We start from the raw sequence: 68,192 nt of genomic DNA on the forward strand, positions 1-68,192 counted from the left end.
GCTCTCGGCTCTCCCTCCGGTCGCCGTCGCCGCTCGCCTCGCACGCCCGGGTTTTCCCACCTCGTAGAGTCGTAGTCAGATTTCCGCGCGGTCCCGGCGCCCGCTTCCATGCGGAGACCGCAGGGGAGGGACAGCCTGAAGAAAGAAGGCCCCTCGCGGCCTCGCCTCGGCGTCAACGGGGTCGGTGCCGGCGTGCCGCCGTGATGTGGAGCGTTGCTTGCTGTTCTACCCTTCTTCTCCCGCGTGTCGTCTGTCGAGAGCCAGTCGTCGCCGGCCGGGCGTACGTGTGTTGCCGTGGCACACTGGCACCCGAGAGAGGTCGGCGTCCGGTTGCGGCCTTGCGGCGGGCGGTTGAGTTGGCCACGGACCTGCGACGGCGACGCGTGTAACGGATCGGTTAAACAATGCGGCGATCTGGTAAGACGATGACGATGACGACGACTACTAATCGAGGCTTTGTTTAGCTTTAGCAGGTGCCGATGATACAGTACTGTATTACGCAAACAAACACCAGTTTTTGTTTTCTTTTCGGCAAGGGAAACAAACACCATCCATCAGACATCAGGTTCAGAGTAAACAACTCATCATACGCTTGCATTGGATCTGAAAACCAGAGACGGGCCGTGTCAGAAATACGGACCACAGGCAGTATATGGCGGTCAAACAGTGGTTGCTGCGTACTAGCTAATGACCTTTAAAGCGTCTCGAGATGCGCATGAGTGATTGGTAGCGGACTGTAGCGAGGTTGTAGCAGTCCAGATACCTGAAGTGATCTGCAATCAAGTCCTCGTGCCAAGAACTGTTTAGAAAAGGTTGAGGTAAAGAATACAGGGCTACAGATTGAACTCTGAACATCGTCTGATCCGGCTAGTCATAAAACTGGCATCCGTATGGATTCCTCTCTCTCGATTTGAACAGACAAAGGCGTTGGAGGCGTCAGAGGATGGGTTCCAACAGGATCAAACGCTGCTTGTCCTGACTCCCTGAAATCCTGAGTAGGATAACTAATCCAAACTGTAGAAACTGAAACCTAGTGTTCAGTCAACCCAACAAACTCAAGCCAAACAAACTTTTATTTTTTGCTTAAAGACGGAATAACATGGGAAGACGCAATTCAATAATTCATCACATGACATAATACTACATCGATCACGTTTCACGTCTCCATCTCCTTGTTTGAAAACAGCCGATTTTGACAAACCGGGCTACACGCCATAGTTCGGTAACCGTGACACCGACTGACCAGTGGCCACACAAAGGTCAGAAATGTTTTGTCTTCAACAGATGCCTAGACCATTTTACAAATACCTGCGGCTCTACCCGCAGATCATTTCATTCGCTAGATTTTTTTAAAACGATTTCATACGCTACAAGCGTTGAACAAGTCAAACAAACAGCATCCAACCTGCAGCCTGCAGGCTCCTGCACTGCAGTCGCCTCATCATATGTGGGTCGTTGTTGTTCCAAATCCAAACCTTTGACCAGGAAGAATCCAAAACACACACGCCACGGCCCTGGGCCTATAGCAGTCTAGCAGATGCCAATTCCGGCGCGGATCGGTGTCGCGTTCCGATTTTTTTTCCAATAACTATTTAAACCATGACACACAAAGTCCAATAACTATTTTTCGTTTGGGTATAATTTTTTTGTTTCGGAACATTTTTTATTGCTGGAACAATTAAAAAATTGTTTAAAAAATTGTTTTGAAATAATTTTGACTACGAGCCAATTTGTTGGGTCAGTTTAGTCCCAAAATACAAAATCTGGAGTGGGAGCCGCTTGGTGCGACCGATCAGATGGCAGTAGCGCGGGCTGCCCCTAGCAACGCCCCACCTAAGGACCGTTACGTATGAATTTATTCCGGACCAAAAATGATGGGGACAATAGTAGTTTCATGATAAGTATATCAAGAAATTAGAATTTATTCTGTGCCGAAAACTAAGTGCAATAAATAAACTCATCATAAGTATCAATTATGTGTATATTTTGTAGCAATTAATTTTCAGCTCTGTATAAATCCCGGTCTCTTATTATGCCTATCATAACTATAAGTCGCTTATTGTCCCTATTATTCTCGGTCTGAAATAAATCCATGTGTAAGGCTTATCAAATCTTGCATCATTTTTTTTGAAAAGATTGTTGCGTTTTTTTTGTTTCACTGCTAGAAAAATGGGCTTCCGTCCTTTCAGTTAGTACCGGTTAACTTTTGGTCCTGTACTAAAGTTGTTTCGGAACCATTTTAGTACCGGTTCAAAATTTGAAAGCCTCCAAATCCATTTTAGTACCGGGTCAGGACACTGGCACTAAATATCGCATTTTAGTACCGGCCGTTGTTTTGGCCCGATACTAGTGGCGCGGCCATGTAGTAACGGGTCAAGACATCGGGTGGTACTAAAATGCGATATTTAGTACCGACAGGTGGTTTGGTTTTGTACTAAATGGTTCTCCACAAGTTGGTTCGAAAGGAATGCATCCCCACTGACCCACATAGTCATATGTGATGTATAGATGGGATGGTAAGAAAACTATGCATGAGGCCGGAGATCGTAGGTTTAAATCCTTAAGACCGCATGAAAAAAGTTTTCTTGTTTTTTGAGTGGCGCGCGGTACTAAACGGTTCTCTATTTAGTACCAGTTGGGGAAGCACTAACCAAACCTCACAACTGGTACTTGCATTGTTTATCCAATCTCTTATGATTTATAGGAGCACTCACGATCCGTTCCGTTCCGTTGCGTTCGTCCAGATCGACGTCCTACCTGGCTGGCTGGCTCGCTACAGTTACCCGTCGCCTACTTCAATGCGGACAACAACCGTAATACAGTTACCGTAGTCACCGGTGCTGTACGGCCGGCGGGTCGTACAATACGCCGGTGCTGTATACTTCTCCGGCGGATCGTACAATACGCCGGCGGAGTACCGAGGTAGTGCCGCCAAATACCGGTGCGAACGTACCGAGTTATACTTTAGCAGCAGTTCTACCACTACATGGACACGGTAGTGCAGATCGCTCGCCTGCACCACCGTCGCCTTGGATGGTTCGCAGCTGGCGCCGTACGCCGCGAATCTGCACCGCATGGTGCCCGGCACGTGCCCGGCATGTGCGACAACCTCAGCGTCGCACCAGCCCAGCGCTTGCTTGTACAGTGCCCTGCCCCTGCACCCCAAGTGGTGGCGACGGCGACCTGGCAGCGCCTAGCTGTTACAGTGGGGAGTACTACATGGCACGGCAATTGGTGTACTTGTCACTTGGGTTTGGGGTGTTCGGACGCCGATTTCTGGATGGTTTTCTTTGGCACTTGCGGTGGATCAGGTTCCAGGTCATCCAAGAGTTCAACAGTTTCGGTGGTGGAAACTGGAAAGGAGAGGCGTCTGGACTCTGTGTGACTGTAGAGCTTTGCTTTAATAATTATTGGGCTGCATTGGCAGGCAGGCATAAAGCAGGAGGTCCCAGAAATAGATGCGTCACCCACTAATCAGGATGCAAGCGGCGCGGGCTTTGCCGCGAACCCGCTGGGCCAGCCCGCACCATGAACCCACCTAACCCGCGTCGCAAACCCGCATAGCTGAAGAGGTCCTCGCGGATATACCCAGCGGCGCATCGCAAACCCGCGTCCGCGCTCTCCAGGCGCTGACGCCACTTCTGGAAGTCCATCCCGGCGCTCCGCTTAGGGAGGACGTCGCGCCGCGGGACAGCAAGCAGTTCAACGCCATCGTCAACACGATACTCGCCCGATGCGTTGGTGGCGGCGGCACCTGCATCGACGCACTGGAGATCAGCACCGCCCGTTGGCCGGTGCGGGCCCATGCCGACGCGTGGCTCCGGTTCGCCACGGCACCGCCCGTGGCGCCGCCTTCGGTTCGGGGCCGCAGCTCCTCGGTGAGCTGCCAAGACACGCGAATGCCGCGGCGATCAGACTCAAGACTCAGCCTGAACCAGGCAACGCTCCAGCTCTATGGCGGTGTTCCGTGAGCTAGGTGAGCTGTCGCTCGTCAATCATCATCGTCGCGTTTGCACGTGGCTAGGGCGTCGTCGTGCTGCCCGCGGCGCCATGAGCTTGCTTGCACCTTCGACCATCGTACTTCTGCAAAGACACTCGTTGATAGCATGCGGCCATATGCGGGTTGCCACAGAGCCCGCAAAAACTAGCGGACGCGTGAGGGCCGCCACTTGAGACCGCATATGCGTTTGCGGTAGGTGCGGACCCGCGGCGGGCAGGCCGCAACCCGCGCCCGCCTGCATCCTGACCCACTAACGATCTAGCTTTAGGTTCAGCTTTATTATCTGCTCAAAACTTTTTTTCGAGAAATATTTTGGTGTGTGTTTGTTGGATTTGTTAATGTACTAAATCGCTAGTCTGTGTGGTTTTAACTTGAAATAAGGTAGTTCCTCCCGTTTAGAAAAAAAACATTAAACATAACACTTTTTTTAAGAAATCATTAAACATAACACTTGCGTGTGCTTCAGAATTAGCGATCTTTGGCCAACAATTAAGTTTGTTTTATATTTCGAAGTTAGTTGTTGCTTTATACGATCAAGATGTTTTCTAGCAATGTATACACCATTTGTGGCAACAAAGCCAATATGATGTGAACACATTTCGCAAATATACATCTAATCATGCAATTCATATGCTACTCTCTCCGTTCCAAAATATAGGTCGTTTTGGCTTTTTTAGATTTATAGTGTTTGTTGTGCATCTAGATATAGCATATGTCTAAATGCATAGTAAAATATATGAATCTAGCAAAGTCAAAACGACCTATATTTTGAAACAGAGGGAGTACTAGTTTTGTCCTAAGTCAAACCATCTAAAATTTATCCCAAAACATACTAATATTTATTAGGAAATATATTCATTTGACTGAGAACAAAACTACAATAACATTCTTCTTGGGACGGTAAGGGTATGATTTAAACAAATAAACAGGTTGTGAAAGGAAAAATATGCAATGGAGTTTCGAACTCAAATAATCATGAAACTAGTCAGTACTGTTCCTTGCACACAAGGAACCTACCAAATCCGAAAATGGTCCTCAGCGTTTACCAACACATAAATACCGCGTTATGCTGCCTGGTCCAGGAAATGCGTTGAAGTTGAGGTTGCAGTCTTGCAGCCTCGCAGGGAGGGGCGCGGAGCTTGACCAAGTCCCATCGATCCAGGTGGGGAGGCCGCTCGTTATAGCAGATCGTTTACGGTTGGTCCGTACCGTGCCGTAGGAGTAGTATGATCGAATTAAATCCTGATCCCACTCTCGAGTCTCGACACGACACATGGAGCTGCTAAATACTGTGTTGACCCGTGCCCGTGGAGGCGCAGCTGCGTGCTCCGTTTGGCCCGTACCCTGCCAGTAGTTCCATGCCGTGTTTAGAGCGGATCAAGTTGGTGGGAGAGTGCCATTGGCTCCTCAAGGCCATCATTAGCAGCTTTTTTTCTCTCTCTCTCTTTCAGGATCATCGAACGGCCTTGGCTTGCACGTTACTTAATTACCCAAATCACAGCTCGTAACCGAAACCCCTAACCTGGTTCCTAATAATAAAGCTGGAATTTTCTCATTATTTTAGGCCTTCTTTCCGTTTGATTTTTCGTTCCACGAGCGAACAGCAGTTTGATTCGACTACTCCGGATGCCAGAAGTAGCTTTCGCCGGCGATCGGCCCCTGTCAGTTGCCACGGGACACGGCACTATGTGTCGCACTCGTCATTGGCGCCGGCGAGGCGATCCCATATTCCCATGGCTGGCGCCCGGCGGCCGGCGGCCGGTCGCGCGCACGAACGCTTTGGCGTGAAGCCTCGGGCATCGGGGCCGTCGTCCCCTTGACATTGTCGAATTGCCGGCGCCGGCGACGGAGACCTGGCCTACGGCAGCGCGCAAGCCAACATGCCCTCGCTCCAGTCCCCGGCGAGAAATCCTCGTAGGAAACGACCGGGCGCATATGCCGACCAGAACCCCCGGTGCTGGCTTTGTCTTCTAGTGGCCTGCGAGCACTCCAGTCCACTTACACTGTCTGTCTGTCCAGGTCTTCGAGGCGACTTGTACACGCGCGTTGTATTGCCATGGCCCATGGATTCATTGGATTGCTTGTCATACAGTACAGGTTTTGGCTCTCGTCTTGACAGGGACGTGTTGGATCACGTGGAAATTGCTGTAGTATGTACGTTAGTCACTATGGTGCATTCGTACTCAGTCGGAATGGTGATTTTTTTTCCAATTGATCCATGGAGCAGGGCAGAGGTTACGTGCTCATTAGATCGTGGAATGGAAGAGAAAAGAGGGGAGGCTTGGATCTCGATAGCGGTCGCAGCCATGGGCCCATAGGCCATAGCTCATAGTCAAGTGCACGACAGTTGCGTAAAAACATTTCACGAGCGGCACCCATCTGATGATCTGAATGCAGAATCTCGCTCGCGTCTCACGAGGTACGTATCCCGGGATCACAATGGCAGCACTCTGGTCCAAGTGTCACGGAAACTAGTACATCGCGAAGCGCATTCTTCCCCAGTTGCTCTAGAGTTCTCCCCAAGACGACACAAACAACACGCGGCCCGCGCCCGCCATGCGAGCGCCGCCTGCGGCCTGCGCTGCCCGCCCGCCATCACGCCGCCCGATCAGCACCAAGCCACCAACCGCGCGCGGACGGCGACGGCGGCGCCGCGACGAGAGATGGGCGAGCCGCTCGGCAGGGCAGCCATTTAAGGAAAGATCCGCCTGGACTGAATGGAGCGCGATGGATGATCGATCGATCGATCGGGGCGTGCCGCGTGCGCTCCCTACGCAAAAGCCCACGGCCAACCGCTCCCCTCCAGGCCACAAGGGTCTCTCGCTAGCTGTTTTGTTTGCTCGCCCTTGGCGCGCCCGGGCATTGAAGAGGCGCGCGCGCGTATATATCCTCGGCGCGGGGCGATCAGGATGGGCGAGGACGACAGCGCCGTTAACGCCGCCTTGAAGCGCCGGCCAGCTAGCCCGCCAGCCGCGACCCCGGTCCGGCACCCCCCGGGGGTCAAACGAGCCCGGCCGGGCCCGTCGCCGTCAATTCTCCGCCGTGCCTGCATCTCCGGCTCGAAGGAACCGATCGATCGATCGGAACATGGCAGGAGTACTTGACACTTTGACAGTGGCATGGCATCGGCCTCGGCGAGAGCGAAAAGCGGCCGGCGAGGTGGAGTGTCCCGGCGCGTAACGTGAGCAGCGGCCAAACGCGAAACATGTGCTTGGGGTCAACGGCTGCGAGATTAGTACGCTAGGGCAGTCCCAATCCAGACTCTACCATGGAGTGTAAGCTTCTTATTTATTGTGTTTTGCTGATGTGGCAGTATATTTATGGAAGAAAGAGGGAGAAAAATCAAGACTCCAAATCTTATTTAGACTCCAAGTCTTCACGCAAATCAAGAATAAATGTGAGAGAGACAAGTGGGCCATATAAACCAAAATAACACACTTTGCATTGGGAAGTATAGTTTTTTGTGATGGAGTCTTTAAGACTTAGACTCTATGAGTGGAGTCTGCATTGGGACTGCCCTAATGCTTTGACCTTGTTTGAATCGTTCCAGTTGAACTCACGTTTTTCGAAAAAAAATATCACATGCATGGAGTACTAAATAAAGTCTATTTATGAAACTTTTTTAAGAATGATTGTAACTTTTCGCGATGAATCCAGTGACGGTAATTAATTGATGATTGACTATGGTGCTACTACAGTAACTATTCTCTAATCACGCGGTCAAATACCTCAGGGCAGTCCCAATCCAGACTCTACCATGGAGTCTAAGTATATTTATAGTCTTCTATTTATAACTTTTTTGCTAATATGACACCCTAATTATTGAAGAGAGAAGGAAAAAAACAAGACTTGATTTCTAGATAAAACCTAAAGTCTACGCGCCCTTCAATGCCCAAGAAATCAGGGAGACTTACATTGTGGCGGGGGCGTGGAGTCCATAGATTAGTTTTGCAAACTGCCTTAATTTAATACCAATAATTAATTGTCAAAGTTTCCTAGCACAAATAGACTCGTGGCCCACGCTACGCTTACAGCCTTGCAGGGAGGGAGCACCGAACACGCACGGAAGATGAGGAAGCGCAGTTCTGGCTACATTTTTTTTTTCTCGGCCGGCAACTTTTATGTACGCTGGATGCCTGGAGGGACCATGATGCCAGAGGGCCGGGGCACCGCACTGCCGCTGCCACATTTTTGCCATGGACCACGGGTATTCATGCCCCGCCCCACGTCTTTTTACTCCTTTTTCACTCTTGACGATAGATGTGTCCGTGGCAAGTGGCACGTTGTATACAGTAGAGTTATCGTGTAGGGAGGGAGTGGTAAAGGATGATAGGATCCAAACGCTAATGCTCAAAAGTGCTAAAGTTTAGTACTATCCTATATCTAAACGGAAATGCTAATATGGCAATATTAAAAAATTTAGTAAAATATGAGTGCTAATAGATGTCAAAATTTGAGTAGCATTCAAGTTTAGCACGCCTAAATTCTAAGGAGTGCGTGCGCATCCACGTCCATCCCACGGCGAGGAGCAGAGCAGCAGCAGAATAGTAGTAGCATTGATGGCCGACGAGACGCATTAACCCTCCGAAAATTCCATTTGAAACCTCTCCTGGATCGGCTGGCGCGCAGCCACGTTTGGATCGACCAAATCGCCCATCTTTCATACGGGATGAGAGTGCTTCTGCCTTTGAGTCCGGTGGGTGCATGTGGAGGTGTAGCGAGAACGAGGTTGCTTTGCATGGTAGAAATCGTTTTGAAATTTTCTCTAGTCCACCCTCGCGGCCAGAGATATTTATATACAGTCTTGAAACGGTTAAATATCAACGCATGGAAAAGTATCATGTCAACCCTTGCTAGCGGCAGGCTGAAGAAGAGGTTAGGTCAAAATCGAAATGCATGTTTTCAATCCTATCCTATCTTTTGGAGTGAGGCTTAAACAATAATATCAACGGTATTTTCAATATTATTTTCTCAGGAAAGTAAAAGAATTGTTTGTACTAAGTATGGTTCACATTGAATGGATTTTAAACCAAATTGTTTATGATGGAGGTTGAATAACATAGTAATATCGATGGGCCGGCCGGTCATCAGCTAAGTTTTGTCCTATTCCGGTTTATATTATTTTTTAACCATAATAGTTCCTAAAAAATTTTCTACAGTATCCATCACATCAAATCTTTGAACACATGCATGGAGCATTAAATGCAGTTAAAAAATAACTAATTACACAATATAACTGTTTTATACGAGATGACTCTTTTTAAGTCTAATTAGTCCATAATTCAATACTAATTGTCAAATAACAACGAAAGTGCTACAATACTAAAATTAAAAAAAATCCTCAAACTAAACAATTCCTGGTAGCATTTCTTTGAACACAGAAGTCTCCGAACAATTGGTGCCTTGGTGGGAAAAAGGTACTCTGTCTACTTATACTCTTCTTCTTCAGAATGTCAATGAGAGTTTTTTTTTCTCCACCAACATCCAGGGAGTACGTAGAAGAGTAATGGCCGCATGTGTGAGAGTTAAAAATATGTATGCAGTGGACTTTACAGCCCATTTGACTATCCACGAACGCATTATTGTTGCCTTCTGAAAAGTACTACTACAGTACTTTATGCCATTTGCTCTATATTCTCCTATCTCATTTGTTGGAATTGGAAGTTTGGAACGGATCAAAGACTTGCTCTGCAGGACAGGGAGGGTGGTGGCAGCCTGGCAGGGTGAACAATTGTTGGCCTCCGTTGACATTAGTTCATCACATCAAACCTCACCCTCCGTTTTGCTGCTACTCCATTTCTTTGGTTGCATCTAAATATGTTCTTTTACCATTCAGTTTGAAACTAAATTTAATACCATTAATCTATATGGATCAGTAAAAAACTTAGGTATGATGAAAAATCACATCACAGTTTGAGACTGGATTTTATGAGTGTCAGGCAAGATGGAAAACACCTTATTATTTGACGCATGAGAAGGTTTTATTTCTGATGGAGTACAAGGGGGAAAAATCTCACATTTGGGACAAACTCCCTTCCTCTGTTCTTAAATATACACAAAGTTAATTCAAGAAGTACTCCGAGTCCTTTTAAAAAAAATAACTAATTTCGAGTAGTTTTTCTTTCTGAAAAGGAGGAATTTTTCCATCTACTAAATAGATTTATAACATGTTTAAATCTAGTTGTGGAATTGAAAGATAATGATGGGGGTGGTAAGGAAACATGATTGAATGACCTTAGTATCCATCAAAGGATAGGAACAGGTATAAGGGGTACCTTTAGTTGGTTCTTGATGATAACGGAACAGTAGACATTGATCATACATGCATTTAACTTCCAGCGTAGTAGTACCACTCTCGTACTGCCATTAGGACTGGTGCTAGTAATACTATACTGTTTGGAGAGCAGTGCTAGTACGCACAACGTCTGGCTAGCTACAACTCACGGCCTGCTAGACTGTTTATTTTGCTGCGGCTGTCTATATATTCGCACGGTAACACTACAGTTGTTGCTGATAAACTACTGTGGTACAGCCACAAGTCAAGGGCCAAATGTTCACAAGTAAATCACGAGAGGGGCTTTTATTTACTTTTGTTTCTGTAATTTATTATATGGTGTGTACATGTATGTACATGTGTTGGGTGTTAGTTCATCCCTCTCCACCCCCCTCTCGACCGGCAAGAAGCTTGCAAGTTTGTGTTAGTTTAAGCCAAGTAGATAGGCTAACTGAATCACCAATAATGGAGCGACCGATCATACGGGCGCATCAGTGCATGCATCATTCATCCCGGATACAGAAGCTGCCGCGTACTCCAGTGCCGCCGCAGTTGGTAGGAGAGGAGACTCGACTGGTATGATGCGGGCGGGCAGCTCTATCGGCAGGGGAGCAGCGCGTGCACCTAAACCCTCCCTGGCCTAAACAAACGGGAGCGCGCTTCTGCAACCGGGACCTCATCGTTTTTTCAATCATGCAAATGCGGTTGTTTAAGGTTAGGAAAACCCAGAGTAGTGCTGCATCCACCCTAAGCACATGCATGTACACGGGACACTTCAACTAACACGAGAGCTTCTAGCTAGTGGCAGCAGCTGCTGCTGCGCGCATGGCGCATGGGTCCATGCAGATCTCGGCTGCACAGTGGAATCGAATCTGGTTGGCACGTTGGCGTGGTGCCTTCCGAAAGGAAATGAGAAAGTAGTGTGCTCCTTTGCTGCTCTTTGGGAATAAAGGCACGTATACCATCTCAGAGGACAGGAGCGAATAAATTTTGCTTTTAAAAAAAGCACAGTTCAGATTTATTATTTTTTTGAAATACTAGTCACGGTTCAAATCTGCAATGGAGACGTAAGGCGCATTTTAAAAATCCTGACTGTGGCTTTGATGAGCACATGCTTTTGCAAACCACAATGCAGCCAAAGGGGTAGAGAAGAAACGCCCCCGCGATCCGCCTAGGCACGACCACCCGTCCACCCCGGGCGCAGGAGAAGCGGTCAAGTCAAACGCGCAGGGCGCAGGCCCGGAGCGGCGGAACATTCCCCCGTGCGGCCGGCGCCCGTGGAGCCGCGTGCGAAGCGAACAGGAACAGGGACGCGCAGGCGCAGATGGTTCCATTCCTGCGCGCTCCCGGTCCTGTCTCGGTGTCTCCAGCGCCAGCAGCCGAGCGCGCGCGGGGACGGCAGCCGGCAGGGGTGGTGGTCGCAGGTCGCGCTGCTGCCCGCTGCGGTGGCTGATGGGCGCGGTGGGTCAGAGACTCAGAGGTGGCTTTCTCGGAGCCCTGGCGCGGCGGGTGGCGCCGCCGGGCAGGCGGCCCCCACGCCCGCGCTGGGTGCCTCGGCCGCCGTGGCCTTGGCGCGCGTCCGGTCTGACCGTCTGAGCTCCACCCATCGGCGAGAGGGCGCGGGGTGGCTCCACGTAGGCCAACCGCCAAGTGGATTCTCCGTGGTGCCCGATCGGCCAGTTAAACAAGCATGAGTCTGTCTTTTCTGAACGAACGCCCGGTTCAAAATTCAGGCCGAGGCAAAGTCCGAACGAACGCCGCGAAGTTTTAGCTAGTTATAAATCGATGGGCAATTTTCTGCAGGATTTGCTCCGAATACAGCTATGTGTTCTTTAGGCTGTGTTTAGATCCATTTAATTTGAATTTTGAAAGGACACCTTTTCATATTTGAAGTATTAAACATAGACTAATCACAAACCTAATTATAAAGCTCGTCTGTAAACTACGAGACCTAATTGATCCATTATCAGAGTATGTTTACTGTAATTTTACTGTAGCAATTTAGTGTCTGATCACGACTTAATTATATTCATTAGATTCGTCTCACGATTTACAGTCTATTTGTGTAATGCGATTTTTTTAACTACATTTAATACAACATGCAGATAATTTACAAAAATTTTGAAATTTTGAAAAATGGATCTAAACACGGCCTTAACCATTTTTCCAGCTCACCTGGATGCTGAACGCTCGAATTTTCATCGTAGCTAATGACATGCCGTAAAAGGAACCGTTAACGCGCTACGTTCGCCTGCCAATTTTGCTCCAGCACCCGCGAACAGAGCAGACGTCGTCGAATCAGTACTATTCACGAGTGGACTAGTAAATGCTTAGATCTTGGCAGTCAATGCTCCAGAAAAAATGGACAGCCATGGCTGCGCTATTCACGGGCTACTTTTTCGGAAGGAACTGAAAGTGGAAACACAATTGGCAACACACGTACTATTCAGAAAAGATTCACGCACATTCTACAGCCCGTAACATTTTACGCCGTTCCATGTTTACCGTCATGAGATGCCAATCTACCGGTCTACCCTGCGGGGCAGATCGTTCGGACGCACAAAGAAACCGAACCAGAACCCAGCGGCCGCGCCGGCCGCAGCCGCAGCCGCAGGCCCGCTTGACCCCAGCACAACTGCACAAGCCCTCACCCCCCTGGCCTCGTTGACCCTCCTCCCGAGTCCGTCCCGTCCCCCATCAAAAACCCCACCAAAGCCCCCGAACCGGCCACTAAACGCCCGCACCCACCCGACCAACCCAACCGAGCACCAGTTCATGTTCATCTCATCACACCTGCGCCAGGGCCACGCCCAGGGCCACTGCCACGGCGCCGCGCTCGCTCGACTACCCATTCGGATGGCCCCAGAGCCCAAGGGCCAGCGCCGCCAGATCGATCGATCCCCAGGAACCTGAACTGCTTGAACGTCCACAGCCAGCAGCCTCTGCCGCCCGCGGTTCGCCCTGGCGGCGAGCGAAACCCAAACCAAACGTGGCAACAAATCGCGGACAGCGCAGAGGGAGGGGAGGCCAAACCAAACCCTTCCCATTCAAAAGCCCCCGAGGATTTCAAAAACATTTAACAGCCTGCTTACGCAAAACAAAACCCCGGAATACGAGCACCGGCTTCCTTCCTCCTCTCCCGTCTCCTCCCCCTCCTCCTCCGCTTCGTTCGTCTCCTACCTCCCTCTCGGCCTCTCTCTTCCCCAGCTCCGGCCGCCTCCGCCTCCGCCGCCGGCGCAGGCGCCGCTCCAGCTGCTCGCCGGCGCGCGTCGCGGCCGCGGCGAGCTCGGGAGGTGCGGAATTCGGGTGCTGCTCGTGCTGGTTTCGAATCGGAGGGAGAGGGGGGAGTGGAGGAGTAATAATTGGGAGGCAGTTGGGAAGGAGTGTAACTTTGGGCATTAATGGCGGGGTGGTGAGAGACGCCAAGGCAAGGAAGGGCTCGCTCGCTCCTCTGGTGCTGGTGGTGGCGCCCTGTAGTTACCTGCGTAGCTCTGCCTCTGCGCGCCCCCCTCGCCTTTATTGCGTTTAATTTCCCTCCGAATTCCAGCGCTTCCGCCTCCTCCCCAATCCCATCGACACCTGTAACGCGGAGTGGCCATGGGGGGCGGCGGCGCCGGCATCGGGAGGACGAGGAGGCGCTCGAGGTGATGATGCGCGCGCGCGGGCTCTGGGCGCTGCTGCTCGTTGCGCTGGCGGCGGCGCCCGGGGCGGTGCTGGCGCAGGGGAACCTGACGTCGCGGTCGGATCTCCGGGGGCTGTACGCGCTGCGGGGCTCCCTCGGCCTCCGGGCGCGGGACTGGCCGCGGCACGCGGACCCCTGCGCGGCGTGGGCGGGCGTGGGCTGCCGCGGCGGCCGCGTCGTGTCGCTCACGCTCGTCGGGCTCCGGCGCACGCGGCTGGGCCGCCTGAATCCGCGCTTCCAAGTCGACGGGCTGCGGAACCTCACCCAGCTCGAGGTCTTCAACGCGGCGGGGTTCGGGCTCCCCGGCTCCATCCCGGCGTGGCTCGGCGACGGGCTCACGCCCACGTTCCAGTCCCTCGACATCTCCGCCTGCGCCGTCTCGGGGGAGATCCCCGCCTCGGCGCTCTCCGGCCTCGGCAACCTCACTACACTCAACCTCGCAGGGAACAAACTCTCGGGGCCGCTCCCGGCCGCCGCGCTCGCGGGGCTCACGCGCCTCAGGACGCTCAACCTCTCCGGCAATGCCTTCTCGGGCGCGCTGCCTGACGCGGTCTGGTCGCTCTCGGGGCTCAGCGTTCTCGACATCTCTCGGGCCAACCTCACCGGCGCATTGCCCACGACAGGGCTTGCGCTGCCAGCCAATGCGCAGGTGGTGGATCTATCGGGGAACCTCTTCTATGGCATGGTACCGGAGGCCTTCCGCCGGCTGTTCGCTGGGGTGCTGCTGGCCAATATCTCTGGGAACTACTTTGACGGCAAGCTAAGTGTGTCCGATGGTGGTGGTGGGAATGTGTCGTTTGAGTTGAATTGCTTCCTTGACGTTCCTGGACAGCGTACCCAGGCAGATTGCCAGCAGTTCTATGCCAGGCGTGGGTTGCTGTATGATGGGCCAATCAACCCACCCGCTCCGCAGCCTGCACCTGCACCGGCAAGGAAGAAGAAGCACAAGAAACTGAAGTACATACTGATTGGGGCCCTTGGCGGAGGCCTTCTGCTGGTAGGTGCACTTGCAGCCCTTGTGTTTTGTTTTGCGTATTCTGGGAGGAGGAAGCATGATCAGAGGGAAAATGGGGCAACGCCAAGTGCGCCGTCGGGAGTGGCAGCTACCGCCGCAGCTGCAGCTACTGGTGGCACACAGCCTTCTGCATTGTCTGCAAACACGGCGAAAGTTGGTGATTCATTTGCTTACGACCAACTTGCCAATGCGACCTCAGGATTTGGGGAAGAGAGGCTTATCAAGCACGGTCACTCAGGTGATCTATACCATGGGGTGCTCCAAGATGGAACTGCCGTGGTGGTGAAGAGGATCACTGCGCGCGTGGCTCGTAAGGATGCATATCTGGCGGAGCTAGATTTGTTTGCGAAAGGATTGCATGAAAGGCTGGTTCCGTTCCTGGGGCATTGTCTCGATAAAGAAGAAGAAAAGGTTCTTGTGTATAGGTTTGTTCGAAACGGTGATTTGTCAAGTGTGCTGCACAGAAAATCAAGGGATGAAGATGAGGGCATGCAATCTTTGGACTGGATAAAGAGGTTGAAGATTGCAACAGGGGTGGCTGAGGCTCTTTGCTATCTGCACCATGAGTGTACTCCACCGATGGTTCACAGGTATGTCCTTCCATGTAGTTTTGTGGATGTTATATTTGTTTCAGTTGGGTATTTGTTAGCAAAATATGTTTTTGTTTAACATGATAAATTCATAGACTTATTGCTGAGATTTGATTTCGGCTCATTGAGTCTTCTGGTCATTACATGGGGTTTAGTTGTTGAACATCAGTCTTCGTCATTCGTATTTCACAATTGATTTTTCCTATTCGTATCGGCGTTTCAGGAGTTGCCGCCACCAAATGTACCCATAGAATTGATGACAACTAGGAGTACAACAAATATACGTAGTCTATCCCAGCGACCCTGAATCAGCAATTAAGTATTTTGTGCTAGATGCGACACATTCCAGACCTCATCCAAGTCCTGAAAAATCGATGCGGCAATGATGTTATTTTTTTTTAATTTCTTGTGAAGAGATTTTTTCTGCTGGTCTTTATCATTTAAACACCCGCCAATTTTGGCATACTAAAGGCGGGAAGTTCTGTTGCCCTGATTTCACCAAGCATTTTTGTTTTGTTTTGTTATCAATGTGAAGCATGTAGTAGATGACAGCAGATACTGATTTGTGGCTTTCTCAGTTTTATATGGCAACACAAAGGATTCTGACGGCAGAGGCATTTTTTTCCAAGATCAATAAATTAGATGCAATGCAAATGCGCTATTGGCTAATTTTATCAGTTATCTATTACAGGGATGTGCAAGCCAGCAGTGTCCTTCTCGATGATAAATTTGATGTACGCCTTGGCAGTTTGAGCGAGGTGTGTCCTCAAGAAGGGGAAGGTCGCCAAAATGTCATCACAAAGCTGTTGAGATTTTCTTCGTAAGTTTTAGAGTCCGTCTCTCCACGGCTCATTTCTCTTTTCCATGCTAAACTAGAGTTTGCAGATCCATACTGCGTTCATTATTGCATCTTGTCTCATTGGTAGCTTTATTAAACTAGAAGCTGACTATTTAGAGTAGGCTAACCCGGAATTTTAGTATTTTACCAGTCTTGTTACGTGACTTTAGATGGATTAATTTTAAGATGAGCAAATGAATCTTTAGTGAGCTTAAACAGCAGTGTCAGCATTATTTCAGCCAATCATTAGACAACCCTACTGTTGATGTGATGCAAAAAATCCAAATGAAGTGTGATAACTAGAGCTAGTAGGAAAATGCAAGCCTAGGTGCCGTAAGCTATTTTATTTGCTTTCCTTCCATTGCACTTCCCATATATTAGAATCCATGAATGCATTTTTTGTGTTATATATTAGCATCCATGAACTAGTAGTACCCTTATTTTATTTTATAGTCATATGACTGATCGTGTTATTTCAGTACTTTCATTTTCTTATATTAAGTAAATCCCTTTCCATCTCCTGATGCCGTATTTTTGTGGAATTGCAGGACAGCGGATCAAGGTTCTTCTGGTGAGTTTGTGCATACAACCTTCCATTCATTTCAAACATTTTTCAATCTATAGAATTGGTCATCAGCCCTCAGTTTTGTGGTGAAAATAAACTGATAAAGACTCCAATCTCCAGTGCCCCATTTGTCTGTGATAAATGCTTCAATATCGTCTCTTAATTCTAGTGGTTAGTGGATGCAAGTTAATTGACCAAATCTCTCTTATGTAAACAGGTTCTCCATCTGCAACTTGCTCATATGATGTCTATTGCTTTGGAAAAGTTTTACTGGAGCTGGTAACAGGAAGACTTGGCATCAGTTCATCAAACGATGCTGCCACAGCTGAATTGCTTGATGCCACCCTGCGGTATGTCAATATTTATGAGAAGGAGCTTATGAGCAAAATCATCGATCCAACGCTTATCATTGATGAGGATCATCTAGAGGAAGTCTGGGCAATGGCTATCGTTGCCAAGTCCTGCTTGAATCCACGGTCTTCCAAACGCCCGCCGATGAAGTACATTCTAAAAGCACTAGAGAACCCCTTGAAGGTGGTCCGGGAAGATAACGGTGCCAGCTCGGCCAGGTTGAGAGCAACATCATCACGGGGTTCATGGAACGCTGCACTCTTTGGGAGTTGGCGGCATAGCTCGTCTGAAATAGGTCCTTCTAGGGATGACAACATTCTGAAACGATCAGAGACAATCAAGTCATCTGGTGGGAGCAACGGTGATCATTCTTCCTCCCGCAGGAGGCAATCCAAGGAGATCTTCCCTGAGCCTTCTGGCTCTCGTGACACTGAGGACTAATGATAAAGGAGGATCTTTCTTTCTGATCCTTCCGGTAAAAGGGGGGCCCCCATGGAGGGCTATGTTGGAGCTCCGTTGGCAGCAGCTTATAGAATTCATTCGTCCAAATAGTCAGGAATGTGAATTCTCCTTGTCAATGGCTACACATCAGCACTGGCGCCATGGTAATCATTTTTGGGGGAAATTGCGGATGGGTATGTACGGTGTACCTTGGTTGACGACAATGGCGTGCTGTTGGTGGTAGTCAAAAATTCTTTCACTGTTGGAAGTCTGGTGTCTCTCTTCTGTCCATTTTCCTTTTCTTTTCCCTCTCGATTAAAGAAAGAATGCGAGCTGATTCTTTTTCTTCTCCCTACTGTAATTGATTGCTTCGTTGTTGATCATAGTAGAAGTGTTCATTCAATTCATGCCTGCCTGCCTCTTGTGTTTTGTCTCGCTTCTTTTGGATTTCTTCTTTTTCTGTGCGAGTTTAGACGGGGTCCCGGAATGTGTTGTGGTGTCACCGTAAGGGAACTGATAGTGCCATTCTTTGTGGGCCAGAAGCAGAAGAAAAGGTCGAAAACCTGGTGGAGGCTTTAAGAAAAGGCCAAATCTTCAAGTATTGTCTGTTTGTGACGCGCTCTTGTAGTGACGGCCCGGCCCAAGAGAAACTTGTGGGAGTATTAAAATACACAGCGCCTGTAGCTCAGTGGATAGAGCGTTTGTTTCCTAAACAAAAAGTCGAAGGTTCGAACCCTTCCTGGCGCAATTAACTTTTTTTATTCCTGCTCAGATTTTATATTTGTTGCCTTTTTAAAATTTTAGATTTAGAAAATCGGTTGCCATTATCTCCAGTATGGGGCATGCTGTACTCATGTGGCCGTTTGATGTCCATGCCTTCACAATAGTGACGCCATCAATTATGGCCGACTCCTTGGCTCATTTTTTCCCTTAAATTCCTCACATCCTCATCTCATTAATGAAAAGGAAAACCTTTTTTTTAAAAAAAATATTAATGAAACTACTAGATGTCACAACTCACAAAGAATCTGAAACCATTAGATGTCTGAGGATGAACAGACAAAAACATCAGCGAAAAAACAGAGAAGCAAGACATAGGCTACAGAGTTTCTTCTATAGTTCCATGCCATTTCATTAGAAAGGATGTAATGTCCAGAGTTATTATCATTAGGATGGTTTTCCACAAAAAAAAACCATTAGCATGGAGCTGAAAGTTTTCAAATCATAGACAATAGCACGTGTGAAAATATATTCCTCGTAAAAAAGAAACACATTGAACAAGAAATAATCAGAGAGTGGTACTTATGATATTTATTTATCTGATAACCATTGACAAATGGTATAGTTATTCAGTAGTGATTGAAGTACAATAACTGGGCACTACCTTGTACACCATTTCTCTGGGCATAAAATCACCCATGGAGATATCCAATTGTACCATGTACTGAATGAAATTCGAGTACTGCTACAACTTTGATTATGAACGAGTAATACCATGTCTCTTATTTTCATTTATTCATGTGAACACTCCCTTGGTCCTCAACTCGTCAATTTCCTGTCAGCATAGCAAGCAGATATTCCCCAACTAGCTTTAGCAGCAAGCACCGATGGCTGCGGTTTAACTTCAGGAACCATGGTCCCATTGGTGGCAGGGTTAGCATGGTCAGTTTTTGCATCATCTGCCCAAAAGTTAGCTGTTTTGATGTCATCCTTGATCATCAGTTCTGAGTACTCCTCATGGTTGTAGATCACATTGTTGTTCCCCCCAAACTCTATCGGAAGGACTTCTGGATCAATGTACTTGTACAGGACCTTCATGCTCTCCTCATCCTTCTGGTAAACAAAGTTCACCTTCTCGATTGTTTTTGGGTCAAGGAAAACTTTAATAACCTAAAATAATTTGCAACATTTAAGTTTGAAAAAAGGGAAAAAATTCTGTATGAACACGCATGCTGGCTTTGATTTTGTATGAATAAAACGGATACATACAGTAAATTTGTGAAATGGGAATGTGGAGAGTCCATACCTTAAAAAAAGCCTCAAATACTTTTGGGGGATTAAATAGAAATCCAATAGCCAGCCTCTCAGGGTAATGATTTTGCAGGATGTTCGCAGTTTCTCTGGCAGTTTTTATGGGCGAGGCATGGGCCATTGTCCATCCTGTGAAATCTATCAACCATACCATTTTCTCTTGAGCTTCAGGCAGGTGGAGGATAGCATTCTCCAAAGTATATACAAGGAACCGTATCTGCCTTTCATGGGACGAGGTATTCTGGAATTTTAAAAATAGCAATACAGGTGAATAGTGAGTTATGGAAGCTAGAGAGACTGAGGATTTTCAAAAGGTAGCAAACAATAGAAAGTGTGAAGTTTTAAAAGAGTGAAATTCTTGCCTGTTTTGTAGGTCTCATAACGACAATAGTTCTGCCCTCTCTGTCTCGGAAACTTGCCCTGTACATTTTACCTGTTTCCCCTTCAGTAGAAACATCAGGCTAAAAGGAGGTCAATATGATGTTTAGTCGCTTGGCCAGGATTCAGAAAAAAAAAACTTGAGCAACACATGCATGGACAAATAAGTAGGAGCAAATTTACCCAGCGAATGTCCTCAGGCCTGTAAGCTGTCCGCCACTTCAGACTTTCTTCCAACATTTTTCTTGACTTGGCAACATTCCAGTTCCGGGCTTCTAGGTATCTTTTCAAGCACGCTTCACTGCAATACTTCTCACCACGGGCAGACAAAGGCCCAAGTGCAACTTTCAGTTCATTTATCTGCTCATAGGAGATTGTTGCATGAGATTTATCTGCTCATAGTTCATCAAAGCTAACAAAATGCACCAATATTTGCAATTAGAAGCCATGTATTGTGCATTCACAGATTTATGATGAAATGAAAATTTTTAAACTTACCTTTGCCTTTCTCTGCTCAGCATCATTTGAGTTAAATTCAGGGGCATGCTTTCTCCTAAACATTATTTGCTCCGCTCTGAATGATGCACAGACATAAAATAAATTATGCATATAGTCAAAATAACAATACTACATAACAACACACCAAATACAAAATTTCTCTCAAAAATCGAAATTAAAGAAAAAAGTATCGACGGCTAGATGAAAAAATAGAGATTTACTCTGTTCATATGGAACAAGAGGGTATTAAATATTACTGATTCATAGACAGGTTGCAACACTTTGCTTTCAGGATATTTTACAAGTTGTGCAACCATTAAACTATACACTTTCATTTCAGGGAGGTGAAATAAAGGAGTAGATCACATCCAGGATGGCCCCATTTCTGCGTGCCCAAATAAAGACACTGACGTGTTTATTGTTTCTATCCAAGAAGAATGGCATGGGCACCTTAACCTTTAGTGCCTGACATGAACATCCTAATCAAAAACAGGACACCAACATTAAAGAGGCCAGCATAGAGCAGGCGGCACCCGGTTACATCTGGTATGCCCTCCGCTTGAATCCCGGTTTGCAATTCCTCTGTTTGTCTGATAGCTGCAGTGTCAATTTTCCTGTGATTACATATGACGGCAGCATGGAAGGCCGTAAAGGGCAGAGAGCAGCTCGTGTTTGATGTCGACCGGTTTGTTACCTCTAGTCGAGGGAAAACTCTATTGCTCTAAACAGTTGCCTGCAGGTGCCAATGAGCTCACACAGGTGAATTCTTATGGATCTGACTATAAGAGCATGCACATTCCCAAGGCAGGGGGCCGAGATCTCTGGACTCCCAAAGGCTCCGCGGCGCATCTGCACAACTTTCCCCCTCTAAAGGCCATTGTTTACTTATTTCATGCCAATGCTAACGGTATAAAGTACTCTAAACAAAGAACATAAAAGGCTGCTTTAGTGGGATTGGTACAAGAGAGCATCTCTGTAATCTAGTCTGTACCATCAGAAGTTCAGAACTCAAGCGGCAGCGACTTCGCCACGCCCTTGCAGGGCTCGACTCCAGCCAAACAACAGGAAGGAGAGGGGGAAGGAAGGGCTTCCGTACCAGGATACGCAGGAACCCGCGAAGTGGCGCAATGGAGCAAGGCTGTCAAGAAAGAAGCACTGCCAGCGGCGATGGAATTTAATGGGAATGGGAATTAGTGTGATAGGAGAGAGAGAGAGAGAGAGAGAGAGAGAGGGGTGGGTTGGTCTAGTTTAATGCCCTGGCTTCCACATTTCTTTGGATCCTCCCTGACGCCGCTGACGTGTGCCCAACGGACGGGCACGATGCCGGATCAGGCCAGCTGCGGCGGAACCGACGGCTGGGATTCGGGTTCGGCGTAAGCCGCCAGCGCTTGGGGGCACGTGGGTGCAGAACAACGAGGATCGGGGTGCCCATTTCCATTTGTTCCGGTTCCGCTCCCGCGCCGACGTCTCGACGAGAGCGAGAGCCTGCGCCGACGTCTGGAGCAGCTCCGCCTTCGCAGCCGTAGAACCGGACCCGCCTCGGCCAGTCGGCGGGTGTCTGTTCCTGCTGGTCCCCACGCGCGCCACTAGCGCCCCGTCCAGGGTGGCACGCCGACACCGCACGGTGGCGCTACGCCGGCGGCGCGGAGCGGAGACCTCGGTGTGCACGGTGGGGTTCGGCTTCGGTACCAGATTCCTGGTTGCGACTTGCCACGCCGCACACTCTGCTCTTCGCCATTTTCACGCAGGAAGGCTTTGAAACTGTCGAGATTCGAGAATCACAACAGTGGCAGACATGAGAGAGAGAGAGAGGAGAAACATGCAAGACAAGTAATTTTATCAAAGGTTGTGCCGGACAACCTTACTAAACTCGGTCGAGTTTTCTCACATAGTAAATTGACTTTAGCTAAAAGAACATATGTAGAGTGGAAATACTTTTAAGTATGAATCGACGAGCATGCTTATAATCTGGTTTAAAACATGCACGCCGTGTACAATTGGACCCATGGAGTAGCACATGGCGTATTCAGAATGATGCAAGTATAATAACTGGGCTGCACTTCCAGTCTCCTACCATGAAGACAGCCTCTGATATAACTGTCTGAGCACTATGAACAAGTAATATCTATTTTGTTACTTCGTTTATTTCTCTTCACTATGAGAACATTGTATTAGCTCCTCAACTTATCTATTCCTTCCATTAAAGCTATGTGAACATCTCCCGTAACATTGTATGAACAGGCTGATACTCCTCAACTGGCTTTAGCAGCAATTAGCGGCGACTGAGGCCTGACATCGGCAACCAAGGTCCCATTGGCGACACGGTTAACAGGTTTTGCGTCATCTGCCCAGAAGCTTGAGGTTTTGATGTCATCTTCCAGCATCAACTTGGTGTACTCCTCATGGTTATACAACACATTGTTCCTTCCTCCAAAGTCTACTGGAAGGACCTCCGGATCAATGCACCTGTACAGGACCTTCATGCTCTCCTCATCCTTCAGGTACACGAAGTTCACCTTCTCGATTGATCTCGGGTCAAGGAAATATTTGACAGCCTGAAAGGATCGAAGAATTTCAGACGCTAAAGTTAGAATATGGAAATAAAAAAATATGAACATTTTTTCTGTATCAATTCTACAGATAGATTTTGAATCTTTGTGGATAAAATAAGACACAGATATTAAATTTACGAAAGGGGCAGGGTTGAGAACCATTACCTTGTAAAAAGCTTCAAATACTTTTGGGGGATTAAACAGAAATGCAGTTGACAGTCTCTCAGGGTAATAATTTTGCAGGATGCTTGTAGATTCTCTGGCAGTCTTTATAGGCGTGGCATGGGCCATTGTCCATCCTGTGAAGTCTATCAGCCATACCATTTTCTCTTGACCTTCAGGAAGGCTCAGGATTGCGTTCTCCAAAACATATACAAGAACCCGGATTTGCCCGTCATGGGACGTTGTATTCTGAAATTTGAGAAAAACATACAGGTGAACGTTGAGCTGATGATTTTTAGGAAGGAGGCAAAAAGGAGGAATGGCTATTCAAAAGAGGACGCCTTGCCTCCTTTGTAGGTCTCATAATTACAACGGTTCTTCCCTCTTTATCTCGAAAACTTGCCCTGGACATTTTGCCAGTTTCCGCTTCAACATCAACATCAGGCTAAAAGGCAGTTAGCATTTGTTTGATCACTTGACTAAGGTTCAGAGAACAAAGTAACTTGAGCACATTTACCCAGCGAATATCCTCCGGCCTATAAGCTGCCCTCCACTCGAGGCTTTCTTCCAGCATTTTTTTCGACTTGGTAACATTCCAGTTCCGGGCTTCTAGATATCTTGTCAAACATGCTTCACTGCAGTACTTCTCCCCGCGGGCAGACAAAGGACCAAGTGCAGATTTTAATTTATTTATCTGCTCATAGGAGAGGATTACCAAGTATGTGAGAAATTGACAAGACAAGAGAGGGAGGGAGATCTTTGTACAAACTAAACCATTTGCTAAGCTTACTATACAGATGAAGGTCCAAAAAGCAGTTCTCTATGTGACAATATCATCCAACTATACTATTAAAATGGAACAGTTCGCCTGAACTGGTACTAATACACGAACATCAAAAGTCATGCGGGCTCTGATGGGCAAGGGCACTGTGGTGTTTCATTTGCAGCAAAAAAAAAGTGTGAGTAGATGAACAAAGTGCTCATGTGCTGATGAAACACATACTCCTAGAGAGATTCAGTGTGGGCTTCTATGTATAAATAAATAGAATGCTTAGGGAAAACCTCAATATCAACAAAAACTTGTGATGAGAAGACAATTATAAGAATCACCTTTGCTTGTCTTTGCTCAGCATCACTGGAGTTGAAATGAGAGGCATGCTTTCTCCTGAACATGATTTCTTCCACTCTCAATTATGCTCAACCCTGATGATGCTATTGGTAAAAAAAAAGATAAATTTTAAGTAATAGAGAATTAAAACACATAAACCAAAGCGAGACACTGTGGAGTAATGCTTGTTTTCAGAATATCTAGTTATATAATGTTGGAGTTTGGATGAATTTTATGCTTTCCTTATAAAAAGGGCAAAATAACCAAAATCATCCCTGAACTATGGGTCTCGGCTCAATTTGGTCCCTGAACTATGAAAACATCCAATTTAATCCCTAAACTATCCTAATTGGCCCAACTTCATCCTTGAATGTGACGTGGCACGCCACATAGGCTACTCTAGTCACCGCTCATTCAGTTTGAAGTATGAAATATCCTTTTTACCATTCATCTATAGAGCAGACTTAACACAGGCAGCTTTCAGTCTGCATCGAGCCACTCACTCCTCCTGCCATTGATGACCTGCGCTATCAGGCTTAACACTGAAAGTTGTATGTGTTAAGCTTGCTTTATAGATGGAGGTAAAAAGGACATTTCATACCCCAAACTGACTGAGCGGTGACTGGAGTAGCCCGCGTGGCGTGCCACATCACATTCAAGGATGAAGTTGGGCCAATTAGAATAGTTCAGGGACTAAATTGGACATTTTTATAGTTCAGGGACCAAATTGAGCCGACCTCCATAGTTCAGGGATAGAATTTGGCTATTTTGCCTATGAAAAGAAAAGAAGTAAAAATGAAGAATAGACCATAACCAGGATTTGGACCCATTCTGAATTTGTAAATAGCCTATACGTGTTCGAGTGTTTCTATCCTGGAAGAAACTATATGTGCTACTAAGTATCCTTTATTCTGTAGGCCAGAGCCTTGCAATGGCAAGAAAGGCAACAAGTGATTTAGTATTGGCATTCAACTGGAATATGGAAATAAGCAGGTGAAAGCAGCATCTACTTGCAACATACTTTATGTCCCTTTGACTCCCATCTGAAATTTTCTATTGATACTGATGTGCATGCACAGCGAAAATAACAAACTTAATTATGATGATTAACTGGGATGACGCCATTGATATTTTTTCCCCGGTTCGTATAACCTCTAGGCAAAGAGAAAAGGCTGTTTCTCCTGGTCTATATCCATGAACTCGAATTGAACAAGAATATTAGATCTAGCAAATCAACATGATAGATACAAACAAGAACGTCCATCGAACATGCATCAAGATCTCCTAATTCTCAACCAGCACATCTTTCCCCTCAAAGATGATCCTGTTCATACAACTTACGGCATATATTTCCATAAACAAAGAACAGAAAAGCAGGGTTGTAGCAGGACAGGGACTTTAGCTGTGAATCATGGGTCATCAGAACACACAAGCCGGCAACGAATCCACCAAACCTTCCAGCAATCCATGCAGACCGCAAGAACGCTAACGGAAACAATAAAGGAAAAAAAAAGATCAAGAAAGGCTCCGTAGTCCGTACCAGGATACGCCAGGCGCCCGGCAGGAGGAAGCTGCGAATCACGGCAATGGCGGCAAGACAGATCGACCTGACCAGGCCCGTCGCCGCGGTGGAGAAGAAAAGGAGAAAGGGAAGCGCTAGAGGTTGACTGGCACTTTCCTCCCTCCCCGCCAGGCTCGCTGGTCCTCTCCTCCTGTCCTCCGGAATGGAATCACACGCGCTTGGCACTTTGCCGGGAGAAGGGATTGGTCAACCGTCTGTGGCTGCCTTCTAGATTTGATCTACGTATTTATATAATACTCGGCCCACATTGTTCTCATCTGTGCTTGCAGAGCCGCCGCACCGCTAGCGCGCAGGCGCGGTCGCCGATCGCGCTATGGCCGATCGGCGGTCGCCGCACGGCCGCGCCAAGTCGCCACCCGCGACATGCGACACCGATGCCGATCTCGCACACAGGAAACGGGACGTCGTATACTGTGTGTACATGTATGTGCCCCCCTTGGCTTTTGGGGACCAGGGCGGTTCAGCTTCAAGGCCGATTTTGGCATGAATGAGAAAACAGCTTGGTCTAGGCTACAAATAAATTTTGAAAAAAAAATCCAAGTGCGGTTTAAATTTGTTCAGATTTGATGTGGTTGTCTGGGCCTCATATGACATCAGTATAACTGCAGTTACTGGGATGGCAAAAAAAGAGTAAAGTTCGATCAAATTTGCCGAAATATTGTACCCTTCATTCCTTTGGGGTTGGGGTCTGACACCCAATCACCTATGATGAAATTCTCTTGAAGTACAATCGCCTGGACTCTGGATACACCGTTTGATTACATGAACAGGTTTGAGTATGGCCAAGTAATACATTATTTGTTATGTTATTCATTAATTTCTGTTTGAATGTCCACAACTCAACATTCCACTACCTGTCTATTTCCTTCCTTGATTGAAAGTTATACGAAATAGCAACTCGTCATAGGAGGGGTTGACACTCCATAACTGGCTTAAGTTGTAATTAAAGACGGCACAGGGGTGACCTCAGGAACCAAGGCCCCACCGATGGCATGGTTAACATGGTCAGTTTTTGCATCTTCTGCCCATATGTTAGCAGTTTTGATGTCATCTTTTGTCATCAACTCAGAGTACTGCTCATGGTTGTAAACCACATCGCTCTCGCCCCCAAACTCAACAGGAATGACTTTCGGGTCAATGTACTTGTGCATGACCTTCATGCTCTCCTCATCCTTCAGGTACACGAACTTCACCTTCTCGATCGATGTTGGGTCGAGGAAATACTTGACAACCTGAAAGAATTTGCGACATTTAGGTTGCAAAAGAAAACAGCACCATTTTTCTCTATTTCTACTCCGTATTTTTTGTTTTGAATAGTTGTAAATATTTTTTTGAGTGAACTTGAATATATTTTGTCAAACGGACAATATTAGTGAATATAGACATACATAACATTGGGGAAAGACTAAGAGCCTTTACCTTCCAAAACGCTTCAAATACTTTCGGGGGATTAAATAGAAACGCAACGGCCAGCCTCTCAGGGTAATGATTTTGCAGGATATTTGTAGTTTCTCGGGCAGTCTTTATGGGCACAGCATTTGCCATTGTCCATCCTGTGAAGTCTATCAGCCAGACCATTTTCTCTTGACCTTCAGGCAGGTTCAGGACAGCATTCTCCAAAGTATATACAAGGAACCGTATCTGCCCTTCGTGTGACGATGTGTTCTGAAATTCAAAAACAATACACAGATAAAATATTTTTCTTCGACGAATTACACAGATAAAGTATGACCTTGGCCTAGAGACAGCAAGTGTTTTCCAAAGATAAAAAGAGAATATCAAGGGTATAATAGTTTTAAAAAAAGGCTTCTATCTTGCCTGCTTTGCCGGTGCCATAACAAGAACAGTTCGCCCCTCTCTATCTTGAAAACTTGCCCTGTACATTTTACCTGTTTCTGCTTCAACAGAAACTTCAGGCTAAAAGGCAGTTAAAATGATGTCAAATCACCTGGTCAAGAATCAGAAAACAAAATAACTTGGGTAAACATGCATATAGCCAAGGAAAGAACAATACCCAGCGAATATCTTCCGGCCTGTAAGCCGCCCTCCACTTGAGACTTTCTTCCAACATTTTTCTTGCCTTGGCAACATTCCAGTTGCGGGCTTCTAGATATCTTGCCAAGCATGCTACACTGCAGTACTTCTCACCGCGGGCAGACAAAGGCCCTAGTGCAGATTTCAGTTCATTGATCTGCTCATTCGTGGTGGTTGTGTGAGAAATTGACAAGGAAACACTATGCTGCAGTTTGAAGCCATGTATTTTGTATTTCTAACAGTTCCACAATCTTATGTTTAGAAATTACCTTTGCTTTTTGCTGATCTGCATCAGTAGAATCGAAACGAGAGGTGTGCTTTCTCCTAAACATGGTTTCTTTCACTACCAGCGTGGCTCAACCATAAAATGGATGGCACATGTAGTGAATTTTCTGTATACAAATGACTAGCAGCAGACCAAATTCAATGCCGAAGACATAATGCAAAAGTCCAAAACAGTAATTATGCCAGTTGCAAATCAATACACTTGAATGAAATTTACTTGTTCCAATGCAAACATCAGAAATAACAGAATATAGTTGCATATTACTGGATCTATGCAGAGTACTACTGTTGTCTCAGAATATTTACACAGAGCGGTGTTTCTAAATACCAAAATAAATACACTGACGTGTTCGATTGTTTCCAGTAACTATAACTACCAAAACAGCAAGGACATCACCCCCTTTAGCTGATCCACAATTATGTACTTGTTCTGTTATTATGTAGCTAGGTCACAACCTTTACATGCCTTGACGAGGTAACCAGCAACACCAGACAAAACCATGTAAAAGACAAGTAATTCACTGGATTTGGCAATTGCCATCTATTAGGAGTATGTAAATGAGCAGGCACAGGTATGTCCCCTTAACTCTCAGTAATCAGTTTGCAAGTAGCTGTTTGCTGATAGGATCGTACATTGACAGCGAAAACGTGAAAACATGAGGAATGTTGAGTACTCTATCCTGCTTGTGATGAGTGAATTGTCAACCGTGCGTGTGATCGTGCGCTTGGTCTTTGGATTGCAGGTACACGGGCGTCGAGTGTCGACGGAGAGTTGCTGTGGAGGAGCTCGGGCCGGGCGGCAGCTGTGGCGTCCACTCCTGGATCGAGGACGCAAGCGGCGACTGAAGGCGGGTTTCTTGGTTTGCGCCACAAAACCAAGGAGGCGGACGGCGGTTGAAGACGCCAAGTCGTGGAGGCACGGGCATCGGTCTCGGGAATGACGGAGGCGACGGGCGTCGACGGCGTCTAGGGCCTCGCTGCGGGCGAGGAGGTGACGGGCATCGGGCGGCGTCTAGGGCCGTCAGAAGGCCGAGACGGGAACGGCGTCTAGGGCCACGGCGTGGAGGCGGGAATCTTCCCGCGTGTGGAGTTTTGGCGGTTTCTCAAAACCGGCCACCTACCCGGGTTTCGCGGACCCCCCAAAACCGCGAACCGGATCTTCATCCACACGGCAGCATCGCCGAGAAGACTTAGACTCGAAGAGAGAACCTCGACTGTCGGATGAGTCCTTGTATCTTTTTCTGGTTTTGCCCCTACAGGCTTTCTAGTGTCTAATTGAGTCTAGGGGTAGTTTGGTCTTTAAGTCTAGAGTTAGTGGGTTAAATACTCCCTCACCCTCTCTCTCTCTTCGTGCTCTTTCCCGGCGCCAGAACAGAGCCACCCCCTCTCATCCCGTGCGTCCTCCTCCCTGTCCCTCTCCTCTCCTCTCTAGAGTTAGGGATTTTAGTCATGTATTTGTGAAGATTTTGTTCGTGAATTGATCGGGAAAGGAGGCCCATCCCTTCTTGTGCCCTCCGGGGTTTTGAATTCACTCCGATTTCGTTCATTTTGTGCCTTGTTTGGATGATTTTCGATTTTTTTTTGTCGATTCTTGAGTACGAGATGAGAGGTTGTTTCGTGGTGATTGTGTGACTCTTTGAGGTGATTCTAATCCATCTAGCCTAGTGCAAAACCCCCCGGAATCACGAGTCTCTTCGAATCGACGTTTTTGTGTTCTTGAGAAAACCCCGTTCTTGCTCTGGAATTCTTCGATTCCTCCCAAACCATGGAGTGATTCGTCGATTCCTTCCGTGGACATGTTCACAAGTCCTTTGTAATCATGCCTGCAAAATTTGAGCACCTTTGGACTTGATTTGATCGTCTAATCATCGAAGTTTCCAAAGGTCGCGGGCTGGAAAAACGTTTCTGGACTCTGTTTTCCCTATCACCGGATGAACCGACGCTTTGAAGTTGTATGCGTCGGATCAACCGGTGAGTATGTTTTTCGTGGGTTAGGGTTTTCTGCTGTTCGCAAATTGCACCGGTGCATAGCTCTCGACGAGCATCGGTTTAACCGGTGTATGTTGACCAGCGACCCCACGAGTGTGATTTTACTCGTTTAACCGGTGTATTGATTTTTCTTAACGTCGGTTCATCCGGTGCTCAGTTGGATTCGATTTGCTATCTCTCTGGACAACTGCACCGGTGCTTTGGGTTTGTGACCGTCGGTTTAACCGGTGCTTAGAAGTTCATTTTGAGCTCTCTCTGGACAACTGCACCGGTGTTTGTTTTGGATTTTGTCGGTTTATCCGGTGCACTATCGTCGGTTGAACCGACGTTGTTTAAACCGTAGCATCGGTTTAACCGGTGAGTGCTTCTTCTCTGCTGCCGGCTCTGTGACGTCGGTTGAACCGGTTGAGTATTTCTTCACACGTCGGTTTAACCGGTGTTAGTATACCGTGTTGTTTTTGCGCTGTTTGTTCGTGATTTCTTCCGCATTGATTATTGCTTATTCCTAAGGTTGTTTTGTGTTGGTGTAGCTTCTCCATAGCTACAACACACTTCACCTAGGACGTTAGGGTTGGGTGTGTTTTAGGGGATCATAAGCCGAGCTTCCAATTGCGATAAATTTTTATCGGTTCCCATTCACCCCCCTCTGATCGCCTTTTCGGTCCATCAAAACAATACTCTATTAAGTAAGACTATGTTCGTAAAAGGACGGCCTTAATTAAGCAGCTGACTCTATTGAATGTCCGGATTGTTACTTGGAGTTAACGGGAATGGCTCATCTACCTAACATCTGCCTGCGCATAAGAAATAGTAGATCTGACAAGACAAAATGACGGTATGATACAACCAAGAACTGAAGAACATGAGTTCCACAGGCAGTGGTGTCCTTAGGTAGGCGCCATCAAGATCTCCGTGTCTCTATACTTCTATTCTACATACTCTTTCCCATTATCTAAAAAAATACTTCTATTCTACAGTCTATAGCTGTTCGGTGATTCTGCACAATGCCATCTTTTTCCTAAAATATAACCCTTTTGCCTTCTCTTTACGAAAGGGGCACGTTCTTCATTAAGAGGCTTCATTAAGATGGTCTTTCCTTTCATACCACTTCCCCGTTCCAGGATGTAGTTTGTTTTGACTTTTTCAATTCACGGTATTTTCTATGCATCTAGATATAATATATATCTAAGCACATATTAAGAATCTATGAATCTAGAAAAGTGAAAATAATCTATATTTTAAAATGGAGGAATTACAGGTACAGTACAAGGCCATAAGGTATGAGCAAATACCAACGTAACAGAGAAGCAGTACAAAAGAGCTTTGGATGGACGATCACACTTTCACAGGGAAATAAACAAACCTAAGATTTTCCAAGCCATAGGACAAAAGGAAGACTGCCAGACCAGTTTGCAATCGAGCAACAACAGGAACAAGAACAGATCAGCGGATCAAGAAAAGGCTCCATACCAGGATACGCAAGAAGGCAGGAGGCCCGGGGAGCTGCGAGGCTGCGAGTCGTGGCGCACTGGCGGCAAGACTGGCCGGGCGAGGGCCGGCGCTGCGGGGAAGAAGAAGAAGAAGAAGAAGAAGAAAAGGCGAAGGGAATTGGCTCTAGAGTTGGACTGGAATTTTCCTCCCTCTCCAGTCTCCACGCTCGCTGGTCCTCTTCTCTCCTCCTGTCCTCTGGAGGGCGCAGGAATCAACGCACTCGCTCCGAGACCGAGAGAGGGAGGGCGGCTTCTAGAAGGCTTTCGTGGAGGTCAGCGGAGGAGGTCAGGGGAGTTAAAAACTCGTGCTGCGAGGGGCTGGCCGCCCTAGCCCCGGAGTATTAATATAGGTCATGTTTGGTTAGTTCCTAATTATCTTTTTATAAAAAAAAAATCTATGCATGAAGTACTAAACAAAATTTATTTGTGAAATTTTTTCACGGATGGGTGTAACTTTTCAAAATGAATCTAACGAGCCAAGCTCCACCATACAGTAACCACCCCCTCATCATCCTCTAAACATGCGGTCAGAGGCTTTATTGGCTACAGCACATGCTACAGTATCATAAATATAAAGATTATTTTATAATTAGAATTTATTTAATACCTCTAATTAGTGGTCAAAAGACGAAAAACTTTTTCACCCCCTAACCAAACAAAGCCATAGAGGCAAGATTAATAATTTCCCTTAATAATTTAGCTAGCAGTACTATGCTACTATCATAGTATCCGCAGTAGTGTATAGCCTACTTATAATAGATAGGTGTTGGTGTAGACTTATGTCATTAGTAGACTTATATCATTAGTACATAGTTCATCCCATCCTTTCACATAATATTTTGGATCCTGTGTTTCAGCCGGCTATAAGTTTAACACCTGTTTCTTTTTGCCTCTCCTCTCCTCTATCCTCTGTCTTAGCATTTGTGATGTGGCAACTCAACAGCCCGTATAATATTTGCTCTAAGAAGAATATCTTCTCACGCAGACTAAAAAAATCTCTAAACCTCTACCCCATCCTTATATCAGGCCGAACCTCCATGTGCTTTAGCATCTCGATCACATGCCTTAGCGCGGGGAACACGAGCGAGTAAGGGCGCGCGTGCGCCAAGGTTCCGAACCTATGCATCTAGTGGCTCAAGTCCATACATCTTCGGACTCAGAGCTTAATTGCCCAGTTAAAATTTGGAAAAGAAAGTCTATAATTTAGAATCCGTTTGGTTGGAATTCAAAAAATACACAATCTAGTGTTCTTATAAAATTATCAAGGTTTTAATAAAATAATGGAAGCTATGCCCGCATTTAGTTAACATGGCAAATTTTAATATGAACCAAACATACTCTTAATAGCACCACATCACCATCGCCATCGTTTTGTGGGTGCTATTGCGCAGCAAGCAAAAGCATCAGAAGAGCCTACTCCGAAGCAACGGGATCACGGCAGATCTCCCGCACGTCATCGCCTCAACTTAGGCACGGTCGCGAAAAAACAGTGCTTGCACGGTTGCACCACCGGCTTCCGTCGCTGTTGATCAGGACAGCAAACAATTCTAGCTTTTTTATTAATTATTTTAGAGCGAATCACTGTGGCTGCACAGTGGAAGATCTGTTTGTGGAGTGGAAGGTAGCGAGGTGAGCAGATAATGCAACAAGGTTGCAAATTGAGTCGTGTTATCTAGACAGAATACTTAGGGTATTTTTAATTGAATTTTTCGAACTACTTTTACTTTTGCAAAAGTCAAAAGCTAACAAAAAGACTTAAAAGTCACAACTGTTTTTTGCTCAAAATCAGCTTTTCTCTAATACAAATCAAAAAGCATTTTTCTCTCTGCTTTTACTGGCTTTTGGCCACAAAATTTATTCACCTACCATTGGATATGAAGATAGCGGTTCACTTCATTTTTCCCCATCGCTCTCTCTCCCCCCTCTCGTGACGCTTTTTGCTTCTCGCCGGCGCCGTTCCGACCCCTCCCCCCCCCCCTCCGTTGCCGCGCCGCGAGCCTTGTCCAGCTGGGATTCCGCATCCATACGCGCTGCCCGCACCACGATGAGTCATCTCCTCCATTGGACAAGGCCACCCGTGAGCCGCCACCATCGCCAGACGTCCTGGAGTTCCCAAGGCTGAACAGCACCCGTTCCGCCTATCCTCATTGTCGCGAGGTGCTGAGGTATGGTCGTCCCCACGAGGTCGCGAGTTCGAATTCCAGTTGGGACGAATTTCTGCCCGTGGGTAAAAAAATCCCCTCGCTGTGCTCGCCGTAAGGTTTGGCCCTCACGGGCATGGACCAGGGTTCGGGGATTTTTCCGCGGCCGAAAGAAGTCGTGTTGCTTCCTCTTAATGAAAAATGGTGGGGTCCGTTCACCCCTCCGGCCGCGTTTTTTCTCATTGTCTCCCTATTGCTGGAGCACCGTCACCGCGTGCAGACCCTGGAGCGGCCGCCTCCGGCCAAAATCCATCCGACCTCGAGCACCTACGACGCTGGTGAACGCATCCCAGAGCCCCCCCCCCTCTGTTTTCTCTTGCACATAACACCCTCAAGCAGGAAGGCTTGAACCTCCGTCCGCCACCGACTCGATCCGCCACCACGAGCCCCTTGATCCGCAGCTGTGAGCTCCAACCGCCGAGCCTTGGCCGCCGCTGCTCCTTCGTGCCTTGCTAGCGAGAAGAAGAAGCAGGGGCTGGCGAGCAGGGTTCGCTCGCCAGTGAGAGAGAGGGAGAGAGTTGAGTGAGGATGGCGGCTGATGTTTTCTCAAAACTCACAGATGTCCAGCCAAACGGTATTCTGTATTTTTCACAGTTGTTTTTCACAACTACTTTTTCACAGCCCACAACTCAGCGGTTTTTTCAAAAGCCACAACTCAATCAAACTTACCCTCGTTCAACAATCTGATTGAGACGAGCTCCTATGTACTGTAGTCTCATGATCTCATTAACACTGATTGAAGACAAGAACAAGTCTAGTATCTGCTCCGTCAGTTTTCAAAAGAATAGAGCTCTTTTTTTTTGAGATTTCAAATTTGTGTAAATTTATATAAAAAATTACAAAAATCTAGATCTAGTATAAAAATACATTACATAATTAATCTATTGATATTTATTTTATAGCATAAATACCAAAACTACTTTGTATAAATTTGGTTAAATTTAAAATTATTTGACTATTTATAAAGTGAGAGTTGCATTTTTTGGACGGAGGAAGAAGTAGTTAATAAAACACTCTCCTCTAGCGAAGAACAAATGGCGGGCCGGCGGCGGCGTTTGCTGGCGAGGACGACGTCATCGCTCAGTCTCACCGTCGAGCCAAGCGAATCACACACTTCTCTCACCGTCTCAACGGCCCAACCTGCGGCGGCACATCTCTCGTGACCGGCGATTATGGGGGGCCCAATCCCACACGGATGTCTCTCTCCCCCCCAACCCACACCAGAAAAGGAAGCCCAGCCCATCCACCGCGAACCATCCGCACCAACCACGAAGCCGAGCCGCGACATGTCGCCGCCAGCCGAGCGATCCGGCCGTCCGGACGCGCCTCTCCACCTCGTCTTCGTACCATTCCTCGCGCGCAGCCACTTCGCGCCCCTCGCCGCCAAAGCCGCCGACGCGTGCAGGCAGAGCGGCGGCGTTACCACGGCCGCCATCGTCACCACGCCGCACTTCGCGTCCCTCGCGCCGCCGGGCGTGCCGGTGCACGTGGCGGGGTTCCGCTGCCCCGGCGGGCACGAGGACTTCTCCCACCTCCAGCTCCAGGGCGTCGATGACGAGGCCTCCTCCGCGCCGGCCTTCTTCTCAGCCGCGGAGGCCGCGCTGGCGCCGGCGCTCGAGGCCGCCCTCCGCGACCACGACGGCCCCGCGGCGGTCGTCTCGGACGCCGTGCTCTACTGGGCCCCGCGCGTCGCGCGCGAGTGCGGCGTCCCGCACGTCACGTTCCACACCATCGGCGCCTTCGCCGCGGCCGCCATGGTCGCCGTCCACCTCCACCGGCCCGAGCCCTTCCCGGACCCGTTCGACGTCCCCGGCGGGTTCCCGCACCCCGTGAAGCTGCGCAGGGCGCAGGTCAACGAGGAGGCTCTCGCGCACTTCCCTCTCTTCCGCGCCGCCGAGGCCGAGAGCTGCGCCGTCGTATTCAACAGCTTCTCGGCGCTTGAGGCCAACTTCGCCGCCTACTACCAGAGCCAGCTCGCCGGGCGTCCCAAGAAGGTGTTCCTCGTCGGCCCCGTGCTTGCCGCCGCCGCCGCCGCCTCTCCCCGCGCCGTCAACGGCGGCGCGGAGCGGGACCCCATCCTGCAGTGGCTCGACGGCCGCCCGGCGGGGTCGGTGGTGTACGTGTGCTTCGGAAGCACGTGCGCGCTGGGCGAGAGCCAGCTCCGCGAGCTCGCCACCGGGCTGCGCGCGTCGCGCCGGCCGTTCCTCTGGGTGATCCCGGCGCCCGGCGGGGAGGGTGGCGCGGCCCGGGAGGAGCGCGCGTCCAGCCACGGCATGGTGGTGGCCGGGCGGTGGGCGCCGCAGGCGGAGATCCTGGCGCACCGCGCGGTGGGCGGGTTCGTGACCCACTGCGGTTGGAACTCGGTGCTGGAGGCCGTGCGCGCCGGCGTGCCGCTCGCGACGTGGCCGCTCCGCGCCGAGCAGTTCGTGAACGAGGCGTTCCTGGTGGAGGTGCTCCGCGTGGGCGTGCGGGTGCGGGAGGAGGCGGACCAGGTGGAGGCCCTGGTGCCGGCCGGTGCGGTGACGCGCGCCGTGGGGAGGCTCATGGGAAACGGCCAAGGCGAGGCGGAGGCGGACGCGGCGAGGAGGGCCAGGGCCAGGGAGCTCGGCGCTGCGGCGCGTGCGGCGGTAGCGGAGGGCGGCTCGTCGTGCCGTCACTGGACAGGGCTGGTAGAAGAGCTCAAGGCGTTACACGGTCGCGACAGCGATCCGCAGATGTGAATGGAACCCCAGGAAGTTTTTTTTTAAAAAAAAAAAGAGTGGAATACACAGCTTGTTCTGTGCTATCTCGCGGTTTCGTGATCATAAGCCATAGGGACATGATTACATGACGATAAAAAAGGATTATATTGCAAGGTCGTCGCCGGTTGGAAAAGGACGGTGGCGATGACCCAGTTCAATCACAAAATGGTGCAAGATAGAGTGCTTATAAATTAAAAATTACCTTAAAGATGCCTAATCAGCTGTGCTGCCTATTGGCAAAATCTCTACTGAGCAGTACTAGGGCCGAATTGGATCATCATTCATTTTTATTTTACATTTTTTGGGCATCAAACATGGAGCTTATGATTACTGATTCGATCAGCTAGTTGGGACGTTTTTTTTTTTAACTCAGCTAGTTGGGACTTGGGAATTCCTCCCGGGCTCGGTCTCGTCGCGTGTGTTGACTGTTGACCAAGACTGATCTTTCCGTTCCTGTGAGTCTTGGCGTGTGAAAGAAGCGAAGAAGTCCGGCGTGCATGTATCGACGCCGACTCGCCGCGTAAAAAGGTCTCGATACTACTCCTACGTTTGAAGTTTTTAAAGCTTGACCGTTTTGGTTTCCTATGTCGAAAACCATGTGATGTTATCATTATCACGGACCAAATATTTGGTGTAGTACTGAAGCTTCTATTTTGCTTGTACTGGAGAAAATAATTGGCTTTACAACTTGTACAGCAAAATAAAACTTTTAAAATGTTTTCAAAATGAAAATTTCCATGTACTGATATGATGCTTCAGGACAAATCTATTTGGAATTTGCAGCATCAGTTTGGAAATACAAATTGCTGGCGATGTGTTTGCCCAACGAGGCATCTGAAGGGACCACTATCGGTATGCAAAACCCAATTTGCCATCCAAAGTTTGTGTTTGGTCCTAGATCCAATGGTATCTTTAGAGGAACAGATCCAAAGATGTACAAGCAATATAAAAAGTGGTTAAATAGTGGTCGAGTACTGCATTCAGATTACAAAATATTTTCACCCTTAAATATTCAGATTACAAAATCAAGAAAAATGCAAATGCAGCCAAAAAATTACAGTACTTAGAACTCTCATATTTTCCCCATTCGTATTATTTGACTGGACACAGGCTGCAAAATGCGCATACTACTTGATTTATAATCTAGAACCATAAAAATGCACTTCATGTCATAATATCCTCGCCTTATGTTTCACAAAAGAAAAAAGAGAATGCCCTTCAAATGGTAATTTCGTTTTAAACACCATCGCTACAGGCGTTGTCTTGAATGAATAGCAATTCCCAGCTGAAATGTCAGCTCAATCGATCCAGACCCCACCACACACGGATGTAGTCAGATAATCACGGATTTGACCGAAATTTAGGGCATCTCCCGAGATGCTAACCCTACTTGAGGAAATGGCATTGCTTCTCCTCCGTGCCAAGATCTCTCGAAGATTCAGAACTTGGAAGCTCTCCTCGATGACGGGCTAGAAGCTTGAGCCCGAAAAAATCGCAAATTGCTGGCCACACCGTCAAAATCCACGGACGCGGCGGCCTCAGCCCACCGGCACCGAACCGTACGTCTCCCTCACTGCCCAGCGGGGCCCGCTCTTCGTCCAGGGCGACACGTCACCGAGCGGGCCTTGTGGGCACGATGCCGCCACAGAGAGGAGAGACCACGACGCCTTCCTCCAAGTCAACGACCAGCTCCGAGCAACGCGATCCGCCGGGCCGGACGGGAGAACTCCTCGTCAAACTTTTCCTCCGAATATTCATTCCCCCGTTGCTAGTTTCTGCGTCCCTTCTTTTGGAAATCGCGTCGCCAAAGGCCAGCACCACGCTTGCAGAGGAGAGGATTTTATCCTCCCGACGATCTCAGAGTGAGAGAGAGAGAGAGAGAGAGAGAGAGAGAGAGAGAGAGAGAGATTTTGCATGGTTTGTGGAGCCAAGAAGCTCGTTAAATATGGACATCCTGGATCACTCGGACGATGAGGAGGAGCAGGGCCGGTACGCCACCAGCAGCGGCAGGAGGAGGCCAGGCTCCAGGTTCGGCGCGCGGCGGCTGAAGCGGAGGCCCGGCGGGAGCCACCAGCACTCGCTGCTCATGGACTGCGTCGCCGGCAGCGGCGGCGACGGGGACGGTGCGTCGGAGGAGACCGTGCCGCTACCGGACTACGAGCGGCTCTCACAGTCCGCGCCCCTCCCCGAAGAGCCTCCAGGTGACGATGCCAACAACCCGCCGCCGGCTCCGGTGGCGCCGGCAAAGCAGGCGGCGGCGTCCCCGCCGCAGCCTCCCCCGCCGCCGCCGACAACGCAGCAGAAACCGGCGGCGTGGAGGCTGATCGAGTACGTGCGGTCCAGGCACAAATCGGGGGGCGCCGGGGCCGCCAGCGGGTGCGGCGCCGCGTCGGACGGCGACTCGAAGAGCTCCGAGGACGGCGATGACGGCAGCGAGGACGGGAAGAAGGACAAGGCTAAGAAGAAGAAGCGCTCGTCGTGGCTGCCGGACCCCGACCGCCGGTGGCCGGTGCAGGGCTTCTACTAGCCCGAGCTCGCGTACGCCGCATCGTTACTCTTCGCAGAGTCTCCTCGTCGGTAAAAGTAAAATCGTTAAAAGTCATGATGCGTCTCTGACTCGTGCGTTGGTCCAGTTTTTCTCTTCATTTTCCTTCGTCTTGTTGTGGGTTTGCAATTTGCAATGCCAATGCATGGAGAAAAATTAACAAACTTGGCATGCTTTTGGCCTGTATGACAGCAATGTAATAATATTCTAAAGGCAGCATCTTTTCTCCACAGCTTCCGAATTACGACTTTGATATCTTTAATTCTCAAGTCCCGAATGAGTTCAGAAAATTCGTGTCCATCTAATTCGAAGCAAATTTTACGACAAATTATTTCACACCAAATTTCTGAACCAGCTGCAGTGCTCTATAAATACTGCCGACGAAAACACAGCACATTGAGTGAAATTCACACAAAACAGTGTTAAGTTGAAAACACGAAGCGACAGTGAAAAGGAGCACGGACAGCCAAAAGTGAAAACATCAAACACTATACAAAAATAGAGACGCAAGCACTATGCTAAATCCAGAGGATTTAGGTTGAGGCCCACAGCTAGCTACAGGGGAGACTGCACAGGCAAGCGCGCACTGATGATTGGACGATGCAGACATCCGCTCATGTCTCAGTTGTCCCCGCCCAGAGGAGCCCGGCCAGCGCGCCGGAACCACGTCTTGAACGCGGCCCCTAGATGAGGGCAGTCGTCGACGTTGCGGGTCGAGAACCCAAGGCATTGGCGCAGCAGCTCCTGGGCCTCTGGGACGGGCAGAGTGGAGATGATCTGAAGAAACACCTCCTCCAACTCTTGGCAGTTCGTTGATTTGTGGAGCTGCATTGGTTGGACTATGTTCCTGCAGACATTTAGGACAGGGAGCCAGCAACTGACGAGCTTCATCCTCACCTGATGAATAGACAGACCGTAGAAGAGCATCAGATACACAGAGAAGCGCAGTTTCAAAGCTAAAATGCATGAAGTAGATGGGATCTACAAGCTATTATCTAGAGGCCTGCCTCATTCAGATAAAATCTTAAGAATTGACGTTGCGGGTTCAGTTTGACAAAGAATACTACATCAAAGTACTAGCACGTTGAATAAACTTATGTGCAACCAATGAATAGACTTATCCTTCAAGAAAACAATCCATGGGCACAGGCTGCTGGGGCATGATTGTATTAAGTATTATACACAGTACTACATGCCAAAAAAAATCAAGAACCAGTTCAACATCTTGACCTGTCATCTCTAGCATATACTAGTAACCGAGAAAATAGGACTTCTTAATTATTCATAAAAAAATCTTCCGAAAACCAGTTACAAACTCTGCCAAAAACCAGTTACAAACTCTATCCAATGACGATTTGGGTAGAAACCTGCAGATTAGTCTCTTCAGCACAACCAAATACTATAACCTGCAGCTACATACCACTTCGTTTACTGGAAGTGATGACGTAGATATTTAGTCATGTTATGAAAAGATGGAGAGTCTGCATAATTCCGGGGCATGCCTTTTATGGAGTAAAAACCGTAAACTTGCTTAAGATTAGAAAAATAATCGCATCCTTAGATCTCATTAATTTGGGGGCTTCAGGCAAAGCTATGTTTACTGGTTCTATCATTTAGGAGATTGGCAATGGTGTAGCTTTGTTGATAAAACTGAAAGCAGACCTGAGTGTTTTTGTTTGCAAGGCTGGCCTAGCAAAAATATTCAGCTGGATCTGCCACACTCACCTAAAGGAAGAAACCACTGATAGCTGGCCTACAATCTGGCCAAATGTTTTTAGGCCAACTCTATTCAACCTAGCTTAAAGCTTTATATACAGGGGCTTTTTTCACATCGAACTCCTTAAAACAAAACAATAAAGCATACATTAAAACTGACCCTCTTATCTTCAAAATCGGATCTAGGCCTAACTTAAAGCTTTTTCTTTTTCCCTTGTTCCCCCTCTTCTCTTTTCTGCAGGTAGCTTAAAGCTTTTCGTCTGAATTCAATCCAGATTCATTTAGTATTCCTAAATCTCCTAGAAAGATACATTTCTTTCAGCTCCTTACCATCCTCAACTCCAATAATATTATTTACATACCTGTAAATCCAATCTTTATTGGAACTGCTCCTGTATATAATCGCAAATAGACATTCAAGTTCCCAAATCAACATCAAAACACTTATATACAGGTGTATTACCAAAATAACGGCAACGAAATCCACACCATTTAAAATTGGTTAATTTAGCACTGATCATCTGAATTCAATCCAGATTCATTTAGTATTCCTACCATCTCCTAAATTACCTGTATATAATCGAACAAATAGACATTCAAGTTCCCAAATTAACATCAAACACTTATATAAATGTGTATTACCAAAATAATGGCAATTCAATCCACACTATTTAAAATTGGCTAACTTAGCAATGAAACACGCATCAAAACATAGATCACTCTGAAGTTTGAACAATTTCATCTGTTCAACCTGTTGCTCACTTCATGCAAAATAATCCCATTAATAATCTATTAATCCAATTAATGTATGAATAACACTTAACATAAATGAAATACAAGCTAACCAATTTATTCAGAAAAAAGTGTCTTTGCTCGGTTATGTATTACACCAGCAAACACCTAAGCAAAATTAGATTTAGGAGTCAATACTAAGAATCCCAAGACAATTTAACACACTGGGCGCTACTTTGTATTAACAATATATACCTATTTTCCTTGTGGTGACTGGTGAGTCGTATAGACAAAAATGTTATGAAAGTCATGTCTGGTTTTCCAAGCTTTCCTATAAACAATTGACACACTGAGGCACTATCATGTATTAAGAGGAAAAAATATGCTAAGCCACAAAGTCATTGACTTCTAATATTGGAGCGTTCAATTAAAATATCTTATAAGCTGCAGAAAGTTAAATCAGGCTAACAGAGCATGATATTATGCTGATATATGCAATCCGATATATGCAATATTGCAATCTGTTATCAACCGCTTTGTAACAGAAAGAAATCACATGGGGATAGCCATATTTTTACCAAATTGTCACATTTAATATTGTGATTTACCTTCATAAGATATGATACGCATAAAAAGTTGACATAAAGCAAGCTTATCTGTTAGCAGGCTAACCTGCCGAGGTACCAGAGTCTCCCCAGTAACGACTGAATTGGCAAGCCTGAGTGTGCACCTTGTCACAAGCATCGGCAGCCCAGGTGTCATGTTTCTCCACATGTCTGCGTCACTCAGCAACTTCTGCAAATCAGTAGCCAGTGCAGCCTGATCACTCCACAGCGTCACTGCATTATCCGCCACCCTCAGATCGACCATCCTCTCAATGAGCCAATACAGGTGCTTCACATTCAACGCCACAGACTGCAGGTTCAGCTTTTGTATGGCCTCGCGTTCGTCACTGCCCACCGCGATCCTGAAGTCCGGGCTCGCGTACTTGCCCATGAGCTCCTTCACTGTCTCCAGGCGCGACAGAAATGCCTCATCGAGCACCTTGCGGACGCAGTCCCGCGACGGGTAGTCCTTCAGGAGCATCGCGACGAAAGCCTTGGTGGCAGCGTGGACGGGGTGGCCGTGGATCGCCGAGCGGATCAGGCCGTGCAGCATGGCCTCGGAGGGCGACCTGGCGGCCTCCCCTTCAGCGGAAGAGGGACCCGGGGCGATCGGGGAAGGGGAGACCCTGGCGAGCAGGTCGGCTGCCTCATCGGCGGGAAGGAGCGGCGCGATGTCAATGACGCGGGCTTCCTCCTCTTCAGACCAGGGCACCGCCTCAAGGAAGCGAATGCACGCCTCGACGCAGGCGTCGAAGAGGAGCTGGAGCGCGACGGGGAGGAGGTCCAGGGCATCGCCTGGGGAGCGGATGGCGCCCGCGAAGTCGAGCGTGTGGAGGAGGCGTAGCACCTCGACGTGGGCGTGGAATGGGCGGGGGCAGGAAGGGGCCGCCGCCACGGCGAGGGAGAGACGGCCACCCGCAGCGGCGAAGGGGGACGGGGACCAGCGATCGGAGAGGAGGGTGGCGAAGTAGCGGGAGCGGAGGAGGGAAGCCGACGAGACGTGCAGGTCGAGGAATGCTCCGGGGGCGGCGTAGAGGTCGCAGTCGGTGCCGGGCTTGGTATCGGCGTCGTCGGGAGAAGACGGGTCGTGGTGGAGGCGCAGGAGGAGGTCGGCGTTGGGGAAGGAGAGCGAGTCGGGGGAGGAGGCGGAAGCAGAGGAGGGAGGGGGAGGGGACGGGGACGGCGGCGAGCAGAAGGCGGCGAGGCGGGAGCTGCTCGCCGAGCGCTGGCGCTTGCGGAGGGACATCGCTAGGGGTGGTAATGGGCCATGGCCCTAATGGTCTCTTCACAGCCCAATAAAGCCCTTAAAATTTTTAGTTCAAAAATACATATGTTTATAGCCCGATCCTTTTAGGGCCCGATCCTTAGATTTTCTAGTTCAAAATGTTGGGCCCTTTACCACCGCTAGACATCGCCGGCCGGCGGGGTTCGGGGTCGGGATTTGGGGATTTTTTGCTTTTCGGGAATGGCGAAAGTGGGGGCGGTGGAGTGCGTCGGTTGCGCGCTTTGCGCGCTTTTAGGCTTAAAAGAGGTAGGGAGGACATGGGGTCAGGGGGGATGGATTAAGATTAGGATGAGGATCCATCTGGATAATGATGCCTGTTATAGTTTTTTTAAGGGAAGCATGTCTAATTGAGGTGTCGGCATGGACTAGCCATGGAGTGCCGAAACGTAAGCCGTTCAATCTTAAATCTAGACAGAGTAGATTTTAAAAAGTTGCCACTCCTTCCGTTTTAAAGATATATTATTATTTCTCATTTAAACAATTACTCCCTCTAGTCTCAAATAAGTCAATCTAGATTAGGATAGATTATGGTTGTGTAGAAAAAAACTATCCTACCCCTAATTATTAAGCATTGGGAATGTGCTAATTAAACTAGCATGTCTTTTTCTATACACCTCCCCCACATGTACCTCCCCCTACATGGTTACATGCACATCTTTGTATTAGAAAATACCAAAAAACGATGCACAATTAAGATAGTTGGGTCCACTCTTAACCTAGAAAGACTTATATTTGAGGACAAGTTTTGGATTTTAGAATTATTTACATTTGAGGACGGAGAGAGTATTTCACAAATATGAGATATAGAACAAATTAGTTTTTTCCTAGAAATATATTATAAATGGATGGAGCATATTGCTATCTTAGCTACGCATTTCAACTCCAACACTTGGTAAAATGATTGAGAGCGTATTTTAAAAAATTTATTTATAGATGACAGTTATCGTAGATAACCAGCTCATCCATAAGACACAATTGGCACCTTAAATAACTACTACAACTTCCTCTATCGATTGAACAATCTACAGTCACTGTAAAATTGGTTGCGGCAATTACAGCTTCTTAACAAACCGGAGGCTCCACGGTTCCACCTGGTTGCAGCAATTTCTGGTGCAGGTGAAGAGAGTATTTGATCAACATTTCTCCCATCTCCCATAGTCTGCGACTCTTCAAGCTTTCTACCGCAGCTCACATTGCACGACTTCTTGGGAGCAGGAGTGCAGAACAACGCCGCTACGGACATACGGTGCACCGCCAAGAGGCCAAGCGAGGGGAGAGCTAGTGAGCTCATCTTGTCACCATTCATGCGCAATGGTCGAAATGCCAAACATCAGACAAGATGTGGCAGTGCTCCTGCTAGGTTTTTTTTAAAAAAATAATTTTTTTGAGATTACACAGTACAACTCAGACACTCACAACGCACGCACACTCACACCCCTATGAACATAGATATGCAAACCCTACCTCTATGAGCATCTTCAAAGACTGAGCCGACAAATCATCGAGATTAACGAAGTCACCACAGATGTCTCACTGTCGACGGAAACGTCGTCAACCACTTAATGTACAATACCGTTAAATCCCAGAATATTCGCTCCCATGGGGAGTCAAACACAGGACCGCTACCGATACTCATGTAACCATTAGACTACAAGCTCTTTCGCAAATAAAAGACAAATGGGTCAGGGCCTCAGGAGAGACGGGCGCGGCCCAACGTGGCGCAGCAGGCCCACGAGGATGGGCTTCACCTCTAATCCAGGTGTGAAATATGCGAGTTTGGCACGGAGAACTGATTCCTCGTCTTATGTCGCCGAAGGAGACATTTGTCAGACAGAGACGCCAGGTCTGAGCCACTAGGATCACCACCGAAGATTAACAAACCTAATCTTAACCTCACTCTAAAAATTAACAAACGTAATGAGTACCGCAGGCTTAGATACATCGATCGGTGGAATCCCATCTTCAATCGCCTAAACAAAGCACCGCGAGACAGGTTTATTCGGCAGGAGTTACCACGCCCCGCCACCTGTCATCCTAGCGAGTAGCGAGAGGGGTCTATGGGCCCACCGCCTCAGCCCACAAAAAAACTGCTCAATCTTCGCGGCGCAAAAGATCAGATCTGTCGTCTGTCGCCGGTGCGAAAAGATGAGCAGACGGACCCATCCTACGACTACACCAAATCGTAAGCCCTTAGGACACGTTTCGAATGGTGAATGAAATTGCTTCTTTTTGAGTGTCCTTGAATAAATCGGTCGCGGTTGTTCTTATTACCGGAAGAATTGAAAAGAGATAGTGCCATGGAAAGCCATCCAAGACCCCCCAAAGTTCTCATCTTACACAAGAGCAGAAAGAACATATAGCACCAAGGGTCCTTAAGACAGATTACTGAATCTCTACTACATCTCAGCAAACTCGAAATATAATAGTAGCATTTCTAAAGCTGCGAACCCCGCGACGCCTCCCCCCGGGAGCGAAGGGAACTCGTGAACTAACTGAACGGCGAGAAGCCTGACTCGAGGCGTGCGTCGCTCGCCGCCTAGGTGGCGTGCTTCTCGTCCTTGAGGTGGCGCGCCTTCTCCTTCTCCTTCACCTCCGACCCCTGCGTCGTGTCGTACTCTGCACAGCACCACACAGCCGGTTAGCTCAGCCAGCACACCTCCTCGGCGCGGCAAGCGAACGGCAACAGAATCCAGCCGGAGCGCGCGGTCACGTACCGGGATGGCTGGGGTGGATCTCCGTGCCGGGGTGCTCGACCGGGTCGTTCCCGCCGTACACGCCGCCGAACCCCTCCTCGTCGGAGCGCGTCGAGTACCCCTCCCCGAACGAGTGGGTCATTACGTCCCTGCGCGGTCGTCACAGGGCCTCAAGGTTAAATCAAGCACGCTCTGCTGTGCCCGGGGAGGAAAACGGGCAGCTGATTAATTACCCGGTGGTCTTGTGCATGTCGTCGCGCTTGCTCTTGCCCCCGGCGTCCTGCGGGGGCACCTGCGGCTGCTGCTGCTTCGGCTGCTCCATGGCGACGCCCTGGTCCCCGGGCACGGGCGCCTCGGCCGCCGGCGTCGCGGAGACGCTCCTCCCGCGGGCCGCTCCTGCGGCGGGCACCACCAGGCCCGGCGCCGCGGCACGCCCGCCGCCTCCCCTGCCGAGCGCGAACCCGAGTCCCGTGCTGCTAGCCGCCCGGAGCGTCTGCGAGTACATTGGCAACGAAGCGAACGCGCGCACGGCGTAGTCCTGTGTTCCGGGAGAACGGGCGTGGGGAGCGGCTTATAAGCGGCCGCGCGTGCCGTGGCGCTGCCGCCGTCGCCGTGGCGCCTCGCGCGGGGGCACGCGTAAGGGGGCCGCGCCGCGCGCCTGGAAGGCGCCGAGGGCAGGCAGGCGTGGCGCCGTCGCGCGAGCGGCGGGGGCACACGTAGAGGAAGCGATCCACGCGCCGGGCGCGGGAGCGGCTCCGGGCCTGCGGCCTCGGCGCGGAAAGCGCGAGGAGGGATAGGGACGCGTCGTGTCAGTCGCCGCGGTCTATCTCTCACGCGAGTCGCGTCGCGTCGCGGCCTCGCGGTCGCAGGTGGCACGAGCGGTCTGTGTTGCACGGGGGCACGCGGCCGGGAGAGAGAGGAGCACCAGGGTGGAAATATTTCGGGCCTCTAGGCCTGCGGGCTGGCGAAATAAGTCGAGGTTGGGCTCTAAAAGCGGACTGCTACATCCCACAATCAGCCCAAAGTAACTAAGGAGTAAGTATTTCCCTAAAAAAACTAAATAAGCATTCTATGGCCCAGTTGAAGCGCAAAAGGGGCCCAACCTCTATATGTGGGTTTTCGTTGGCGTTTTTCATCTCTCTGAATTATTTTGATCATCATCAGTGATGATGCCTGAACAAAAACATCATTAAGACTTTAAAAACGATGCATTTCTACCGATGAAAACAAGGGAGAAAGCAATGTAGCAAACCGAAGCCATGGAGGATCACATTCCTATTCACCACCCTCGATGGATGCTGCCTAGCTCGGCAACCCCCACCGTACCCCAATGCTGTCGCGGTGGGGCTCTGTCGTTCCATCATTTCTGGCTCGACAGGCAGTACAATCGCTGGGAATGTCCGGTGTTATCCCGTGATCCTACATGTGCAACTGCTATTATGCACCCATGAAACACCAAAGCCGAGGACAAGAATGTGACACAGTGCACCTCGGGCCTACGCGACCAGTCGACCGCGCGAGCGCCACACTGATCGTAAGGCTAGGCCAACCAGATAGCTCTTCATACGAGCCCCAATGTCCTCTCGTCCTCCTGGAACAACTGTCCTGCCAGACAACCAGGGTCAGGTTGTTTGTTGCAACCACTTCCAGGTCTTCTATGAACTGAAGACGGAGCTCAGAGGCCAGATAGCTCTAAGCATTCTGATGGTTACAGTTACAGGGTTACATCAGCAGGGGACCGAAGCGACTGCAACGCAGCAGATCAGCCGGCTTCACTCGAATCGGACGGAAACGTCAAACTGACGATGATGATTACAGCAGCGGTGCGCAGCTAATGGCGATTAGCATCACGCATCGCTTCGTCGATGCCTCAGCTTGCTAATCGCCGGCGGCAATGTCAACGTGGGACCTGCCGACAGCTTGGAGTGCCCTCAACCTCAAAACGTCGTAGGCGAGCAAGAAACTCAACTGGCCAACAAACGTATCCGTGACTAGGCCTATCCGTGACAGCACCAGGGTTTACAAAACCGGTGGGAACCGGTCCAGTTTGACTGGTTACCGGTCAAACTGGTCCGGTCCGGTTCCGGTTTGGGCCGGTACCAAACCGGCCTAAATTCAAAATTCAAATTTGAATTCAAAAAAATGAAAAAATCTCAAAAAAATCATAAAAATCATAAAAATACTTCAACGTGCGACGAATCTAATGGTGTCAAATTTTCTCAAAAATTCATTCGTTTAACATACTTTTCGGGTATTTAAAGTTAAACAAAAAAAGGGGAAAAAATGAGACGGCCCATTAAGGCCCATTTGGTAAACCGGTCAAACCGGCCGATAAACCGATCAAACCGACTGGTATACCGTTCCAAACCGGTTACACATGCGATTTTAAATTTGGATTTGAATTCAAACCGGCCGGTAAACCAGTCAAACCGGCCGATATACCGGTACGAACCGGTTGAACTGAGTTTTTTGAATTCAAATTTGAATTCGACCGGTACCGACCGGTTTCCGGCCAAACCGGACCGGTATATCGATACCGGACCCCGGCGGTTTGGCCGGTCCGGTCGGTAAATGAAACCCTGGACAGCACCAAGCGCTTGTGTTTCAGGTTGCAATCAGGGATTTTTTTTTTGTCTCGAAAATTTGTAACCTTCAGGCTTAAGTTGCAGTTAACTTGCACAGTATTCTCTAGTAATATAAAAAGCGAACATGTATTATAAAAAATAAATTGCAATCGAGTTGACACTAAACAAATTACTACTAATACAAATACATGATTTCCATAGAAATTCGATTCCTGTCACTGCTTGGCCGCTTATTATGACTTGGTGCAGGTCATCTAAACCAAACAAGTAGTTGCTGTGAGTCCGTATGACTGGATGTTCTCATAGTTCAGCTAGGCGCTAAGCGGATTCTAGGCGGTGACCCTTAGTCTAGCGTCTAGTCGGGATTAATCGCGCCTAGGCGTTCCTAGGCGGTTTTCTAGACGATGATCAATACATGCTTTAATTTATTAATACATACTTAAGTACTTGAAAGAAAAGAAAAAATAGAAGATCATTGGTCATGGAATAGGGAGAAAAGAGAAGAAAGGCCCATAAAAACGGCCCAGCCCACCTTATCCACCATAACAATGGCCCAGCCCATCTTATCCACCTTATCCCTTCCTCCTCCCCACCCTTGCTCGCGCACGCACCAGCGCCCGCGCCCTCCGCCGCCCGCACCCTCCACTGCCCGCGCCCGCGCCAACAGCCGCCCGCACAAGCCTGCGCGAGTGCCCGCCGCTGCCGGCAGCTACTCCCCCATAGGCGAGGCGGACACCCTCCGACTACCTAGTAATCGCTACAAGAAAAGGGAACAACCGAAGTAACATAGTCCAAGTAACCGAAAGAACCAGAAAATAACAGCAGGGATTGAGATCCCTTTCACGAAAGAAAGGATGTTTGCTAGCTCAAATGCGCACAAGTCATGAAGATGAGTAGCAATTTTAGCTCTATAAGAAAAGATAAAGTATCAGCAGAAAGGAAAATATGCTGCCTTCTCCATCAAGATAAAATGCCAAGCAACAAATTGCACGAAAATGACAGCTTGCAACCAAAGCAGCAAGGATACAGAGCAACGCTGGAATAGGATAACGACAGCATTACTTATCTTTCACGCAAATGGTTGCGTACATGACGTGCATCAGAACAAACTGCTGACAACAGCCATATGCAGCTAGAAACAATGCCCGCTACGCTATCATTGAAGAAATGCTTGAGAAACTAAATTCAAGTAAAGCAGAGACAGCTAGTATATAAGAACTGAGGACATGATCTAACACTACCTTGAAACTGCAAGATGGGAACGAGCCGTAGCTCGTTTGGAAGTGCTCCGGGTGGTGGAGCTGCCAGTCGTGGGTTCGAGTACCGCTCAACTCACGATTCCCACAGGGGTTTTCCCCCATTTTCTTCTCCTGCAGGTACTGTAGCTGTTGCCTCACGCGTGGATGCGCCACAATGGTTAGGGTGACTTGCCCGTTACGTTCGAAGCCTGGTGTCGACTTCGAATACCTCTCAGCCACGTTAAGTTTCCTAGGTATAGGTTGTAGGTCTAGCTTATGCACAGTGTGTGTGCGGGAGTGTGGTGGTGTGAGTTTGTGCGTGAGTTCAGATACTACAGCTTGCACTTGAAGGGTTGAGGCATCAAAAACTGCAAGATGGAAATTATTACACTGTTGAATAGACTAAGGGGTCCTGCCTGAAATTTATCACGCTGAGAGACAGATTGAAGAAATGCTTAAATTCAAATAAAGCAGAAACAGCTACACATATAAGAACTGAGGACATGATCTAACACTACCTTGAAACTGAAAGATGGAAATTATTACAGTGAATAGACAAAGGGGTCCTGCCAGAAATTTGTTGCACTGAATAGACAAGGGACTAAGACGGAAAAAGGTGAACCTATACAAATGAAACACACAGGAAAAGGTGAACCTATACAAATAAAACACACACGATCAAGGAAACAAATGATCTGGGAGGTTTGCAAGGTTTATATAACAATCTCAAGGTAGCCGACATGATTAATGAAATAAATGGACAGAAGTTTATTTGAAGGGACAACTGAACAGAATTTTATATAACAAATGAAATAACTGGACTAGCTAGGTTGGGAAATCAGCCGTGCTGCCAACTGAACAGAAGTTTATTTGAAGGGACAACTGAACAGAATTTCGTTTTCAACAGTACACTACTGCTACAACCAAATACATGAGAACCGGAGGTGCAATGATAGTTCAAATGAACATTGGTTATAATTAGTTTTACCACTACAAGCTAACTAATTGCGAGGATCTCTGTAACCCCGATACTTCAACATGACCCCGTATCACGTATCCGATACGTATCCGCGTATCCGTATCCGATACTCCGATACACCTTTGTGCCTTTAAGTTTTGCAGAAATTTGACATATCCACATATCCGTATCGGGCCAATACTGATACGCCTATCCGTATCGGTGCTACATAGGTGAGGATGGAGGTGCTAATATGGTTTCCCCAATTCATATACACAAGCGTGTCACCAGAAAATCACATGAGCAAGCAATCTACTCCACCTGCTTTAAATTTCTATACAATTAGCACTAAATTTGCTCTAGCTACTCATCGTGTAGTAGAACAAACATCAAACAAGTAAACTAAATTCCCCAATTATACCATCTAGTCATTGTCATCATCTTGGGAGAAAGCTAATACAATGCAAAACCAATTCTAAATCATTTCTTCCCTGATTCTATGACAATGCTACATACAACAATGCCAAGTGACCAAAAAGGACTCACCGCCAAGCAGACACGGTGAGCAGCGGCCGCTTCTCCCATGCCAGGGACAAGAATGCTGGTGGCAGCTCAACAAGTGAATACTTGTACTTTGCATCGTAGTTCCACAGCAAAAATTCAGCCTGGCTCCTGGCGTAGTTGCTGAGCTTGACGGGCTCAAAGCCGCACCACTCCATCAGCGTCTGCCACTCCCTGCTAGCTGCCATCCTATCAGTCCTCTCCGCGCCTTCCTCTGGTCCAACAGCCCTCCGAATGCGCTCCCCAAACATACATCGCTCCACTCTCACCCTTTCCGACGAGTCCCGTGCCATCGCCACATCCAATGACTCAAACACTGGCTTGTAATAGCACAGTGCATTGGCAAACCGGTCGACGAACCCAGCTCGGTTCAGACTAACCTCATACTCCCCGAGGGTAACTACTGATGGACGAAGCGATTTGGCGAGCCGGAGGACTCGCCGCACCCGCTCATCAGAGTCGCCAAGAAGGTGGTACAGCTGGAGCATGAAATTTACTGCCACGGCCTCATCAGGCTCAACAGAGAAATCCGACCGATCCAGCTCGTCCACTGGCCGCAGCAATGGGAGAAACTCGAAGTCCACCCCGAGAAGCTTGGCGAAGTCGCGGAGACGGGCACTGGTTGCAGCGAGGGAGGCCGCAGGCTTCGGCCCCAAGTACGGTGAGGGTACACCGGAGATACGTACCCGGGATGGCTTCCCCTCGGGGCGAGTGGCCAGTGCCTGAAGCAGCGCCGCCCATTGGATACCCTGCACGATCCCGAAGTCAACGATATGGATCTTGGTCGCCGTGCCCGTGGCCTCCAGGATGGCCTGGTTGGCGGTCAGGTGCGCGAACTTGGAGTAGGGGCAGGCGTCATTGAGCGTTTTGTAACAAAGCGTGAGCTCGTCGGAGACGAACCGCGCGTCCGACGCCGTCGTCGAGGGTTGCGCCCCGGCTCCGCACGCGAGGCGGCGGGCGAGCGCGTCCGCGAAGTAGAACGCCACGCGCTCCGCGGGATCCCCATCGTCGGAGGCGGCGGCGCGCACCTTCACGAGCTCCACGGCAGCAAGCGCCGGGTCAGCGGCGGCGGTACGGGAGCAGGAGAGGAGGGACTGGAGGACGGGCTCGGAGCAGGACGCGTCCAGGGAGCTCGGGGAGGAACACGCTGCCGGCGCGACCACGGCGGCAGGCTGGGGAAGCGGCGCCGGAGCTGCGGCCTCGGGCTGGCCCGCCACGTCGACGGGGGCCGCAGCCGGGGCGGAGACTGGGATGGGCGGCGGCGGGGTGGTGAAGATGAGGCGGTCGAGGTCGGAGTCCGCGAACGGCGGGTCCCCTATGAGGCTGTCCATCCACACATCGGAGTCGAAGTCCGCGGCGGCGGCGAGGTCCGAGAACACCGCGTCGGCCGCGGACGCCCCGACGAACGTGTCGGAGAAGAAGTGTTCCGAGTGGGCCCACGCGCCGCCGGCGTACGGCAGCGCGGCCGCAGGGATCTGGCCGTGCGGGGGCGCCGGGGCCGGCGGCATCGGCGGCGCCTGGCGCGGCGGGAGCTGCATCGGCGGCGGTGGCAGGTGGTGGTGGTGATGGTGCCTCTGGTGCTGCTGTTGCTGCTGCTGCTGCTGCTGCTGGATCACCTGCTGCGCGATGGCCATGAGGTTGCCGCTGTCCGCGCACATGTACGCCATGGCGCTCCCCGCCGTTTCCGGTGGGAGAATCGCGGAATGGGTGGGTGGGGAGCGGCGGGGCCGGTGGATTCGGCGGTGCGGGTTCGTGGGGAACGGAAGGGGAGGGGGGGGGGGACGGCGGAGGTGAGCGGCGGCAGGGGATTTAAAACAGTAGGGCGTGGGCTCTGGCGCACTGTGGTGGCTCACTCGTAGGCACTGTGCAGGGCGCAATTACGAGTGTGTCCTCAGGCGTAGAATCCTAGAGTGGAGTGGAGTGTACTTTGGTGGTCGCCGCCTCGCCGGGACGGACGGCCTCAACGGTAAAATGGAGCGAGTGATGCGGGTGATGCGGGCATGCGGCTGGGCTTGAAGCCATGAACTGCGCTGGTCAGTCAGGTATGCTAGGATCTTCTGCGGCGGGTAATTTCTGAACTCAGCTTGGCTGATAAAATTGGGTAAATCCATAAATTTTGGTAGTCATTTGGTTGGATTCTAAAAAATAGCCCACCTAACTAAGTGTTATTAACTTTTGAAAAAACTAAGTGTTATTCTAAACTTGCCAAGATTTTTGGTAAAAAAAATAGCATACCCAATACTGAGAACTGTTTGGGTGAAAGAAAAATCTCAATGAAATGAAATGAAACCATCTTAATCTCCTTCCAGCTACAGATCTAAATTATTTTTTGCCTAAACTAGATACCTTTGTTGTCATGTAACTCGTTCCCTATGATTATGCCCTTGCTAATTAAATGCTCCCACTTCCTATAAACAAATGTGTTGTATTTGTACTACTCTCTCATTTATACTTTCATTCAGCAATTGTGATGACGTAGCAAAGAAATAACAGAAAGAGATAAAGAGAGGGGTTTCCTCTACATGGAACCACATGGTCTTTCTTTCTAACACATTTATTCCCCTCAAAATTTGTTTACCGAACAACAAAAACGAAACAGCACAATATTGTCATGCACAGACCATCAGCCATACTATACATGTACGCTTGTTTGGCATTAAAAAACTCTCATAAGAATTGGCCTGATAGACGCATGGTATTAAGGGTATTTTAACAATCGATACTAATCTAGCTTGTACGTGGATAACTTGTTTATCTTTGGCTACGGGTGGTGACTTTCTTGTATTTTTAAAACATATATTGGATGAGAGTAAAACAAATGCAACAACTACATACATAACCCAGTAAAAGTTAATTCAATGTCCACATTATTGGATACATTAAGCTATCTCCCGGCACCAATTACGAAAGAGCAAGTATTATGGCAGGTGTTGAGCCGGCTAAGAGCTTACATGGCAGAGAGAGAGTGCGGCGGGCGACTGGTAAAACGCTCGCTCCCACCCGATGAATAGGCAAAAAGCAACTTCCATTCGCCAGCAGTCACCGTGTTCGGAGGGCTGCTGCTGCTGGCTGCTGGTGCTGTTTGGATTGCTGCTGCTACTGGCTGTTGGGCTGCCGCTCGACTGCTGCTTGCTGTTGCTCCAGCCAAAAGCAGCCCTCCGAACACGGTGGGATCCGCCACCACCGTCCACTCCTTGCTGCCGGCTGCTGCCGAAATCATAAAACTTGCTCTAACACGGTAAATCTAGCATAAGTCATAGATGTCGCACTTGTTTATAACTTTGAAGGTACTGCTCATGAATCATTGCTAAATTGGTAATAGGCAATGCGATGCGGCGATGCCACCATAGTAGTCTGCTTCGAGGGTAAAATATCCTGCGTTTTCGGAGCAACAACATCAGAGAAAGTGTAGATCACACCAGTTCCAAAATCAGGTGGGCGGCTAGTTTTCTTCGTCCAAATACCGGATATCATCTGCGCCCGTTCGTGCGCCGATCAGGCCCGAGTCGCTATCCTTTCACTCAGCGATTGTGGCTCGGTGCCGCGGACAACGAAACGGTGAAATGGCCGGACGCCGTGCCGATCCACTGATCCAGAACGCAGTAGTCTCGAGCTACCCATCCACTGGCCAGTGCTCGCTCGCGGAAGATCTTCCAAACCAGCAACGGGGCAGCAGGTGGGACCACCCTGCCATGCCAATACGACGACCGTTTCATCCCCCACACTGGCGCGGCGCGCGCCCCCACCCGTCCGTGACGTCTCTCTCCCTGCCACCCCGGACCACGCGGCCCCGGGCCCCACCTGCCAATGGGACACAGCCAGAGGCGGCAGCGGCACGCACAGCGCACGCCCGGGCCGGGGCCGCGGACCCGCGTGGCCATTCCTTCCTCCCCGCCGAGGCCGCGGCCGCGCCGGCGTGCCGCGCCCGGCCCTGCTGCCTCGGGACGCCGCCGCGTGACGTGACCGTGAGGTTCCCACTGTTCCCGGCCTCGCGCCGGCGGCCCCCGCCGCACTGACGCAGTGGCGCCGCGCCCTGCGCCGAGGGCCGGAACCGGAGGGGAGGGACCGAGGGAGCCGGGACAGCGCCTCCCGGCTCGGCCGTACGTGCGAGGTACAGGGCTTTGACTGTCGTGCCACGTCTGATCGGCTGGCACGCCTACCCGCTACTCGTCCTGGGTCTACGTGGCGCGGGGCCTGGGGTCATAACTCATAACCCCGGAGTTAATGCGGTTGAACAAACAAGTGCTGGCCATCGCGCGGCCGCTTTCTGCCCCCCGAATTCCGGACTCGCCGTAGCGGCGAACTGGTGATAGGCCGGGCGGCCAGCTCGTGCTCGTTCGCGTCCAACCAAACTCCAAAGAAACCACACGGCGACTCCACAAGGAGTTCGGAAAGCTTCAATCATGCTAGTACCCGTGAAAGAGTTACACGTGCATCTGAAGAAACGGGGAGGGGTGGTTCTCCGATCTTGCAAATCCATCACGGACATGGAGATGTGCCGGGGCGGGGCGCGTACTGCCGCGCCCCCACGTCGACGCTGTTCCAAGGACGAGCCGGAGGTGAAGCGTCAACGGAGGCTGCTCCTCCTGGTCATGCCGTGTTCACAGTACAGAGATGGTGCGCGCACTGTTGCCCGCGCTGCTGCCTTGCCGCCGGTCGCACGGCGACGACGTCCGCGTGCTAGAGGCCGCGGCCGGAGCCGGCCGGACAGGTTCCCCGGCCGGCCGGCCCCGGACCCCGGTGGGATGCTTATGCTCCAGAGTCCACAGCGAGCGCCGCTCGCGGCCGTGGGAACGGCGCTCGAAGCGGCCCCGCCGGCGACGTCAGCCGCTCGCGACGCGAGCCCCCGGCGGGTAATCTCTCGTTCCCCTTGTCTCGAGATCTGTCGGCTACCTTTTTCCCGGTTCCCTTTGCGGCACTCGAATCTATGCGCCGTCTACCGCTTTCCAGTTTCTACTCCTTGGATGTGTTTAGGTCCGCGAAAATATGGTAAAAAAAAATTGCATCAGTCACTGCAGTATACTGTAGCACTTTTTATTTGTTTGTGATAAATATTATTTTATTATAGGCTAACTAGGCTCAAAAGATTCGTCTCGCAACGTACATCAAAACTATGTAATTAATTTTTTTATTTACCTACATTTAGTACTCCATCCATGAGTCATTTGCTATATTTAATGTTTCGATGTGATTTCGATACGATGGAAAGTTTGGAGGAATCAGTGGGAAGTGAACACAACCCTTGCATTCCAAGAGCAGACACAATCACGCCAGCCGGATTGCCGACGACGGTACGAGGACGGCAATAATGTAACCACACCGGGGTCGCCGCAAGTAAGCTCGCACTGTGCCAAGATGAAAAGAAAATTAACTTGGGCCCTGTTTAGTTTTTTACATATAAACGCAAAAAAGCCGTAAACACATTAAAGTGAAAAGGAATCTTGCTAATTTGAAGTACTAAATGAAGTCTATTTACAAAACTTTTTGCATGGATGAGCTGTAAATCGAGATACGATTCTAATGAGGCTACTTAATCCATGATTTGCAACAATGATCTTACAGTAACCATCCGCTAATTATTAATTAATCATGAATTAATTAGCATCATTAGATTCGTCTCGCGATTTACAACCCATCTATGCAAAAAGTTTTGCAAATAGACTTCATTTAGTACTTCAAATGCACTGTTTACATCTTTACAAGTTTTTACAAAATGAACTAAACACACCCTTGGTAGTAACCACTTGTTTACATTGTTTGATACACATGATTAAAAGAAAGAGCAAAGGGAAACATTGGCAAGGCAATCATCATGTCTAGCCGTATCGGAACCGGGACAGACGAGCCTCGTGTGGAAGACGCGCGGTGGCGTGGAAGACGCGCGGTGGTGGCGGCCGGGCCGGCTGTGTGCAGGCGGCGTGGAACAGCGACGGCGGCTGAGTGGATGAGCGGCGGCGGCGGCGTAGGCGAGCGGCGGCGCGGAGACGGGTAGTGGACGGGCGAAAAAGTGAGGACTCTGTGCGCGAGTGAGAGACATATGACAAGTGGGTCCCGTGTTTTTTTTAACGCGGGTTAAACCGATGCCTAAGTTTGGAACGCCGGTCGATTCATCGGTTCAGTTCACCCGAGACTCCAGCAGAAACTCATCTGAGCGCCGGTTGATCCGACGATATGCAATTTGAACTCGCCAATTGAACGCTGTTATCACCGGTTGATCCGATGCTGTGACTTTTGCATACGCCGGTTGAACGCCTGGTTTGTCTGAGCTGAGACAGAAACTTAGTAACGCCGGTTAAACCGATGGGTATTGATCCATTGAGTGTCGGTTTAACCGGTGAACACGAAAACCCTTCACTCAGCTCACTCTTCTATGCTAAGTCCAATAAACTTATAAAATTCAACTAAACTCAAGTTAATGGACTTGCATATGCGACTTTATCCCTCAAAATAATTAGGATAGCACACTAGCTTAATAATTTTTCTTTCCAAACACAAGGAAAAAGCCGCAAAGCGAGACAAAGCGCCAAATAAAATGTATGAGCCTTGTCATAGGAATGTTGAAGATAGAGAGCTTCAAACTCATTATGACATGACTCACTAGGCAATAACGCACCTAACACTTTACTCTTTTCATTTTTCATGAATAAAGATCTTGCATATGAAACAAGTCTCATTTTCATCAAGTGATCTCCTTTGTGATCCTTACGCATGCAATGATGGTGCAAGCTACAACCACATGCGAAAGAAGAGTAAATATGAAGTGCACATCTATATGACAAGAATTGCATAATAAGAATTTAAGTTCTACTTGTCAAGTTTGAACCCACGGGAAGCTTCTTTGAAAGGATCTTGATCACGCGATGTCGTAGCCTAGAGGGGGGTGAATAGGCGTTTCTTCAAAATTTCCACAATTACTTGAGCTTCTTCATAATATGATCATGCCGACTTTTCTTCGATCAATACCGTGAGGGCATCAACATCTTCTTTCTTTTGAGCATATCCGCTTTGAGCTAGTGACTTTGAATCTTTGTATTGCATAGGAATGAAATCTACCTTGATTCACAAGTCGCCTTCTTTTCTTGAATAATGAAACTCTTCAACATAGAGCTCTCCATGACTCTAGGATCTCCGGCCTTTGACCCGTATCGGTTTCTTTGCTCCCCCAAAGCTATCGGTTGCGTAGCCTCTTGAAACACGCCTCTCGGTCCTCTACCTTTATCCTAGCCGTCCATCTTGAACTCATATTGATTTGTGTCATGCATGAATTCTTTATTGTCAATTTGAATTCTCAATTTAATCTTATATGCAAGCCTTCCAATTTGAGACATCATATATGTATCAACTCATGTCTCATTCTCTTTTGCCTTGCTTGCTTGCTTGCATCTTAAGTTAACATCCATTTATCACATGAGACATCATATATGTATCAACTCATGTCTCATTCTCTTTTGCCTTGCTTGTTTGCATCTTAAGTTAACATCCATTTATCACATGTGACAAGATCTTCTATATTTGAGACTATGCATAAGCATATCACATCTCATTCACAAAATCTTTACTTGTCACTTTGAATCCCATCATAAATCGAAACAAGCCTTCACAAATATTAGAGCCTTTATATCAATCGTGAATACTTTGCTCTATTTTTCTTTTCTTGTTTTGCTTGTCACATACACATTATATCAATGGGATAAACACGCTTGCTTGCAATACTTGAGCTATATCTTTTAATACACATTTCATAATTAAATACATGTTCATAATCTCATGCAAACAAGTTAGTCCTTTAATCGTGTTGTCAATCAATGCTCCAAAACCCACTAGGGCCTAGATGCTCTTTCATTCTTCATGATGAGCCTTTCTACAAGCCTAGAGGAAAACAAGTGGACCACCACCTCTAGCTAAACCCATGCTCATCACTATCTTACCATGGTTAGACAAGTGTCCTATATGTATGCGTTTTTCTATATGACATGGCAACTTACATGACGTTTGCCGCATCTAATACATTAAATACATTAAGCTCATTCCTTAGCCTAACAAAAGTACTCTCGTCTAATGGTTTTGTGAAAATATCCACCAATTGCTCCTCGGATCTCACACCTTAAAGAGATATGTCTCCTTTAGCTTCGTGATCACGCAAGAAGTGATGGAGAATATCAATGTGCTTTGTGCGAGAGTGTTGAACCGGATTTTTGGCAATTTTTACGGCACTTTCATTGTCACAAAAGAGTGGTATCCTATCTAGTTTCACACCAAAGTCCAAAAGGGTTTGCTTCATATATAGGATTTGGGCACAACATGCACCGGCCGCTATATATTCCGTTTCCGCGGTGGACAAAGCCACGGAATTTTGCTTCTTACTCGACCAAGAGACTAGAGAACGCCCAAGCAAGTGACAACCCCTGGAGGTACTCTTGCGATCCACGCGGCTTCCGGCAAAATCCGAATCCGAGTATCCCAAGAGATCTAAGCTAGCACCTTTGGGGTACCACAAGCCTATGCTTGGGGTGTGCTTGAGATACCGGAGGATCCTATTCACAGCCGAGAGGTGTGATTCCTTTGGGTTTGCTTGAAAGCGGGCACACAAGCACACAGTAAACATTATATCGGGCCTAGATGCGGTAAGGTAAAGCAAAGACCCTATCATAGAACGATAGAGGGATTGATCAACCGGTTTACCGTCCACATCCAAGTCGAGATGCCCATTGGTTGCCATGGGTGTCTTGATCGGCTTGCATTCATTCATCTTAAACTTCTTCAAGATATCTTTAGTATACTTTTCTTGATGGATGAATGTCCCTTCCTTCAATTGTTTGACTTGAAAACCAAGGAAGAAGGTCAATTCACCGATCATGGACATCTCGAATTTCCTAGACATCATGGTAGCAAACTATGGCTTAGTGAATCATTAGTTGAGCCAAAGATAATATCGTCAACATAAATTTGACAAATGAAAAGATCCCCGTTGACGTCTTTTGTGAACAATGTGGTGTCCATCCTCCCGATCTTGAAGCCTTGCATGATTAGGAAGTCACGAAGCCTCTCATACAAGCCCTTGGAGCTTGTTTGAGCCCAGAGAGTGCCTTGTGCAACCTATAAACATGGTTAGGATTCCTCGGATCTTCAAACCCAGGAGATTGCTCAACATAAACAAGTTCGTTAATAACGCCATTTAAGAATGCACTTTTCACATCCATTTGATATAATTTGATATTATGATGTGAAGAGTAAGCAAGAAGGATGCAGATAGGTTCAAGTCTTGCGACCGGAGCAAAAGTTTCACCAAAATCCAAACCTTCGACTTGAAAGAACCCTTTTGCCACAAGTCTTGCTTTGTTGCGTATCACCACCCCATGTTCATCTTGCTTGTTTCGGAAGACCCACTTAGTGCCAATGATGTTCTTGTCTTTTGGAGGAGCTTCGAGGACCCAAACTTCATTGCGAGTGAAGTTGTTCAATTCTTCTTGCATGGCCATCACCCAATCTGAGTCCTCAAGCGCTTCCTCTATGCTAGTGGGTTCAATACAAGAAACAAACGAGTAATGTTCGCAAAATGAAGCATGCTTAGAGTGAGTTCTTACTCCCTTGGAAGGACTACCAATGATTTGACCAATTGGATGATCCTTGGAGATACGACCATGCTTCACTAGCGGTACATGCGTGGATATTTGTTGGGGTGGATCATAACTTGTGCTTGTGGTGGAACATTTTTCTCTTCTTGTTCTTGGACTTGGGGTGTTGGCGTTGGCACATTTTCTTGAGATTGTGGATCATTCTTTTCTTGATCTTTATCCACTTGGGGTGCCATGGAGGTGCTTGGTGTAGACGAGGAAGGTCCTCCCACTTTATCATTGCCTTCGTGCACCTCTTCCGGCTTGATATCCCCAATGGACATCTTCTTCAAGGCTTCATCAATCTCTTCATCACCTACATTGTCATAGCCAACAACCTCCTCTTGGGAGCCATTAGATTCATCAAACTCCACATCACATGTTTCTTCAACTAACCCGGAGGTTTGATTGAATACTCTATATGCTTTAGAGTTTGATGCATAACCAAGAAAGAAACCTTCATCACATCTACTCTCAAACTTACCGAGCCTTTTCTTCTTATAAATGAAGCATATGCAACAAAGGACTCGAAAGTAGGATATATTTGGTTTCTTCCCGGTGATGAGCTCATATGGTGTTTTCTTGAGGAGTCGGTGGGGATACACTCGGTTGGATGCATGGCAAGTCGTATTGATTGCTTCCGCCCAAAACTTCTCGGACGTGCCATAATCATCCAACATTGCTTTTGCTAGAGTGATTAGTGCATTATTCTTTCTTTCCACCATTCCATTTTGTTGAGGCGTGTAGGTGGCGGAGAATTCATGCTTGATGCCCTCTTCATCGCACCATTCATCAATCTTCATATTTTTGAACTCGGTGCCGTTGTCACTCCGGATCTTCACAATTTGGGAGTTGTACTCCCTTTGAGCTCTTCTTGCAAATGTCTTGAAGACTTCCGGAGTTTCACTCTTATCGCCTAGAAACATGACCCAAGTATAACGTGAAAAATCACCAACTATTACTAGGCAATAGAGGTTACCACCAATGCTCTTGTATGTAGTTGGACCAAAGAGATCCATGTGAAGTAGCTCGAGCGGCTTGGAGGTAGACAAGATCGTCTTGATGGGATGATGTGTTGCAACTTGCTTTCCGGCTTGACATGCTTTACATAATTTGTTCTTGTCAAATGTGACGTCCTTCAAGCCGGTGATCATCCCTCTCTTGTGGGCTTTCTTGAGGTTGTTCATGCCAATGTGAGCAATTCTTCTATGCCAAAGCCACCCAAGAGACGACTTGGTGAAGAGGCATGTCATGGAGCTTGTTTGCTTTGAAGAGAAATCCACCAAGTAAATATTGCCATGCCTAAACCCCGTGAATACCAATGACTTGTCTTCTTCAAGAGTTACTACAACACCATTCTTGTCAAAGGTATACGTTAGTCCAAGATCACATAATTGAGCAATAGAAATAAGATTAAAACTAAGTGCTTCTACATACAAGACATTAGAAATAGATAAATCTTTTGAAATAGCTATTCTACCCAAACCTAAGACTTTCCCCCTTGAGTTATCACCATAGGTGACATGTTCATGATCGCTGGGGTTTTCAAGAGAGGTGAACATGCTATCATTGCCGGTCATGTGTTGAGAGCAACCGCTATCAAATACCCAATATTTTTCACCGGCTTTGTAGTTCACCTACACACATGAGAATTCACTTTTGAGTTTTTGGAACCCAAACAAGCTTTGGGCCTTGCATTGTGACAAGAGCTTTTGGGACCCAAAGTTGCTTGAGGAGCTTCTTCTTTGATTCCTTAGCGATTTTGCCAATGAATTTGGCATTCACCTTGCCCTTCACTTTACCTCAAAAGAAAATGGTTATTTTGAAACATTGATGAGTAATTCTTTGGTAAAGTGGGAAGAGGACGTGATGGTAAGGTGCACTCCCTAGTGTGGTGCCCGGTGACTTGGCAATATTGGCAATATAGACCAACTTCCTTGATGAAGCTAGTCTTGATCTCCGGAGAAGGAGTAGTGCCTTGATTTGGCTCCGGAAATGAACCAATACCTCTCTTGCCATAGTCACGAGCATTGTTGAAGAGAATTTCCTTGTGGATGTATTCTCCTCTTAAAAGCTTCTCCACAATACTCTTGAGGCTTGCCACTTGATCCATCAATTCCTTTTCCCTAGAAGGAGCAAGCTCGGGCACAATATTAGTGGCATTTGCATCAATGAATAGGTCATCACATGAAGTAGAAGCATTGACCTTTACAATGGTTTCATTGATAAAGTTCTCAAGACTTGGGTCAATTGCTTCATAGGCAAATTCAAATTCTTGATATTTGTGAGCCAACTCCCTATGCTTTTGTTTAAGCTTTTTGTGGCTCTCTTCAACTTGCTTAGCAAGTACAATTGACTCATTGTGATTTTTGAGCAAGTCATTGTACTTGCCAAGCAAATCGGAGTGGACAAGCTCTAACTTGGCATGAGTGCTCTCAAGAATCTTGACTTTGCCCTTTTCTCTCTTGATAACGGATGTATACTCATTAATGAGGTTAGTAAACTCATAAGGGTCAAGCTATTCATTACTATCATTGTCACTATCCACCTCACATAACTTTGTGTTACCTTTTGCCATGAGGCACATGGGAGGTGGAGGTAGCGGTGGTTCTTCATTAGTGAGAGCGATGGTGACAATGTCTTCTTCATCACTTGAATCTTCGCTAGATGAGACATCGGTCACCCATTCTTGTTTTTCCACCAAGAAGCTTCTCTTGGAGTGGCCTTTCTTCTTTGGGAAGAGCTTGGTCTTCTTGTCATGGCTCTTCTTCTTCACAAGCTTCTTGTTCTTCTTTTCATCTTCATCATCGTTTGAGTCATGGCGATTGTAAGGATCGATGGACCAAGAGGGGGGGTGAATTGGGCCTTTTTCAAATTTCTAAAACAAAGTAAAGCAACCTTAACCTATGCAATACTAGTAAGGCTCAATTCACCAACCGGCTAGCTAAGCAAGGTAGACAAGCTTATGAAGATACAACTAAATAAGAAACTAAGCAAGGTAGAGCTAAGCTATGATCTCTAAGGTCAAGCACATGAATAATTGCATGAAAGTAAGTGCTTGAAGGTAAAGAGTGGGCAAGAGACAACCGAATTTTTTCCCGTGGTGTCGATGTGTTGGCACACACCCCTAATCCACGTTGTGACACTCACTAAGAGTTTTGTCACCTCCCAAGTCACCGAGACGAGGGCGCTCACTAAGAGTCTCCGTTCACCATCCCGGCGTGGTGGAGCTCAAGCCACGTACAAACTTCTTCGGGCTCCCACAATCGTTGGCAAGCTCCGGAAGAAACACCTTCAATCACCAAGATCGCCTAGGTGCTGCCAATCACCAAGGGTAACAAGCTAGGGTCTTCACTTGAGCAAGAACCAATCACCAAGAACGGATGCACACAAGTTTCTCTCTACTCAAGTCCTTAGTCTTGCTTCTTGAATGATTGAATGAACAAATATGTGAATGATGAAGCTCAAGATGGCTCTCAACAATATATGAGTGTATGAATGTTGCCTGGTATCAAGAGAGTGCAAAATGACCCATTGGAGGGGTATATATAGGCAGCTCACACGAATAGAGCCGTTGGAGAAAAGCTGCCAGAAAACTGCGCAGCGCCGGTTAATCCGACGATCCTCCAATAGCCAGCGTCGGTTTAACCGATGAATGTAAACTGCCCATTCTGAAAACTAGCCGTTACAACTCAGGCAGATTAACCGACGTATCATCGGTTTAACCGGTGAGTGTAGTTGTCCACTGATCAACTGAAAAACCAAGTCTCTGGACAACTGCACCGACGTTAACTCAAATCCATCGTCGGTTTAACCGGTGAGTACAACTTCTGAAATCCATGGAAAAACCATCTCACTGGTCAATTGCACCGACGTCTCATTTCAAATAGCGTCGGTTTAACCGGTGTATTGAACTTGAAATGCCCTGGAAAAACCAACTCTGGACTAATGCACCAATGTTAATTCAAACAACATCGGTTTAACCGGTGTATAGAACCCGTCCAGACTCTGCTGACTGCGTTTAACCGATGTATAAAAAAGTGGAAGGGTCGGTTAAACCGGTGTATAGACTTTTTCTGATTTTGCCTTTTTTGATTTGAGTCTTGAGTGAAATCCAAATATTCTTGAGATATAAGTTGAAAACCACTTATTTGAACTTCTAGAAACCTGAGTGACCATAGTGTGCATCCATTTTCAAATGACCATGTCCATGCTCAAGTTGCTTGACTTTAACCCCTCTTAATAGTGCGATCACTACAAAACTATAAAACCTATACTAACCTAAGTGTCCTTCTCAACCTTACGACACTTAGGACTAGAAAGATCCTTAGTCTTGTTATATATTTGAGTTGAATACCGAGATCGCCTTTTTGAATAACGGAATTGAGGGGCCTCTTTTGACATATGACCAAATGAGCGATAATGATCTATTAAGCTGCACAAACTCATTAGATACAATAATGGTTGTCATTAATCACCGAAACATACCTTGAGGGCCTAGATGCTTACAGCGATGTTTGCTCTTGTTGTCCTTCTTTCTCTTGTCCGGCTTGGGGCAATCGGGAGAGATATGACCTTTTTCTCCACAATTATAGCATGTTTTGTACTTGACGTTTTCCCTTGGCCGGAACATTCTTCTTTTAGGGTCAAAGTTGTAACCCTTCTGGTTTATCTTGTCGCTCAAGCGTGTGAACTTTCTCATCATGAGAGCAAGTTCTCCATCTTCTTCATCATCGGATGAGCTTTCCTGATGATCTTCTTCTTCATTGCTTGAGTTTGATTCTTGCTTGATCATCTTGAGCTTGCGGGGCTTGTTTGCCTTGGTTTTGAGAGCGATTGACTTGCTTGTAGTTGGCTCTTCGGATATACCAAGGATACCCATTTCATGAGCGCGAATTTCGCCCACAAGCTCTCCCACTTCCATCATATCAAGATTCTCCTTTTGAAGCATAGCATTGATGATGTTGTACTTGAGCTTCGGAAGGAGCATGAGAATCTTGCGGTTGATGGAGCCACTATCAATTTTAGAAACTTCAAGAGCATTAATGTCCTTGACCATGACATTCAAGCGAGAATACATATCATTGCAGTTTTCATGAGCTAGCATCTTAAAAGAATCATACTTAGCTCTAAACAAGTGATATTTTTGTTCACGAACTTTTGTGGAGCCTTCATGAATTTCAATTAGCTCTTTCCAAATATCACTTGCTAAGTCCATGCCATTTACTATAGCAAAGACTTCCTCACTAATGGCTTCGAAAATTACATTTCTAGCCTTAGCATTCCACTTTAATTGTTCCGAAGTGGGAGTTCCGGTTAACCCGGTCTTAGTTGCTAACCATACTTCGGGGGCAATCGCATCACGATATGCGGCCATGCAAACTTTCCAATAGGCAAAGTTCCTGCCCTCGAAGTGAGGCGGCGAACCACCCATCTTGGCATAGCTCTAGGCGATGAAGCCTAATGATCCAAATGAGCAACGAGGTTCTAATACCAATTGTGACGCAGAGGGATGGGAGGTTGTTGTAAGGATCGATGGACCAAGAGGTGTGGTTAATTGGGCCTTTTTCAAATTTCTAAAACAATTAAAGCAACCTTAACCTATGCAATGCTAGTAAGGCTCAATTTACCAACCGGCTAACTAAGCAAACTACACAAGCTATCAAAGATACAACAAGATGTGAAACTAAGCAAGGTAGAGCTAAGTTATGATCTCTAGGATCAAGCACATGAATAATTGCATGAAAGTAAGTGCTTGAAATGAAAGAGCGGGCAAGAGACAACCGGATTTTTTCCTGTGGTGTCGATGTGTTGGCACACACCCCTAATCCACGTTGTGACACTCACTAAGAGTCTTGTCACCTCCCATGTCACCGAGACTTGGGCGCTCACTAAGAGTCTCCGTTCACCATCCCGGCGTGGTGGAGCTCAAGCCACGTACAAACTTCTTCGGGCTCCCACAATCTTTGGCAAGCTCCGGAAGAAACACCTTCAATCACCAAGATAGCCTAGGTGCTGCCAATCACCAAGAGTAACAAGCTAGGGCCTTCACTTGAGCAAGAACCGATCACCAAGAACGGATGCACATAAGCTTCTCTCTACTCAAGTCCTTAATCTTGCTTCTTGAATGATTGAATGAACAAATGTGTGAAATATGTAGCTCAAGGTGGCTCTCAACAATAGTATGAGTATATGAATGTTGCCTGGTGTCAAGAGTGATCAAAATGACCCATTGGAGGGGTATATATAGACAGCTCACACGAATAGAGCCGTTGGAGAAAAGCTGCCAGAAAAGTACTTAACGCCGGTTAATCCGACGAACCTCCAATAGCCAACGTCGGTTTAACCGATGCATGTAATCTGCCCATTTGGAAAACTAGCCGTTACAACTGGGGTAGGTTGACCGACGTATCATCGGTTTAACTGGTGAGTGTAGTGGTCCACTGATCAACTGAAAAACCAACTCTCTGGACAACTGCACCGACGTTAACTCAAATCCATCGTCGGTTTAACCGGTGAGTACAACTTCTGAAATCCCTGGAAAAACCATCTCACTGGTCAATTGCACCGACGTTTAATTTTAAACATCGTCGGTTTAACCGGTGTATAGAACTTGAAATACCCTGAAAAACCAACTTTGGACTAATGCACCGATGTTAATTTCAAACATCGTCGGTTTAACAGGTGTATAGAACTTGTCCAGACTCTGCTAACTGCGTTTAACCGACGTATAGAAAAATGGAGTCGTCGGTTAAACCAGTGTATAGACTTTTTCTGATTTTGCCTTTTCTGATTTGAGTCTTGAATGAAATCCTAATATTCTTGAGATATAAGTTGAAAACCACTTATTTGA

The 68,192-nt window shown here is 48.0% G+C and overlaps 9 protein-coding genes and 1 non-coding gene across 11 annotated transcripts; 4 read left to right on the forward strand and 6 right to left on the reverse strand.

Moving 5' to 3' along the window:
- Nucleotides 1-13,921: 13,921 nt before the first annotated feature.
- Nucleotides 13,922-18,185, forward strand: LOC120649926 (probable LRR receptor-like serine/threonine-protein kinase At2g16250). The gene is made up of 4 exons (XM_039926854.1): nt 13,922-15,561; nt 16,253-16,381; nt 16,948-16,970; nt 17,182-18,185. Exons 1-4 carry the CDS (start codon nt 13,922-13,924, stop codon nt 17,754-17,756), a joined length of 2,367 nt encoding a protein of 788 aa, XP_039782788.1. The 3' UTR covers nt 17,757-18,185.
- Nucleotides 18,186-18,430: 245 nt separating this feature from the next.
- Nucleotides 18,431-18,503, forward strand: TRNAR-CCU. Its single transcript has one exon. It is a non-coding gene; the product is annotated as a tRNA-Arg (tRNA).
- Nucleotides 18,504-19,044: 541 nt separating this feature from the next.
- LOC120649927 (phosphatidylinositol transfer protein 3-like) lies at nt 19,045-21,894 on the reverse strand. Its single transcript, XM_039926855.1, has 6 exons — nt 21,760-21,894; nt 20,664-20,739; nt 20,349-20,525; nt 20,150-20,248; nt 19,783-20,028; nt 19,045-19,646 (listed from the first exon to the last, which is right to left on the reverse strand). The coding sequence occupies exons 2-6, from the start codon at nt 20,724-20,726 to the stop codon at nt 19,296-19,298; spliced, it is 936 nt and encodes a 311-aa protein (XP_039782789.1). The 5' UTR covers nt 20,727-20,739; nt 21,760-21,894; the 3' UTR covers nt 19,045-19,295.
- A 686-nt stretch (nt 21,895-22,580) lies between these two features.
- Nucleotides 22,581-26,282, reverse strand: LOC120649928 (phosphatidylinositol transfer protein 3-like). Its single transcript, XM_039926856.1, has 6 exons — nt 26,026-26,282; nt 24,488-24,589; nt 23,895-24,071; nt 23,724-23,822; nt 23,381-23,626; nt 22,581-23,218 (listed from the first exon to the last, which is right to left on the reverse strand). The coding sequence occupies exons 2-6, from the start codon at nt 24,548-24,550 to the stop codon at nt 22,916-22,918; spliced, it is 888 nt and encodes a 295-aa protein (XP_039782790.1). The 5' UTR covers nt 24,551-24,589; nt 26,026-26,282; the 3' UTR covers nt 22,581-22,915.
- Nucleotides 26,283-26,713: 431 nt separating this feature from the next.
- Nucleotides 26,714-32,146, reverse strand: LOC120649929 (phosphatidylinositol transfer protein 3-like). 2 transcript variants are annotated; one of them, XM_039926858.1, is made up of 6 exons: nt 31,846-32,146; nt 28,371-28,463; nt 28,082-28,258; nt 27,886-27,984; nt 27,487-27,732; nt 26,714-27,299 (listed from the first exon to the last, which is right to left on the reverse strand). In XM_039926858.1, the coding sequence occupies exons 2-6, from the start codon at nt 28,431-28,433 to the stop codon at nt 27,000-27,002; spliced, it is 885 nt and encodes a 294-aa protein (XP_039782792.1). In that variant the 5' UTR covers nt 28,434-28,463; nt 31,846-32,146; the 3' UTR covers nt 26,714-26,999. The 2 variants fall into 2 exon arrangements, with proteins under 2 accessions (XP_039782792.1, XP_039782793.1); XM_039926859.1 differs by having other exon boundaries at nt 28,371-28,507.
- Nucleotides 32,147-35,066: 2,920 nt separating this feature from the next.
- Nucleotides 35,067-37,263, forward strand: LOC120648512 (UDP-glycosyltransferase 73C7-like). Its single transcript, XM_039925273.1, has one exon. The coding sequence runs from the start codon at nt 35,239-35,241 to the stop codon at nt 36,784-36,786; it is 1,548 nt and encodes a 515-aa protein (XP_039781207.1). The 5' UTR covers nt 35,067-35,238; the 3' UTR covers nt 36,787-37,263.
- A 1,196-nt stretch (nt 37,264-38,459) lies between these two features.
- Nucleotides 38,460-39,607, forward strand: LOC120649931 (probable pathogenesis-related protein ARB_02861). Its single transcript, XM_039926862.1, has one exon. It carries the CDS (start codon nt 38,753-38,755, stop codon nt 39,332-39,334), a length of 582 nt encoding a protein of 193 aa, XP_039782796.1. The 5' UTR covers nt 38,460-38,752; the 3' UTR covers nt 39,335-39,607.
- Nucleotides 39,608-39,695: 88 nt separating this feature from the next.
- Nucleotides 39,696-43,651, reverse strand: LOC120649930 (BTB/POZ domain-containing protein At1g63850-like). The gene is made up of 2 exons (XM_039926860.1): nt 42,473-43,651; nt 39,696-40,249 (listed from the first exon to the last, which is right to left on the reverse strand). The coding sequence occupies exons 1-2, from the start codon at nt 43,649-43,651 to the stop codon at nt 39,974-39,976; spliced, it is 1,455 nt and encodes a 484-aa protein (XP_039782794.1). The 3' UTR covers nt 39,696-39,973.
- Nucleotides 43,652-45,924: 2,273 nt separating this feature from the next.
- LOC120649932 lies at nt 45,925-47,015 on the reverse strand. The gene is made up of 3 exons (XM_039926863.1): nt 46,617-47,015; nt 46,405-46,532; nt 45,925-46,306 (listed from the first exon to the last, which is right to left on the reverse strand). Exons 1-3 carry the CDS (start codon nt 46,886-46,888, stop codon nt 46,227-46,229), a joined length of 480 nt encoding a protein of 159 aa, XP_039782797.1. The 5' UTR covers nt 46,889-47,015; the 3' UTR covers nt 45,925-46,226.
- A 2,995-nt stretch (nt 47,016-50,010) lies between these two features.
- LOC120649933 (SCARECROW-LIKE protein 7-like) lies at nt 50,011-53,623 on the reverse strand. The gene has a single exon (XM_039926864.1). The coding sequence runs from the start codon at nt 53,390-53,392 to the stop codon at nt 51,707-51,709; it is 1,686 nt and encodes a 561-aa protein (XP_039782798.1). The 5' UTR covers nt 53,393-53,623; the 3' UTR covers nt 50,011-51,706.
- Between the last annotated feature and the right edge of the window lie 14,569 nt (nt 53,624-68,192).

Source organism: Panicum virgatum, chromosome 9K (assembly GCF_016808335.1).
Source record: "Panicum virgatum strain AP13 chromosome 9K, P.virgatum_v5, whole genome shotgun sequence".
Lineage (NCBI taxonomy): Eukaryota > Viridiplantae > Streptophyta > Magnoliopsida > Poales > Poaceae > Panicum > Panicum virgatum.

What these genes read in the sequence shown, in the direction of transcription:
- LOC120649926 (XM_039926854.1), top strand. Translation starts at nt 13,922, where the DNA reads ATGATGCGCGCGCGCGGGCTCTGGGCGCTGCTGCTCGTTGCGCTGGCG. An exon ending in AAGCTGTTGAGATTTTCTTC is followed by an intron (nt 16,382 to 16,947) that starts GTAAGTTTTAGA and finishes GTGGAATTGCAG; the next exon opens with GACAGCGGATCAAGGTTCTT. An exon ending in AGCGGATCAAGGTTCTTCTG is followed by an intron (nt 16,971 to 17,181) that starts GTGAGTTTGTGC and finishes TTATGTAAACAG; the next exon opens with GTTCTCCATCTGCAACTTGC.
- LOC120649927 (XM_039926855.1), bottom strand. Translation starts at nt 20,726, where the DNA reads ATGTTTAGGAGAAAGCATGCCCCTGAATTTAACTCAAATGATGCTGAG. An exon ending in CTGAGCAGAGAAAGGCAAAG is followed by an intron (nt 20,526 to 20,663) that starts GTAAGTTTAAAA and finishes TCCTATGAGCAG; the next exon opens with ATAAATGAACTGAAAGTTGC. An exon ending in TTATGAGACCTACAAAACAG is followed by an intron (nt 20,029 to 20,149) that starts GCAAGAATTTCA and finishes TTAAAATTCCAG; the next exon opens with AATACCTCGTCCCATGAAAG.
- LOC120649928 (XM_039926856.1), bottom strand. Translation starts at nt 24,550, where the DNA reads ATGTTCAGGAGAAAGCATGCCTCTCATTTCAACTCCAGTGATGCTGAG. An exon ending in TTATGAGACCTACAAAGGAG is followed by an intron (nt 23,627 to 23,723) that starts GCAAGGCGTCCT and finishes CTCAAATTTCAG; the next exon opens with AATACAACGTCCCATGACGG. An exon ending in TATTTGAAGCTTTTTACAAG is followed by an intron (nt 23,219 to 23,380) that starts GTAATGGTTCTC and finishes CGATCCTTTCAG; the next exon opens with GCTGTCAAATATTTCCTTGA.
- LOC120649929 (XM_039926858.1), bottom strand. Translation starts at nt 28,433, where the DNA reads ATGTTTAGGAGAAAGCACACCTCTCGTTTCGATTCTACTGATGCAGAT. An exon ending in CAGATCAGCAAAAAGCAAAG is followed by an intron (nt 28,259 to 28,370) that starts GTAATTTCTAAA and finishes ACGAATGAGCAG; the next exon opens with ATCAATGAACTGAAATCTGC. An exon ending in TTATGGCACCGGCAAAGCAG is followed by an intron (nt 27,733 to 27,885) that starts GCAAGATAGAAG and finishes TTTGAATTTCAG; the next exon opens with AACACATCGTCACACGAAGG.
- LOC120648512 (XM_039925273.1), top strand. Translation starts at nt 35,239, where the DNA reads ATGGGGGGCCCAATCCCACACGGATGTCTCTCTCCCCCCCAACCCACA.
- LOC120649931 (XM_039926862.1), top strand. Translation starts at nt 38,753, where the DNA reads ATGGACATCCTGGATCACTCGGACGATGAGGAGGAGCAGGGCCGGTAC.
- LOC120649930 (XM_039926860.1), bottom strand. Translation starts at nt 43,651, where the DNA reads ATGTCCCTCCGCAAGCGCCAGCGCTCGGCGAGCAGCTCCCGCCTCGCC. An exon ending in AGACTCTGGTACCTCGGCAG is followed by an intron (nt 40,250 to 42,472) that starts GTTAGCCTGCTA and finishes TCTATTCATCAG; the next exon opens with GTGAGGATGAAGCTCGTCAG.
- LOC120649932 (XM_039926863.1), bottom strand. Translation starts at nt 46,888, where the DNA reads ATGTACTCGCAGACGCTCCGGGCGGCTAGCAGCACGGGACTCGGGTTC. An exon ending in GACATGCACAAGACCACCGG is followed by an intron (nt 46,533 to 46,616) that starts GTAATTAATCAG and finishes ACGACCGCGCAG; the next exon opens with GGACGTAATGACCCACTCGT. An exon ending in GATCCACCCCAGCCATCCCG is followed by an intron (nt 46,307 to 46,404) that starts GTACGTGACCGC and finishes GGTGCTGTGCAG; the next exon opens with AGTACGACACGACGCAGGGG.
- LOC120649933 (XM_039926864.1), bottom strand. Translation starts at nt 53,392, where the DNA reads ATGGCGTACATGTGCGCGGACAGCGGCAACCTCATGGCCATCGCGCAG.